Raw genomic sequence first — 58373 nt, forward strand, 5'->3', positions numbered from 1 at the left:
TTGGAATAGAAATTTTAGATCAACCTCTCGTTGTATCTGTTTTTAACCTGAATTCATTTTGTGTTTGAGAATGTATTTCCTTAAGCTATGTTTACACCACCCACTATGATAATTTTGATAATGTTCATCCAGGGCATTTTTTCCTTGCATATTTGCTGTACTATCACCCACATTTTACAGAAAGGCAATGGAGATACATGGGGAGACTTGCTCAAGGTCACAGTAGGCTTGAACAGTGGAAGTGACCAAAGCACAGAACAATCTGGGAAAATCATGTCTGGTCTAAACAGGAGGGACTTGAATTATAGTGATATTGCAAGCATTTATACAAAGTCTGAAATGAATACACAAATGTCTCTTCTTTTTATTCTTAATACTGGCAATGATGTGGCTTGAAAACAGAATTACTCTGACCTTAAACGTTGCTGCATACTTCAGATACACTATAGCTGATATTTTCCTTAGGGATTTTAAACTTCTGATTATTATTCCTTACACTTTCTCATCTCCTCTTTCTCCTTCTGAATTTAACTGCCATTTATTTATGACACTATCCACCTCTGAGCAGCCAGGATGTCTCCTCTGAGCAGCCAGGATGTCTCCTCTGAGCAATACTCCCAAAGTAAATTCCACTGAGGTTTAGGATTGCACCTCTTCCTTAATCTAGCCACAACTACCTCTCTTTATTACAAGAGGATCCAAATACAGTCGCTATTTTCAGACAAGCTCATGAACCCTAAGAGGTTGTATGTAGCATTTCATACAAAACCATTAAAATAGACAGCCTTCTCCCCCTGTATGTTGTTTACCTTGGGGGTAGGTTGAAGTCAGTCCTCTACACAAGACTCTGCAAAATGCCACAGTTCTCTCCAAAATAACAGAACTTCCCAGGGAGTACCCAGGGCTATCTAGCACCGTAGCACCTCACAGTCTGGTACACAGTGTGGAAAGAAAACCCGTTTTGCTGAGAAGAACCAACAGACACAGGCCTCAAGGGTAAGGTTCTTTAAATCCCCCTAAGAGGCACTACATCATGCCACCGATGACAGTCCAGTGTAGACAGTGGTGCACATCTTACGCTCAGGACTTCTGTAAGACCACAGAGACTTGAATATAGGCTCCATATCCAAGCTGAAAGACTGAAACTGCACCTACTTGCTTTGGTAAATGTGTCTCAGCTGAGGATGACATACCAAAAGTCCCATCTGAAAAACAAGAAAAGCACATGAAAACCATGAGGCTTATGGAGGAGAAGAATGAGAAAGGCCCTCTGTAATGCAAGGCCACTGTGCCTATGTGGAGTGGCTGAGAAAAAAGCATACATTTTAAGTTAATCCCTTGGCAAATTATAGTTCTTTTTCAGTCCTGTGCCACAGGACATAAAACATCAGCCTGGACTCTTGTAGTTTCTCAATGCACTTTGTAAGAGCCATTTGAGGAATGTCCAAAATGCACGTTAGCATCTAGAGAGAAGTAGTCAGAGGTGAAGGTCACAGTATCTCTCTACTTATTTTTTTTTCCCAATGCAGAAAGACTGTGGGATAACATGAGTTAGAACGGAAGTCAAAGCAGCTTCTAGCAGTGTTTCAAGTTCCAGTTTGGACTGTCCAGGCCTTCCATTAATTCAAAATCAATGTGCTAAAAGTGCTCAGATTCTCTTGAATTGCATACTTTCAGGGGCTTTGGTAAAAGCATACTATTTTGAACATATTTCCCCAGCCTTGGATTATCACAGTGTGGACTTATCTAACCATGCAATGGCTCTGTGGATGTGTCTTCTAAGAAAGGCAATACACAGAGGTGAAAAAAGTGTAAAGTGACTTTGCCTGGAGAAAGTCTTATTAAAAAGAAACACAAAAGCAAAAACTTCCATTGGCCATTATGTGCTTATAAGACACAGAATCTTCATACTGGGGCTAATAAAAATAACAATTTAATTCTGATGGTAAATAATCCTTTTCTCTCCCATAAGCAGTCTTTGCTCTCATCAACTGTTATACATCTCTGTTCACATTAATCATAACCAAATTCCTTCGGGGAGACATTGAAACCTATTTACTTTGACTAGAAACTCAAGTCTATAATTCACTCCTGCTACTATCAAACTTGAGTTCATATCAGACTTCTTTAGAACATCTAATAGCAGTCATCAATTAAATTATTAGGCTCAGTTATTTTAAATAGATGAAAAATTTACTGGGAAAATTATAAACAGCTGTTGAGAGGGGAAATCTCCTGTGCTAAAGGTGATAAAATATTGCTAATCGGACAATGTTTCATTTTCCTAGGGTGAAAATATTACTGCTGGGAGGATATAAACCCTGAAGAACTTGGGTATGATTCCTGCAACTCCTGCTGAACTGCTGTATTTCTTGAGCTTTTCTACTCTCCTCAAAGAAAAACATCTGCAAAAGGAGGTGACATTAGTTAACCTTGTGTTTCCGTTAGAACTCATTAGCAAGTGTGAATAATGGTCTGAAGGGAGAAAATCCTCCTTAGCATGGACCCAAAGAATGGCTCGAAGGATTGCTGCAATCTAATGTCTCATACACAGCCTGTGATGGCATCTACTTGCTCCCATTTGTAGTTACAGGTATAGCTTCCACACTAGCTTAAGACCGGTCATTTTTTTTTCATGATAACATAGTTCAGCACCTCATAGAGCATTTACAGAATGACTTTTCTTCTTGGTTGCATGCAAGACATGCTGCCTTAGAGAACATTATATACTGGGGGGAAAAAATCCTGCATACTCTATTGGTGAGTGGCACTCCCTAAGTCCGCCAGAGAAGGTATGTGGTTGTCTAACAGCAGAGGCTTAAGCATGTTCTTCACCTCCCACCTGACATCTTTTCATTTACCTGCTTTTCACCTTCCAAAATGTGGGTTGACTAAAACTGTAGAGTGAAGTTTGCAGAACACTTAGTAATCCTGGATTCACCCTCTAAGTATCTGTCTCCCCAGGCTCATTCAGAAGCGGCATCCTAAGCTGCCATGTAAGTCCCTGACTACATTTGACATATTGGCAAATGGTTTCAACAAAAGTAGGACTTGGTCTCATTGCTCTTCCCCTCTTTAGCAAACCCTGCTGTTTAGGAGCCACCATTTGTTATCAGTCGCTGATGCACCATGACATTACAAAGAGCATTACATAGATGTACTAGGAACGTAGAAACACTCTGTGCCTCTATTCGCCCTTCCTTTCCCTCCCCCTGGATGTAGTGTGTCATCCTAGAAAACAGCACAGAGATGGACAAACCTGGAGGAGGTTACATACGTTTGGCTCAGAAGTCTCTGAAGGCTGAACCTGTCATGGGCTGGGAGGATCAGTGAAGCGAATACACAACTAGACTATTGAAACTAGTTCTAAAATTGAAATTTGTGCCCAGATTGTAGCATAACAAGCCATAACTGGTGAGGAAGTTATTGCTGCCCCAGAAGAATTACAATTACTTTGAATACCTCTGCTTCTTCTTTATTCTAAATCAAGGTTTAAAAGCCAAAACCGTAAGGGGTTTTTGATTGAAGATGGTATTATAATCATGTCAATGTTTTGACTTCAAACATTTCTCCTGCAAATTAAAATTTTGAGAAAAAATAATTTAATCACTTTATTGATACTCCCATTCTGCTTCAGCTCTACCCTGAGACTGAAAATGCAATAGACCTGATTTGTTTCAACACAGAGGTACCTTCCTGACAAAATGAGCATTTTGAAGAAACATTTCTCAAGTAGCTCTTACAGAGGCAGGTGAAGAGCTTTACATGACTTCTGCCTACTCTGCTCCTTGCTCATTACTCCTCCTTTCTGCAGCTTGTCCATGCCATTCATATCATCAACAAATCAAAATAAAGGGGCTACTTTATCAAGCACCAGATGCTGGGCTTACCCAAATGGCTGAGGGAGCTTCTTTGGAGCAGTCTTTATGCCTTGAGAAAAACTGGAATAGCTGAAGTAACGCAAACCTTAATGGGAAGTGTACGCAGCTGTGGGATGGCAACATGCAATGCTAAATGAGAACGGAAAGATTCTCTGGATTTCCATGCCCAGTGAGTCTTGTTCATTAGGATTTCAGGAGGTCACAGAGGTGCAGATAGTTGGAGAGACAGAGACATTCAGCATCAGCTGTTGTGCAAGCACATACAGCTTTGTCTGTAAAATTAATATATTCAATCCTTGTAAACTAATCTAAGATAAGTGAGGAGTCAACCAGAGCTGGTCATATTAGGATGCAATATAATTAATTTAAAATCACTTATTTAGTGAAACTGTGATGACCAGTGGTGTTATCTCTCCAGATAACAGGGTTATTAGCATCAAGTTGTCTGAGGGTAGGAAATAGGAATGAACTGCAGTTAAATAGCAGATGTGTGCCAGTTGTAACATACAAATACATCCTTCTCTGTTTTGCCCTGATCCTGCTGCCAGGCCTTGCCTCTTTGGTATTTCAGTTGTTTGATCACTGGCATGTACTGAAAAAGCTACTGACAATCAAAAGTCAGTACAGTCACTTACCAGTGGTCAATTAATCAGAATGTCATTTCATCTGCTGCAACACAGTGTGAAATACAAACACTTTCTTCAAACCCCTCCTCCTCCTCAATTTCTCTATCAACACACCAGATACCATTAAAATTACCCAAATAAGTTTTATCTTGTAGTGTTCCGGTCATATACACAAAATGTTTATCAAATAAGCAAAAAATCCCCCCAAAACACTCCAAAACAAACCAAAATAAAAGCAAAGTAAGAAATTAATATAATACAGATAAGAAATATCAGCCTTGGGGCACTGCAAAGGCATAGAGGGGGATTTAATTCAGCGATAAAAACAAATCCTTTTATTCTTCAAAATGTAAAAATGGATGGCAGGTACTTCCAAGAAGCACCTTGGCTGACGTCTCTCAAATTCAGCCTCCCTGCCTTGGGATGCAGAGCTGGAGAACCAGCCAAAGGACCAGCATTGCCCCCACCACAAGTGAAAAGACATGCAGGCTCAGTCCTTGCTTCCTCCCCCTGCATCCATGCACCAGGGCTCACTCAAAGCCTGTGCCTGGGAACAGATTTGCATCAAAGCAGTTGGTGCGAGTTGGGATTGAGCTGAAGCTTGGGATAAATCCTGTCATGGCACTTTAACACTGCCTTGAAATGTCTGCACCAAACTGTTCCTGTGCGCAGGCATGGGGTCAAGTCACTTGTAGCACAACTGGATTGAATACAAAGTTAGAAACACCCCTTTCTTAGCTGGAAATACAGGATATAGCCACCTGGAAAGCCACGGATGATGTTTTAGTCTAAGAAACTTCTTAGATATGATTGATTCACCTGTCACTTTACGTACTTCTTTTCTAAAGCAAAAAAAAAGATATACATCTCTACTACCTTCAAATTTGGTTATCACAAGGTTTATGTTTTTTTTTTGAAATGGTGCTTACCAATTTTAGTACATTTTGACGGAGAACCCTTTTTAAAACAAATTCACAATCCTCTTTACGTGTGCTCGGAAATTAGCTCTAATTTAAAGTTCAGTGCCGACAAAATCAATACCTAGAGCTTCTGCAATCTGTCTGTGTCTGCTTAGAGACAGAAAATAAAGCATTCAGGATAGAAATGGACATAACAAATTCCAAAGATACAAAAGAAATAGAGATAATTAGAATTTCAATTACCAAAAGGAGACCACTTCAGAAAGGATACATCGGACTGAGCCACTCAGAAGTCTCTTTGGGAGAGGAGATATCTGCAACACTTCTCTGTCATTCATACATTTCTGGCTCACTCTGGCCACGTTTCATAAACAAGTACCTCAGCAGAGCACCTTTAAAAATGGGGTGGAGATGCCTAAAGGGTTCTTTCACTGCTTTTCTCCTCTGATACAACTTTTTCTGAACTCCAAGGCAGCCCACATCTCTCCAGTGCTGCCAAGCAGCTGGGTCATCATGCACATTCCTAGCCAGCTGAGAGCACCCAGCAATACATTAGGGCAGAGCTCAAGGTGAACTGAAGTGTTCCTTTATTTGTAAGCAATTGAGCAGACAAGAAATCTTCAAGAAAAGCCCTGCTTAAAGATATCCAGGCCCTGCGAAAAGGATGTGGCACATTATCTTTTTAATAGTCCTACCATGCACTCACTGGGTCTCCACAATTAAACGGTTCCAGCCTTGAAATTGCTTTTGAAATAAAATGATACTTACTCTTTCATCTGAGTATGAACTGGTGATATTCCCATGACCCATCCCCATGCAGTAAGTCATGATCCTTGTAGTTCAATTCATGTCCAAAACTGAAATGAATCATGCCTTTTATTTTTAGAGCTAGCCATGGGCTCTTGCGTATGTGAATATATTCAACAAGGATGTTTTGAGGATTAAAGCACCCTCCTAAACTGAACTGGAAAGAATGAACTGTTTTATTAGTTGATGTGACCTTTGCTTGTATTATAGACAAACTTGTGACTTCAGTGATAACTCGTTTTACTGCCATTTATACCTGCTACTCCTGTAAAACCTGAAAAGAATGGTCCAGAATTTATTTCCCTTCTATATCACCAGGGAAATGGTGTACTGAGTTCCCAAACATTCATACTTTGTGAATTCATTTAAAGCAAAGGTGCCAGTCGAAGTCTAGGCTGAAAAAAGTATCAGTTCCTATTTTGTTTGGTAGAACCTGTATTCGTCATGATGGTCTCAAACATCTGCCTTGTTTGATGGGTGTCACTGAGAAAGCTAACAACTCTTATGCTTTGAAACGGAGCGTATAAATTCCTATGGATGTCACGAGTGACAGAAGACACAGGTCTCTGCCACCCTGTGTGCAGAGGGTCTTTCCATTTTCAACAGAAGACTTGTACATTCGTTATGGAGCTGCATTTCCAATATAGAAGACTGTTACACACAAAGAGAGACACAATATGATGACTGAATAATGGTGCTAGTGCAGGAATGCACTCTGAGTAGCAGTTTAGGCCTAGTTCACACAGGTGGCAGAGCCAAGTTAATGAAGAAAGGACAGCAAATGCAGGAAAGAGAGACCCCAAGAGAGAAGAAATTACTTTCTGAAAATCACACAAGTCAACATAAATCTCCCAAGTGCCAGTCTAATAGCATCTGCATAACCATTCTTTGCTTTCACAACCTGCCATCCTCCACTTATACTCTTAGAAAGGCACTTGTGCTGCAGTTTGAAGTGCATTGCAGAGGACAAGCAGTAAGACAGATCTTAAAGCTCAGCAGCCCTTGCTCCTGTTTTACACTGGTTCTAATCAAGCTGCGCTGAAAGGTAGTCTTTGGATTTCATTGTCTGTGCAGTGTTAATGAATGCAGCACCTCGTATACATCTCATCCAATTTGAAAGCAGATCTGTCTCACAGATCTTGGTCACTGGAATGGACAACAGGGAAAAACTCAATATCAAGCCATGTGTAGCTGTGAGTGTGTTAAAAGGGCTAGATGAAAAGGGAGTGTTATAGCTTGTGTATCATCACCACTAAGAACCAAGTTTGCAGACAGAAATACTAATTCCTTTGGATATTGAGATGCCTCCACTTTGGGGACTGATTTCTATCAGGGCACTTATTTAAAATTCTAGCAGGTTTTTATTCAATCCCACAAGTAATTTTCTAGAGCTGTTAGAAAACAGGAATGATGAAAGGATATTTTCAGGTGATCCAAGGACTATAGTCACCATTATCATCATATCTGGAAATCAGAGCCATGGGTTGTCCCCATGCTGTGCTTCCTGAGGGAGCCCTAGGGACCCAGTGAGGTTTTTCTGTAATTGTCAGAGACCAGAATTATGTGAAGTATTTTTCATAGAATCATAGAACCACCAGGTTGGAAGAGACCCACCGGATCATCAAGTCCAACCATTCCTATCAAACACTAAACCATGCCCCTTAGCACCTCGTCCACCCGTGCCTTAAACACCTCCAGGGAAGGTCACTCAACCACCTCCCTGGGCAGCCTGTTCCAGGGCCCAATGACCCTTTCCGTGAAAAATTTTTTCCTAATGTCCAGCCTAAATCTCCCCTGGCAGAGCTTGAGGCCATTCCCTCTTGTCCTGTCCCCTGTCACTTGGGAGAAGAGGCCAGCACCCTCCTCTCTACAACGTCCTTTCAGGTAGTTGTAGAGAGCAATGAGGTCTCCCCTCAGCCTCCTCTTCTCCAGGCTAAACAACCCCAGCTCTCTCAGCTGCTCCTCGTAAGACCTGCTCTCCAGCCCCCTCACCAGCTTTGTTGCTCTTCTCTGGACTCGCTCCAGAGCCTCAACATCTTTCTTGTGGTGAGGGGCCCAGAACTGAACACAGTACTCGAGGAGTGGTCTCACCAGTGCCGAGTACAGAGGGAGAATAACCTCCCTGGACCTGCTGGTCACACCGTTTCTGATACAAGCCAAGATGCCATTGGCCCTCTTGGCCACCTGGGCACACTGCTGGATCATTGTCGTAAAACTGTCAATCAACACCCCCAGGTCCCTCTCCTCCAGGCAGCTTTCCAGACAGACTTCTCCTAGTCTGTAGCACTGCATAGGGTTGTTGTGCCCCAAGTGCAGGACCCGGCATTTGGCCTTGTTAAACCTCCTGCCATTGGACTCTGCCCAGTGGTCCAGCGTGTTCAGATCCCTTTGGAGATCCTCCCTACCCTCCAGCAGATCGACACTTTCACCCAGCTCAGTGTCGTCTGCAAACTTGATAAGGGTGCACTCGATGCCTTCATCCAGGTCATTGATAAAGACTTTGAACAGGGCTGGACCCAGCACTGGGCCCTGGGGGACCCCACTTGTCACTGGTCTCCAGCTGGGTTTAACACCATTTCCCACCACTCTCTGGGCCCGGCCATCCAACCAATTTTCCACCCAGGAGAGTGTGCGCCTGTCCAGGCCAGAGGCTGACAGTTTCTCAAGCAGAATGCTGTGAGAAACTGTGTCAAAGGCTTTACTGAAGTCCAAGAAGACCACATCCACAGCCTTTCCCTCATCCAGCAGCTGAGTCACTTTGTCATAGAAGGCGATCAGGTTAGTTTGGCAAGACCTGCCTTTTGTGAACCCGTGTTGACTGGGCCTGATCACCCGGTTCTCTTGCATGTGCTTCATGATAGCAACCAAGATCACCTGCTCCATGACTTTCCCTGGCACTGAGGTCAGACTGACAGGCCTGTAGTTTCCTGGGTCCTCCCTGCGACCCTTCTTGTAGATGGGCACAAGATCAGCCAGCCTCCAGTCCAGTGGGACTTCCCCAGTCTTCCAGGACAGGTGGAAGATGATGGAAAGAATTTTAGTATACATCTTAGTGCCCTCAAGTCCACACATTGGAAGTTATTTTCAAAGAAAAAGAAAATTACATTTTTATAGGTTGCCCTCTGCTTTAGAACAACTTTTACTGGTCAAATGTGTTTCAGTCAATTCAGTAACTGTCCAGAACTGTGCTTTGCAAATACCTTTCCCAGTCTTCATTGCCTTATAAGGCTATAAATAAAGAACAAACATACAAATTACCACTTAGCTGTATTTATTTAGGATGCAGTAAAAAGTAGCAAAGGAATGAAGACGAAAAGTGAAATCGTTCTGAAAGGGCACAAGTTCCTTCCGCTCTATGGCATGTTAGCTGCTCTTTGCTCAGCTCCTGAAAGTTTTCTGTGGTCCATCCAGAGGACTCAAAGTGTCCAAGATCAAATGTTTCAGGTAGGCAAACAAACGGAGGGATATTTTAAATGTCACAGCAGATTTCTCTCAATCTCTAATATTAGAGGTCAGCTCAAAGCCTGAAATCATGAGGTTTCGTAATTTTCCAAAAGATGTTTAAGCAATAATTATTAGAAAGGTAATCACCCTTTTTATCCATATAGATTTCTGATCCCTTCTCTCATCTTGCTAAATACTGTAGGCCAACAACACCCAGTGATAATGAGCTCCACATTTTAGTTAGGATTTTGAAAAATATATTTCCTTTGATCAGGTTCCAATGCATTACTTCAATATTATATTGAACATATTCTTCTGGAGTGAAGCAGATGGTTTTTAAGGGGAGTGCCTGATAAACCCATTGTCTAGGAAGGCAGGTTCCTCAAAATTTGAAAACAAAGGAGGAAAGAGATATAAATTTACCAAGCAATATTACAAAATTTTTGGTCAGTTTCAGGAGAATATAGGGCAAAAAGGATACAGACTCCTGTTGCTTCTCAGTAGTGGTGGAAATCCAGCTGCGCCAACACGGTGTTACAACACATCGGTATAATTGAAAAGTATGGAATAAACTTCAGGTATTTAGCCTCAGTCACGTGTAGCCAAGTGAAATAAAGAATGCGATACTACCTGGCAGATTTATTTGGCAGCACTGGCATTTGTGTTCCTGCAAAACCAGACTCCTCACACTGGGATTTTGGTTCGTGTGTCTTTTTAGGGCTTGAGTGTAATTACTTTTGCATGGTTTTGTTATGTACTTCCCTATATTGTTGTGTATTCCAGTCACAAAGATGGGATAAATAGAGGCATCTGGGGTCGTGGGTTCCTCATTTCTGTCACTATCATGTGAAAACGGCTAATTTGGGGGCTAATTGTGCTCCCTGTTTCAGGAGCATGACATCTATTGATAAGGGCTTTGTGACTCGCCAAATTAACAACACTTGAGAACACGTAGTCTAGCTCCCAAGTATTGCAGGACGAATAAAATTGTGGATATGCACTGCAAACAGCTTCTTCTGGCTGTTGTTTATAGGAGCTCTTAACAAAACCCTTACATCAAGCAGTAAGTGCCACCACAGTAGTACCATTGATTTCAATGGCACTGCTCAAGTAGTAACTCAGCGTGAATAAGGGTATCCATCTGGTCCTTGGAGATGTAGCTGCATCAGTTGAAGGATCTGTTAGGCATTCCCCAAGCTGTCTGTGCTTGTAGATATATGGGCTAGCACAAAATTAGGCCAGGGAGTATGCTGACAGAGCAACAGCCAGAATAATCTGAGCAATAGATAGACACCCTGTTACAATCCCAGAGTGGTTCCCCAGTGTAATCAGGAACTGCACTGCTATGCAACTAAGAAAATTAATTAGAAGTAAATGTTTAGGGAATGCAGGTTGAAGACATGTTGCAGCACAGTATTGTCTAGCTCTGCAATACTTTTAAGACCTGCTGGTAGTATAATTGGTTTTGTCTCTGAATGAGCTGCATTCCCAGACGTCTCTATTGACCATTCCAGTGGCACAGATCATAATTTACTACATACTTCAGCCTATCAAAACCCATATCAAAACTTATTGTTCACTTTTTGCTCAATGCAGTGAACGTCTTTGGTTCAGCCAGGTTCTTTCATCTTCTAGCTAAGTTCTGACTTAACTGTATCTACCTATCCACACAATGATCTTGAATTTAGGGATGGAAATATTCTCTCATCAAATATCCTCAAGCCAATTATTACTCTGTTGCCAGCTACTTTTAAAGGAATTAAAGGAGATCTGGCCAAGAGTATTTTACTTCACTTTTTTTCCAGGAATCCCAGAACAGAAGTGTTCATTCAAAGTAAAACAAAGTTGAAACAAAAAAAAACCCTCATACTCCTGGTATTTGAGATAATTTCATCTGTTCTGTGTGTAAGAATTCATAGGAGCAATATCCTGATTTGGCAACTACCATGATTTTTCAAGACTTGCTCGTGTATATGCTGGACTCAAAAGGTACCTTGTCTTAAATTAAAGTATATCTCTATTGACAGTAGAACATCACCATTACATATCTCCGTGACATCAAAGAATGGTGAAAGGACATTAGATACGGAAGAGAGATATCCTTTAAAATGGAATGATACTGGCAGTCCTATGGGCAAAGCTGGCTCAGGGGTTCTTATGAGGACAGGCAAAATTAAGTCTGTCAGTGTCAGAGTCACTAGGATCCCCTGGAATGCAGTCATAGACCTTTACCTATGGGTCATCTGTGGTGACCACTCACCCATGAACAGCTCTTATTTTGGGGGTCAGACCTCAGGCTGCACTCTCCTCAGAGCATTCCATCTTACCCAGGACTTCTGTTTCTCTGGCATGTGAATATTTGAATTTATTTTGTATAGTTGCATAACTTCCAGAGGAAGAATGGAGAAGCACCTCCCTTCCAATATCACCTCTGGGCTAGGTGGTAGAACCTCCCCATGAGACAGAAGACGCTGACTTGCACCATCTGAAGAGAAGGGGGGTGGGCTTTGAACAGAGCTTCTCATATGCATTCTGGTTAAGTGCTTAAACCACCATACCACCGTGTATGAGAGGAGAGTGAAAGTGGCAGGAAAACAGCTTCTCCCTAGTGCTATCACTGTGTTTCAAAAAGAACTGGAGGTGCTTTAGGCATCCTCAGAGATCCTCCTTGGACTACATCTCTCAGAGGACTCTTCACTAGAGAAACATCTAGTACTGCAAACTTGGTTAGCTTTGAGGCTGAGCTAGGTGCCAAAACCTGAAAACTTAAATATTTCTGCACGTTTTGAGAAATACACCTTTTAGGAATTTCAGCAGCTCCAGTACAAAATCTGCAGCAACTCCGAGCAGCAATATCTCCCTAGGAAGTTAGGAGCTGAGCACAGGGATGTCTGAGCAGTGCAGCTTTGGAGGCAGGGTCTAAATGCACGTAGGGGGCAGTTTAAGTGAATGCCTGAAGGACACCATGGAAGGCACTAGTGAAGAGAACTGAACCTCAAGCTCCAAAGTCAGAGCACTACACGTAACCTTTCTACGAACTTGACAGAACACGCAGGAAATCCCTGGTATGACCCACACCGTGTTTAAAGTCATGATTTTTTTTTTCTTTTGGTTACTCATGTTACTGGTGTCACCATACAATGCAGGGCATGAACTGTGTAATTAACTTTAGTTTCTTTCTCCATCAATCTTGTTCGTCGTTTGTGCTCTAGTCAGCTTGGACACTAAAATGTTTTTAGTTGATTTCCCATTCAAGCTTTCATACACCAGATCAGCATGTCTGAAATTCAAATATTACCAGCACGTATAAAAGCACACACTACCAAAAAATTCCAGCCCAAGCCTGAGACAAGTTCAAATTAAATTAACATGTAGAAGGCTGGCACTCTCTGTTGGAATCAGCTTCATTATTATTAAGTTAACAACTGCTGCTTCAGACAGCTCCTTCTCTCAGGATTTTGACTAAAGGTGCTTTACAAATTAGAGGTCAGGTTGGTACTTTATAATTTTCTCATTTTTCCATTCATCTCCTTTCTTCTGTTTAATTAAGTCCATGCTGATTTTTTTTCTGAAACTGACAATAGTTTCCTAGTTTTCTGCATTCACAATTATGATCTTCCACAGCAGAAGATGCCACCCAAGGCAGAGGGGAGCATCCTTTGTGTGACATGACCTGGAGTTTGGAACAGCCCAGAGATGCCACTGCCCTTCAGCACAGAGAACTCACAGGATGCCTCACTGTCTTCCACAATACCAAAAAAACCCCAGTAATTAACCCTGTGTTTGACGAGCACTGCATTTCCTGAGCTCCAGCTCCATGCAATTTAATGAGTAAATATGCCGAGCTTTTAAAACATAGCCAAACACAATTTGCCATAAACTGTTTTGGCCACAAAGCCTGCTTAAAATCCCAAGAGATCCTACCTGCTTCAGAATTTGTGTTGGGTAAATTTACACAGCCGACTAAGAGTGTGATTATAGATTGCAAAAACATACATGGTTTTACAAACATGTGCAATTTTAAGCTAGCTAGCTTAGTAACTGTGCCAGATATCTTACTTGTATCAATTACCAAATAAATTTGTTTAAATAAAAGGACAGATTTTCTTTTCTGGTTAAGCCTACATGAATGACATTAAAGATGGATGATATTAAAAACTTGGAATCCAGAGACCTGTGTCCAAGAACTAGCCTAGGAGTGCTGACCAATTAGGCAGTTAAAAGGGATGCAGACAAAATAAGACACAGATATGAAAAATCTCTGGAAGTCTCGTATCTCATGCTATCTGTGGCTAAGCTGTGGAAAAGGATTTGATTAAATATTAAAGAGAGCACTGATGATTTTATAATTAAAGCAATGTCACATTGCCCTGGTCTACTCTCTTTTTCCCTTAAAAGCTTCAGCATACAAAGAAGTAGCCTGACACCTTTCAGAGGTCTGAAAGGCAATGAGAGCTATGGGTACCTAGTAATGAATCAATTTATTTGCTTTCGTGTCTAAATGCAGGCCCTCAGTGGTATGCAGGTTGGTTGCTTATTTTCACTTTATACTCTGTGCTGCCACTGCCAGGGCAGAGGCATTCATGGTGGGAAGTTCAGTAGCATCTCTATGGAGCTACAGGGTTGAATAAAGACACAGAAGAAACAACCATATACAGTGAAATGTGTTTAATTTACTCATGTGTTCACAACACAATGAAGATACATCTTTGGAAAGATTTGTTGTTCTTTCTACATGAAAAGCATAGCAGTTTTCCTGGTGTCTGTGCCCCACATAGCTGTGTCATGTGAGCTGCTTCAAAGTGGTATGTGACCTCTACAGAGCACCTTGTTGACATTGTTCCTGCATGGACGAAAAGGTGATTAATTCAGCTTCTTCCTGGCTGCTGTCTCAGCATTTGTTCAGGTGCTTCTATAGTCCATTGCTCAGAAACGTTTCTACAGACTATTTTCTGCTTCACACCCCTTCCCTTCCAACGTGTTTCTCCCCAAGAACCATACTAGCCAAGCTCTCCTGCCCATGCTGGCAGGTGATGCTGTGCTACTGAGGGGGGCCTGCACTTCAGGTGAGAGCTACATCAGAGATTTCAAAGAATAAAGAAGGAGTTAATGAGCGGCCAATGGTAACAAGTGAAGTAATTTCTTTTTTAAAGAAAGAGAGAATTCTATGTTATGCAGAGACAGACACCATGGCAACAAGCTTGTCAGGCAATAGCAGGGCACTACTTTAAGATCAACTACCACTGGGGACATCATTAGCGGTGGAGAAACTTCAAAAGATTTGGAATTTGAGTTCCTTTCACACTCAGAATTTCACTTGCTTTCATGGTCATTATTTGAATCTCTAGTCTATAAGCTTAGATTAGGATAACAACTACAGCAGGCTGGGATTTTGGATGCATCCTGAATAAGATGGAAAGGGAAAACGTGCTCACAGTATCTCAGCTCTTTCAGGCCTGCCAGGTTGTTTGAACTGCATGGAAACGAAAAACTAAAACATACCATTGAGTCAGGTTCCGTCAAATTGTCTAAGGCAAAGAATGAAAAGGAGTTTGAAATGAACTGCTCCCTCTGTGCTTACACAGTCATGGATCTGATCATTAACCTGCAGTGATGTGAAAGGAAAGATCCCTCTGTAAATCCGCCATTCTGGGAGGATTAGCAGGTGATAGACAATTGCATGTACCAGGCTGATTCTTTTTATCCTCTTAGCTTTTAGGCAGATTCCCAGATCCCTGTGACTGTCTTGCACTTCATGCAGATGTTTACTCTAGTGCAAAGCTGGTGTTGGATGCTCATCGGTGCAATTCATATGCATACGGAAGTTCCTCTATAGGCAACCACAAGCCAATTAGTGCACAACGAGGTTAGAACTCTGAACAGGGTCTAATGTGTATCACATTTTATGGGAACAATGGACAGAATTAAAGTTTTCAGTTTACATGTTTGCAGTGCAAACTCTTTGAGAAAGTGGAGAGAGAAAGGAAAGATCTGAAGAGCCATTGCAGAGTTTCCATGGGGTTCTCTCTTGGCCCACCTTATTTATAAAGTGCTGAGAATGCCATGCAGCACAGATTTCATAGAGACAGGGTGCATATCACAACTTCACAAAACTTTGTGACTTGCATGCATTATAATTCCCTGTGACAGAGCTACTCAAATCTAGCAGGAGCTGCAGCTTTCACAGCTTTGAAAATGAAGAACAAACAACATGCAAGGTGTTAAGAGTCCAGAGTGCAGGTACGTTAGCCTTGGTTCAGGCCAGCATGTCCCACTGCTTCCACAGAAACTGCTGCAATTGTTTTAGGCAGAAGGCATTTTAGTCGCATCAAGACTAACTGGGAGAACTGATGAGCGCAGACTTTTGTCCACCTTGCAGCACAAGGAAGGAAAATAAGGTGGATGTTAATCGCCTTATTGCAGATGTGTCAAGCACAGAGGAGGAGTGCGTTCGATCCCATGAAAAGGCTTATTTTTGAGCAGTTGGTCTCTGAGAGCTGATAGCCAAGTGCTGTGCTCAAAAAACAAGTGAAAGAGGAGGTGGCTCCTCTGGAGCTGCCTGCTTCCCAAAGATAAAGGAAGATGGAGTGCAGCACTCTGCCTGTCCTGTACAGGAGGGTGAAAGTCATTGAGATAACCATGAGAATTTTTGTGGTGGGGGCATCTTGCTTGATGTAAAGAGATAAGAACTGGAAATGTGCATGTTTTCTGCATGTATTTGAGTTTTCCCAGTACTGTGGAGAGAGGCCTCTCTGATAGTAATTGGAATGAACTGATGAATAGCACATGTGAGCAGAAAGCAAATCTGAAACTGCATTCAGTTAGCTCACCCTGCTGCATGGTTAGCAAGGAAACATATTGTGTTCTCAAGATGTTGGGCCAAGAAGGACATTTTCATCTTACTGAACAGGCAGAGCATTCACTAGAAAAATCTCAAGATTTTGGAGACCTCATCTTGCACCAGGTAGCTCTGTCTGCCAAGCAGGTGGAGATATGTAGATCTCTGCTGTTGGTCAGCAGGTAGATACCTATCATGAGAAACTGGTGACAAACTAAAACAGCTGCATGTATGTCATGACCAGTGATATGTGCACAGAGACAGCATGCACTCAGACAGAAATTCTAGGGTTCCTCCACTGGCTATTTTTATCCTGCAGCCTGAACTAAGAAGTATTTATTTCTCTTTTACTGGGACAAGAACTCTAAATGAGAGCAGCAAATACCGTCTATTAGAAAGGCAGAGCCACACACTGAAAGAGATCATACCTCCCTTTTAGTCAGACAGCTGTATCCAGCACCAAGAAGAAATGCTTGGGGTTTGTCACTAGGCGTTTTGTGTTTGGAGACAGGAACCAAAAACAGCTTTCTTCCTGCTTAAAGAAAGAGCTTGGGAGTAAGCAGGTGTGGAGAAAGACCTTTGTCAAACACTGCACTGAAGAGAGAGGGGTATGGAGCCTTGGCCATACATCTGCCTTGGGAACACAGACCTCTGCCTGCACTCCTGCTCCTGGGGTGAAGCACTGAAGACATGATATCTCATCAGATTGTTACTGTGAGTTACAGAAATATTTTCTGATCGCTGAAAACAACTGCTAGATTCCCTTGCCTGAATTGCTGTGCTATCACTCACTATACTGTGAAATTAAATGCAAGAATTTTTTTTAAATGAACAAAGGTTTTAGAAGATGTTAGGAAAGCATAGCATTGTTAGCCAGTGAATAGTAACTTCAGTTTCTTCTTTAAACTGTGATCCACATTAGAACATCCCATTCATGCTCAAGCTCCTGGACCACCAAAACATGTGTTTTATATTTCTGCTTTAGCTCTTGCCTTCATGAGTTTCTGGGCTCCAATCATTCACCTTGTAAAACTGCAGACCCCACCTCTGAGTACTGAAGTACACATATGGACAAGCATTCAAAGGAGAAAGGCTCAGCTGAAATAACTGCAGCAACTTGCCTGTGACCTTCCATCCCTGCTCCTCTTCCTGGAAGACTGAGCCAAGGCTTGTGGAGGAATGCCATCGTTGCTGCCTAATTCCCTGTTCATCCTTGGGCCTGTGTCCTTGCCCAATTCCCCTGTGCTTCCAGCAGCTCATCATCTGCCTTTGAGATCCTCACCCCAGCTTCTGCAGGTGCTTGGCAAAGCCAAAGTGGACAGTTGTCTCAGAAGAGAGGTAGCCAGAGCAGCAGCAAAGATTTTGCCTGGGCTCTGAGCATGGGTTTCTCTCTGTGAAACACATACTGAACATTGCAGGCAGTGGAGATCCCTTGCAGGATTTTAAACGCTGATGAATTTTGATACACCGTCAGAAGTCAAAACAAAGCCACCTGGGCCCATGTGCGTCAACATTTGTGACATTTCAGCATGAATCATGGAAATACTATATTGGCAGGAAAAGTAAAGGTTTGGGTTTGTTTATTTATTTGTTTTATTTGTTTGCTTATCTTTTTTGGTTCAAGAGTGTATTTATTTTCTAACTGATAAGAAATCACTTCATTTTTAGCAGGCTTAAAATAGTTTGCCAGTAATAAATACCAAACTCCTTTCTCTGCTTTCCATAACAAGGAGAAGATGAATGCATCCATGTTCAGATGAGCCTTAGAGGTCTCTGCTGAAATAATTGACTGTGGTTCACACCAGAGTGCAGCACAACCACTGAAGGAAAAAGAGAACAAGGAGTCAGACCATCTGGAAGGTCCACAGGATGCCACTGGGACACCCTACCACAGCTCTGAGAGAACAAGCTGGGAAAGTTTGGAGCTGCATTTTAATCTGTTGTATGTGTAGGATCCATCTGCTCTGGAACTTCAGGGAAATTTATTACCAGGACTGGCCTCAGAGGCTGCAAGTGCTGTCTCTTCTGAAAGAAGAACAGTTCTCCAGGGCAAGCTGCATGACCTTTGAAAAATTCTAGGCTGGAGTATGCAATATAGAAATTCAGTTAGATTTAACTAACTGTTACTGAGGGTCACAGGGCTTCCTGTCTTCCTCCCTTTCAGCCAGTTTTCAGCTGAGAGGACTATTTGGATGGACCTCTTGGGGCCCCTTCTAGTTGTTTCCTGAGATATATTTGTATTCTGCAAAGGAAAGGCTCAAGCTGATTACTTTTATTACAGCTTCAACAGGAGAAATTTGCATTAAAAACAATATGGAGAAAAAGAAGACCGAGCATCTTAAAAAGTCTCTTCTAATTCTAGCAGGTTGATCAGTACGTTCTCTGCCAGACAAGAACACTTCCCTGTTGTGTGTTTTCTAACGAATTGACCACTGCTCACTGAAAGGAGACAGTGAAACACAATGCATAAGCATCTTCTCAAGCAACATCAGGGGTTTTGAACATATCTTTACCTTTTTGCTCCTATAAGGTTCATTCTATTAACTTGGACAAGCCTTCCAAGCTGAAGAGCCTTTTCTCATAGACAAACTTTCCCTTGAAGTCACATTCATTTTACCACTTATAATAATCATTTTAAATAAATGCTTTTTAGTGTAGTCCATTTCTGTAGCTTAACCAGATATTATTTCAATCTGACCAGCCTCACCTCAGCCAGAGAGAGCTGGATGACTCCACTCTTGTCTTTGTCCAGAAGTTGAAACACTTCTGAAAAGTAGAAGAGGAGGGGAAAATATTGGATAAAAATGACAGAGTTTGGCATGTGGAGAATCAGTCTGGCAAAATTTAGAAGTCTGGCTTTTTGCCATGGTCTACATGAATTCTAGAGTGGCTCAGTAAAAGAATATTACAGCTGTTCTTCTTTCCTGTTACAAGTAACTCCTAACCCTCTTCATAGGGTGGAATCTTCAAATCTACAGCAGCAAACTGAGAGTTGGCAGCAGGACAAGTGTAAAATCTGATGCACCAGCATCTGGTATGATCCAGGGATGAACCAGACAAAATCAAGTCTGTTTAGGGAATGCAAATGATAAACAGTACTATTTACAGGAGATGGGACAACCTGAGGGACACAGCACTGACCGTTAAGTGTAGATGACTGTAAAGCAGAAGAGCAGGGGAAGTTATGAAAACACGTCCCCTGTGCTCCACAGTCATTCAGACAGAAAGACTTTTGCTATTTCTCTGCCACTTTTTCCAACAGACAATTTAACTGGCACTCTCACTATTCCAGGCAATTGTTACATATAGAATTAAAGGACACCAAATACTTAATGAAACCCCAAAGTTTTCAGAAACTCCCCTTAGCTGATGAATGGAAGTACTTACTGAATAGGGTCTCCAAGTGAATCATACAGGCCACAAAGCCATCGAAATCAATGGTCAGCTTGCTGCAGGCGTAGCGGATGACAATGCTGTGCTGCACCTGATTACTGAGCGTAAAACCTGAAGGCATGGGAAGAACATGAATCACTGACATGGCAGGTTAATCTGCTACCTTTGATATGACTTATCCATGGACTGTTGTAGTTGCAGTCAGCCCTGGATGAAGGACTGAGGACTTGTATTTCCCCAAGAAAGCCTGTTGGACTCCATCAGCCATCTCTGCTGTGGGTCCTTTCCAAAGCCCATTTTGCTGGGTGAAGAAAGGCATAAAGTTCCTACACTGCATTTTGTCAGACTACATATTTTACAATGTTTCACAGTATAATCAGCCCTGTGTTCCCCAGATAAACCCCTAATTAGCAAGTCGTGGCACTGCAGCTAAATGCCAGTGATTGCAGTAGAGCCAATAGCTCACGTAATACGTTGGGCTCAATTCAGGCCCATATTAGAGTTATTTTTGTCTCTGCATCATTCACATAAACTCGACCAAGCATAAGACAAATAAAAAAGCCAGTGCTCCCCTAGGTGCCCCGGGTGAGCAAGCGCTGCTCCAAAAGTGAATAGCACAGATCAGAGAGGAGGTTGTTGGGGCACACCTTGATCAGGATTGCACCTTCTCTAGTGTAGACAATGGTGGTGGGAGCAAATGAAGGAAGATTTGGACAGCTCTGAAAGAGGACAATTAGATTAGGAAATAATGCGGTCAAAAATAGAGCAAGTAATAACCAGATGGATAAACAATAGTCACAGCGTGGACAAAATTATTAGTGGTTCATAACACAGAACTGAGGATGGGTTTTGATGTATGTATTAGCAAAAGGATGTAGTGGTATGTGACTGTCAGAAAGTGAGAAGGGCACTGGCCACACTGTGCTATAGGCAACAGGGATGAAGAAATGCCATTAAAGGCCCCACTGTTCTTCTTTTGTCATTTGGCAGATGGACTGCAGTGATCCAACAGCGTCCCAAGCAGCATACTCACCTGCCTCTCTCAGGGCATTTTGCATCTCATGGGAGTCGATGGTACCAGAGTAATCTCTGTCCACTTTCTTATAGATCTCCTACAGCAGAGGAATAAGGGAATGCAGAAATGGCTTTTCAGTGCCCGCCAGTGCAGCAACGTGGTGGAGCAAGCATAGGCAGACAGGCATTGGCTTTCCTACCTGAATAACAATGCTAGTGTAGACATGGTAACAAAAGGCTCCCCAGGAGGCAGCAGTCAGAATGAACCAGGGATCCTCCAGGGTTTAACCTTGGTTTGCTAGTCCACCCTGCAGCCCATGACCTGCTGTTCTCCCTGTTCCTGTAGCTAAATCAAAGTCAGGGCATTTGTGCCTACCTCTGCTGTGCAGACACAGCTTCTGTTTCTGATGGCTGAGACAGGGGCTGCCCCTACAATGCCAAGCTCCTATTCCTTGAAATGCTAATGAGCAAGGCAAATGTTTTAAGTAGCTAATGGCAAACAAGGCAGATTAAGAAACATGCTCCCATGGGCTGGCAGCCTACCTGCCTTCATGTTACATGATGGCAGACAAGCCATTGAGGAAAATATCCTATAATTTGGCAAAAACTGCAAAAGACAAAGTCCATTTTGCTTAATATTTCAGACAAGATGACAGATGCTTCCTAGTGCCAGCAGGTTTGTTATCCAGAATTAGAAGTCACCCAGACCTACAGCTCAGATTGGAATCAGCTCTCAGGGCTTGCTCTGCCTACACCAGCCTCAGGACAGAGCCAGTGCCTCTGGCTGAAGGAGAGCTGAATGTCTCCTCATGAACCTCCATGCCAGATGCTCTGTGTTGACCAGCATCAAGCAAGGTAACAGCAGATTTGCCCAAAAGTGACATTGTAAAGGAAAGCAGGTGCAGATTTGACCTTCCTTTTGACTACTTGAAGCTGAGTGCATTTCTTGGGATATTAAATCCTCCATCATAAAAATAATTCAGCACTTCTAAAAGATTTTAAAAATACAAAGTCAGTTTTTTGTGGATCGTAAAAATATGTTTCTTGTGTTTGCTGGTGCTCAGCTGGCAATGTATCATATCACAACAGCACGTTCATATGAGCTTTTAATACAGCAGATAGCAGAGCTCTGTCTTTGCCAGCGGTGGAAGAGAACTAGTCTGTCTTTCCATAAGGTATTGCAAATCATGTAAAGTGGTGAGGCCAAAGGGGAAGAGGATCTGCATGTGTCTTCTTAAATCAGAGGTGCTTCTGAGCCTTGGAAAATACTCCAGCCATCAGAAGGAAGGTTTCCAAGTACATCTGCCTGTGGTGGCTTAACCCTATGTCAATTCTGGATCTCTATTTCAGAGCTGAAGGGGAAGAAGAGATAGTCAGAAATATTATGTTACCAAATACTTTTGAATCTTCATCCAAAGTATCTTGAATTCTACAAGTCCCAGGGTGCCGGTTGCATTGGTCTGGGGTTGTTAAGGCACGGTTCAAACATCAGGATTTCTCCACCCTTAGCAAAACTGGATCACAACCAGTTCTGATAAAAGCAAATCACCCATCGAAGTGTCATCTTCATGCTATATACATTCTCATTTGTAACACATCTCTATCTCATACAGACATGCCCACAGCTTTACATTTGCTTAGCTAAAGGCATGCCAAGAATTTCTAGGCTATCTGCAGTCTCAAGGAATGATTTATAGGATTGCTAAATATATAAGCATAATTAGATCCACTCACATTTTGTACAGTTAACAGTAGATTAAAGCCCTTAGGGGAACAAAGGACTTGCCTTGCAGCAGGCAAGTGTTAGAAAGCAGAAACTGTAACTGAGAGTGAACAGAGAGAGTCAATAGAAGGCTGCACAGTCTCCCCCCATGTCCTTCAGGGCCCTGAACGTCCCTTTCTATGGAAAATTATACAGAAACAAGGAGTTGGCCCTCCAATGCTGTACTTACTGAGTTGCTTTTTTGGGTTTGGGAGTTTAGGGCAAAGGCATTGCTTCTAACAGCTGGTGATTCACAAGATCCACAGCTAATCCCTGCTGAACTCAACATGACCACATCATGAGACCTACGTTAGTGTAATCCTGGCAGCATGGTTCTTGAGTGTCCCAGTGCACTGGCTATCTTCCCAGCACATCAAAGGAGTACTGGGCAGATGTGCTGACCTCTCTTTTTCTCTTGGATACACAAAGCTTATTAGCTCCCTTGTGCTCTATGAGTTATGTAGAAGCGAGGGAAGTACATCACGTACTCTTAGCCTTCCCTCCTCTAAACAAGCTGTACAGCTTGTCTCTGCTGCTTTGAGCTCTGTGCACTATAAGCATTGTCTGACTCAGAGACAGAAGTTGAGGTTGTGCTTAAAACCTGCCTCCTGCCAAGCATGCTGAGTATGCATCTGGAACTGTGCAGGTGCATCCTGGCAGAAGGTCCCTGCATCCCCTCCCTGCTATTTTTAGGGAAAGGTTAAGCAATGAGAGATGCAAAGCAGGTGAGAGAAGCAGTTGATTATTAAATGGTTTAGGTTTCTGCCATGCTAAGCTGATAGAGATGCTTGGGTTAATTTTATACCTCCAGCCATGCACCTGGACAATGGAAGTGTCCTTAGCCTTATCTTTCCAGAAAGTTTTGCAGAGGAGATCCAACAACTTTAAAGGTGATGAAGTGACATTCAAAGGATACATCTAAAAGGCTGATCATCTCTCTGCAAGTGTTAATGTTGAATCCATCACTCTTAATATCCTTTCCTGTACAGAGAGGAAGGAAAAATCCAAATCAGAAATAACTTCTAGACAATTCTTTTCTGCAGGCAACCTTGGAGATGTCAGCCACCTTAAAATCTTGTCAGCAAAATAAATGTTCTGCCATTTCTTCCACTATTTCCCTTCACCCGTTTAACATGACTTTTTTTGGCACAGGGGCAGGGATTGCTTTTGGTTTTGGAATGGCAAGCCTCTATCTGTTCACAGAAGTTGTACAGCAGCATAATAATGGCCCTCCCAAGAAGGTATAGGGAATACAGTTCCTCTGCAGGATATCTGCTGGCACCCCTTGGAAGAGGAGCACCAGGTGGTCTCCTTTAGCCTCATATTAGAGGTTCAACAGATCAGGAGTAACTCAACTGGAAGTGGACAAAGTCTAATTTTTTCATCACCCCTAGCTAACAGAGATGGATTTTGTCAGTGCAGATCCCATCTGTGTGCTGATGGACCCAGACACAGACGTTCATTCTGACCAGAGAGCAACTTCATGTCTCGCCATATCAGCATGTGCCTCTCAGTTCCACGCAACAGGAACTACATAACATCACTTACTCTTTGCCAGAACCCGGTTTAGGATAGTTCGAAGTTCAGTTGCAGTCACTTCACAGTCCTGGACAGAAAATATATTATAGATGTTAACTCAAAAATTATTTGAAACGAACTGTATTAATTTGCTGTCAGACAGCTGAGGACTGTTTTCCTTCCAACCTCATCTAAGGCATGTAAACCTTTAATTTTTTTCTAATGTTTTACATTTACCATTAGACATCACATGGAGGAGATCCTCAGAAACAATGAATATTTCCTAGACTTTCAAATGGGAAATAAGTGGTATTTTAGATGTTCAGCAGGTTTAACTAATTGTGTGACTGCCTTCTTTCTCAGTTAAAGGGGTTTGGGAGAGCATGTGAGATTTTTCAGGCCTATGGAAACTACAAACAAACGCTATTAAAATTGCCCTTTCAAAGTTCAAAAATTTCTTTCTAAGTTACAAGACGTTTCCCCTCTTCAGTGCCAGTGGCCACCTGTTCCTAAAGAGAAAATCTGATGTGTCAGCCATAGGCTAACGCAGCAGGGTTTGTAGATACTGATGTTGGTCAAATACAATAAATAGAGAGAAAGCTCAGCCAACAGTTCTCCAATTCCTGAGGCTCCTAAACAAAAAGAAAGGAATTTGCCAATTAGGTAATCATCAGATTTACACACTAACTCCACAGGTAATTAATTTCACCAGGGGATAATATTTTCACAGTCCTCACTCCCATCTCCCCTGTTTTCAAAGTTTTTCCATGCTCTGCATTACCAAAGGAGAAAATCACATTTTGCACCAATAAGAGGAAAAATGTAGTAAAAATGCTCTATTAATAAAATAAATTGAAATGAAGCTGTGAGTTAATAAAAGAGAACTGCTTGGGTTTTTGCAAACTAGACAGTAAAAGGGATTGTCAAGTCAAATATTAGCATAATCATAACAGAGAGGTCCCAGTCGCTTTCTTTCACTTTAATCCACTTACCTCTCCAGAGAGTTTTTCAAACAGAGTCTTGAACTCGTCATCTATATCTTTGTTATTGACATGAGGCTAGAAGAAAGAAATGACTGAGAGTGTGTTTTACAAGGTGGATATAGAAAGCAAGCTGTGGACATCATAAAGCAGCTTTACAGGGGACTATTTATGGCAATGTAAAATTATACTTGCTCTGCAGCAATGGCAAACCAGAAGCCAAGACCAGCCAGAAGGTGACTTCATTTGGGAGTAAAAACTTTTTAAGACTGATGAAAAAGTTCCCTCTGTTACTAAGATAGTTTTATAAAATAGGTGCAGTAAAATCATTGCTACACCTTGCAATAGCAATCCAGCAGTTCCTTGGAAGTCTGCTTTTGCAATGTCTCTCAAGCTTCAAGAAGACTATTTCTTGCATTGAAAAGGCTCGTTCAATGCCCCCCCCCACTCTCCTACCTGTACTAAATGGAAGAACAATTTAATGTATTCCAACTCAATCTATAAGGGTGCAGTTTCTGTGCCACATGGGCCCAGATACATGAAAATGCATGTGAAACTAAGCCATGGCCATAAGTAAAGAATCCCCATAACAAAAAAAAAAGTGTATCTCATCAATAAGTACGAACACATAGTGTGACCCGAGCTCAGGGGGGAAATAGAAATCTCCCCTTTGCTTTGCCCCCACATTATGGAAGTCTGCTAGAGAAAAACCCTATCTGACATTTACCTCATATGGGTTTGCAGCTACCACATCACCAATCATTCTGAGGAAAAAAGAAAAAAATAAAACTATCATTCAATGGCTACTATCAATTCAACAATTTTTAAAACCACCTTATCATCATACTTTCAAATTTTCCATTCTTTAATTGTGGGATCTTCTTCTTCATATACCTGAGAGATCTAGTTATCATTTCAGTGCTTGCTGGAGGCCATCTGAAGAGCCATGACTCTCTACCATGGATGTGTGTGCATCACATGTAGTAGACTACTTAATAAAATAGGTCCTTGAAATGGGACTATTTTGTCGGTTAGGGGGAAAGATAGAGCATGGGATGTGAGTGCAACACCTGTCCTTTTCCTTGATGTGCCTCACCAGCAGAAGAGGAAGATTCACAGGAGAGATACGCACTGCATTTTAGCCTTTTTCTCAGAAAAAACTCGTAGGCAAAACTCTCCATTTTTGTAAGGCTCAAAAGTGGACGGCACAATGAGGTACTCTCCCCGGGGCAACTTCATGCGGCTGGAGACTTCACGCAGGTTGACATAAGGATCAGACCGTGCAGCCGGTTGATTCCTTGTGAAAAAAGCACGGTTCGCATGCATGTCTGTGATATTTTCCAGCTGTAAGAAATGTGGATTTGTTAGAAACCATTCAACAATTGAGTGGCAAGCCAACCACCCTACTTCAATTTCAGTGCTTTAAAACCATCTCAGGTTTTCCTTAGCATAAAATAATAAATCCACAAGTGATGGCACAAAAGACAGCTACCAGGCTGGTGGCAGGGGAAACAGTGAGGCAGATAATTAGAAGGGGAAAGGGTCTTCCTCTATAAAGACTATCTTTTCACATGCCTCTGTGATACAAAATAAATAAAAAGATCATCATGTGGGCTTATACCTGGTTGAATGAATACCTGTTGTACTGAAGCTGTCCGTGTATTGAGTGCTTTTTGCCTTCATGTTTACTTGTGAACAAGTTTAAATTTCAGGAAGTTTTTGATCAATGCATGGTATGGGATAAATCTCTTCATTGCAGAGGAATTGTAGTTTATGATTTCTTTAAGCAGACAGAAAAGAATACTAAATAGGACAAAGCAGTGGCCACAAAGGTGAGACTTTTGGAGCCACATTAGATGATTTAGCCTGTTTCTATTAGCAATTATAAGGGTATTCCTTTAGATTATGTGGAAAATAGTACTTATCTTTTCCTTAATACCAATGTACTCTTAAGCAAGCGAAACACTGCATAGCTCATAAGACAGAACGCTGATGTAAGAAGAAACAGTAGTGTAGAAACAATACTGTAAGAATAGCATCTCTGCTGTCAACCTCCTACTCACAATTCTTGCTCTGCAGGGACTTCTTTCAAAAAGTGTGATTCAATAATTCACAAAAAGTGCTGTGTGGTTGACACAGGGTGGGGAACATTGCATATAGATAAGGTTTCTGGCTGTCTAAGATCAGAGCTTAAAAAGATGTTATTAAACATTTTATAATCATTCAGGTTTTCTGTTGTAAACTGTTGAAAAATACAGGGCTTTTTCCTCTTCTGTTCTGAAGATAAGATTGGATCTGGAATTTATTCAATGGTCCCATCCTTTCTACTTAATCAATCTCAAGATAAGTGGGACTGCAAAGATTAAGAAGCCAGATCCATAACTTTTTCAATATACGAAGCTCATTTTCTCTTTGCATCTGCAAGGCTGTTAAAAGAGCACAGTTAATTGCTACATGACCACACATTCATTTACTGAGAGGGAAGAAAAGTGCTGAAAAGCTGAGGAAAAATTAGTAGCACAGGCTGGTGGACCTCAGTAATGAGCAATGCTATTTGTACTGCCAGACACCTCTGGAGTCTCTTACTTCAGGAATGAAGTCTCTTTACTTAAGTATTGATATCTGGGAGGATTAGGAAAGGTTGAGTAGGGTTTGTTAACTACCACAGGTTACAATGCAGAACTATAAAAGAAGCAGATCCACAGAGTTTGGTATTTCTTCTAAACAACATTAGCTACATCTTCTCAAATTTAGGGTGCAGTGATCCTGTTCTGCCTTCACCTGTACTAAATAGACAAATTCTGACCTCTGTTACACAATCTTAGTGGAAGCCAAATTTCAACAAGTGTAAATAAAGACAAGATTGGGACTCAGATGTCTGTAATAAAGCCTTGTGCCCCAGTCCCTTGGAAATTGTTATTCAGAACTTGAGATATTGGTCCAGTAATCCAAAAGAAAATCTCTGCAGAAGAGCTGTCGCTAGTAAGAAAAATGTCTTCCTGGTTGCTAAATTCTCCAGCACAACAGGACATGCCCAGCTGGAGTCTAGAAATTTTCAACAGGGATTACATACCTCTGGAGGAATCTGAAAGGAAGAGAAAGAGACAGTTAAAGGGCTGCTACACACCTACATCCATTATTAGTTTCAAAGCTTCTTTTTAATTTTCATTTACAACCACATACTGTACTGTCAGCTATACATGAAGTTCTAGGTCATGCTAGAGTTGTTCTGAAGGAAAGACAGGATCTTCACTCAGAGGAATCTATAAATTTAACCACTTTTCTCCTGGTATGGCGTTGTGAATGATGCTATTGGTTGGAAATATTTGGGTAAGCCCAATAAATGCTCAGTCAGGAATGTCAACAAGTTAGCCCCACTTAGCTAACCAAAATCAGGGAATTTATTACAGCAGACCTAAGATCTAGTAGTTGACTGTTACTTAAATATGATAAAAATATAAGGCTACTGTTACTAGCAATCTGACCTAAGATGATGAGATCATTGTAAGGCAATTATAAAATTTCAACACTGAGCTCTTCTTAAATTAACTAAACTGCTATGTTAATTTGTATGTCTTAATATAAGGTAACTTTTCCAAAAACAATTGTATGTCTTGAGAGTACAGATTCCAGTGAGAGCTAAAGTGAGTGTCTTCCAGAGTCCCAAAACTGCGTTTGAAAATATCACCCATACAATGATTCTGGGGCCTGAGGTGGTCTCTTCATACCTCAGGTCTTATTCCTTATAATGAGTATATTAGAAAGCCAGGAGCATGGTGATGGACACAATTACAGTTTGAGCAGTTTTGTTTTACAAAATCTCTACAGGGCATGTAGACTCCCTTTATGAGACAAGTGGAATTAACAGCCCAACTGAAGTGCATCTACACCAGTGCAAACAGCATGGGCAATAAACAGGAGGAACTGGAAGCTATTGTAGGCCAAGGAGACTATGACGTAGTTGCCATCATGGAAACGTGGTGCGACGGCTCATATAACTGGAGTGCAGATATGGTGGGGTATAAACTCTTCAGGCAGAATAGGAAAGGTAGGAGAGGTGATGGGGTAGCCTTCTATGTTAGAGAGTGCTTTGATACCCTCGAGCTCAATAATGGTGATGACAGGATTGAGTGTCTAGGGGTAAAAATCAGAGGAGCCCACAAGAAGGCAGATATTGTGATGGGAGTCTTATAGACCACCTAGCCAAGAAGAAGCTAACAAGCTCTTCTACAAACAACTGAGAAAAGTCTCAGGATCACTAGCTCTTGTCTTTGTGGGAGACTGTAATCTACCAGATGTCTGCTGGAAGTACAAATCACAGAGAGGAAGCAGTCTAGGAGGTTCCTGGAGAGTGTGGAAGACAACTTCCTCACACAACTGGTGAAAGAGACGACAAGAGAAGGTGCCCTCCTGGACCTGCTGTTTGTGAACAGAGAAGGCCTTGTGGGAAGTGTGGTGGTTGGAGGACACATGGAACAAAGCGATCATGAGCCTGTCAGTCTGACCTCAGTGCCAGGGAAGGTCATGAAACAGGTGATCTTGAGTGCTATCATACAGCACATGCAAGAGAACCGGATGATCAGGCCCAGTCAACACGGGTCCAAGAAAGGCTGGTCCTGCCAATCTAACCTAATCGCCTCCTATGATCCACTTACTGGATGAGGGAAAGGCTGTGGATGTAGTCTTCTTGGACTTCAGTAAAGCTTTTGACACAGTTTCTCACAGCATTCCGCTTAGGAAATTGGCTGCTACTGGCCTGGATATGTGCACACTCTCCTGGGTGGAAAATTGGTTGGATGGCCGGGCCCAGACAGTGGTGGGAAATGGTGTTAAATCCAGCTGGAGGCCAGTGAAAAGTGGGGTTCCCCAGGGCTCAGAGCTGGGTCCAGTCCTCCTCAATGTTTTTATCAATGACCTGATGAAGGCATTGAGTGCACCCTTAGCAAGTTCGCAGACAACACTAAGTTGGGAAGAAGTGTCAATCTGCTTGAAGGTAGGGAGGATCTCCAAAGGGATCTGAACAGGCTGGAACACTGGGCTGAGACCAATGGCATGAGGTTTAACAAGGCCGAATGCTGGGTCCCACACTTAGGGCACGACAACCCTATGTAGTGCTACAGACTAGGAGAAGTCTGGCTGGAAAGCTGCCTGGAGGAGAAGGACCTGGGGGTGTTGATTGACAGTTGTACGACAATGATCCAGCAGTGTGCCCAGGTGGCCAAGAAGGCCAATGGCATCTTGGCTTGGATCAGAAATAGCATGACCAGGAGGTCCAGGGAGGTTATTCTGCCCCTGTACTCAGCACTGGTGAGACCGCTCCTTGAATACTGTGTTCAGTTTTGAGCCCCTCGCTACAAGAAGGAGGTTGAGGCTCTTGGGGTGGGTCCAGGGAAGAGCAACAAAGCTGGTGGAGGGGCTGGAGAACAAGTCTTATGAGGAGCAGCTTAGGGAGCTGGGGTTGTTTAGCTTGGAGAAGAGGAGGCTGAGGGGAGACCTCATTGCTCTCCACAACTACCTGGAAGGAGGTTGTAGAAAGTATGGTGCTGGCCTCTTCTCCCAAGAGACAGGTGATAGGATGAGGGGGAATGGCCTCAAGCTGCACCAGGGGAAGTTCAGACTGGATATCAGGAAGAAATTTTTCACAGAAAGGGTCACCAGGCACTGGCAGAGGCTGCCCAGGGAGGTGGTTGATCACCATCCCTGGAGGTATTTAAAAGATGGATAGACCAGGTGCTCAGGGTCATGTTTTAGTGGCAGATGGGAATGGTTGGACTTGGTGATCCAAGAGGTCTTTTCCAACCTGATGAATCTATATTTCTATGATTCTATGACTCGAGCATACATTTTTTCATCTTCTCCTCTACAGAGATCTGCTTTAGATCACCATCCATGCTGTCCTAACTGGACCTCTTCAGCTACAGCATCAGCTGCAGTGATATAAACCAACAACAGTACATGACCCAAGTAACTTGGATCATAGATGGATGTCTATCTGAGATGACTTAGCAGCCATGGCTTTCTTTTGAAAGTCTTTGTATTATTAAGAGTCTCCAAGTCTACCCTGTTATGGAATAGGTCACAGAGGAGGCAAATGAGATCAAATGGATGCAAAGTACAAAATCTCTGCTAACTTCTCCACAGTCATATTGAGAGTTATGAGCAGACAAAAATCCTTAATGTTCAAATTCAGGATGCTAGTAGGCCAAGGTGCTTGGCACCATGCAGATGGCAACGCAGACATGCACTTGCTGAGAACCATTTGTGTATTCAGACAGGCTCTAGGGAAAACCTTTCCTGATTTGAACCATACTGCACTAGATATATTAGCAAAAGTCAGCCATTCCCATCTGTTCCCACCTGTGCTGGTTAATGATCTTGATCCAGTGGAATCTATGCAAGATTTAATTGTTTTTCTCCAGATATGATGTTAGGAATGATAATACTGATTGGAAATTTTTGTATTTGCTTCTCTGCCTTCACATCACAGAAATGAGATGTGACAGAAGCAACACTGTGAGAATCAGAAAAAAAACCCAAATTACTGAACAACAGCATGGTAGACAATGAATCAAACCAATTTTCAAATACATGGGAAAAAAAAGACAGTGACTACAGAGCACTAATGATAGGTTGTAATCAGAAGCACTTGTCTGGAACTACCAGGCACTCTGAGCCTGCCTCCATTCAGATTTTGAAAAAGAAGGCCCTCAATGAAACTGTAGCTAAATTATTGCCTCTAGTTTTACACTGCTGTCCTGTTAAAGTGAGACAAATCTAAGCCTAATTCTATCTGAATCTTCCCTTATTATGTGGGTCAGGAAGAAATGTGAGAGGATTTGAATCATGCAAAATCCAGTTCTTATTGAAACATAGTGCTGAATGTCAAGATTTAGCACATTGCTGATTTTTTCCAGCCTAACAGAACAGGAAATAAAGCTTTTAATTGGGAACAAACTTCACCTGATAGAGTGAATAACCAATACTAAGTAAAGCTTCTCCCATTTTCTTCTGTCTCCTGCGGTTCTTCTGCATCAAGCCCACCAGTATAGTACAGCATGGCTCATTCAAGCTCCCTTCATGGTCATCATCAGGTTCATCCAATCGGATTTTAAACTGGGGATTGGTCCAGTATGTGGCTAAGAATTTCCAAGGTGAGACAGAAAGAAGGAGATTTTGCTGTCATTTTAGTCAAGATGGTTGTCACTAGAATTACAGAGAATATCAATTTGCAGGACTTTTGACCAGAGTGTTTCCAGTCCTTTCCATTACATTATAGGTTCCTATGTTTTCACAGGTATGCTGAATATCAGTTGGAGCCATGGCAAATCAAAGTACCAGGGTATTTCCTGGGGAATAATGACCAACAGGGAGGAGCTGACACTGTTAATTTCAGCCAGTCATTTGTCTCATTTGGCTGAGGCTGGTGTTGCAAGAGGACCAGATGCCAGAGACCCTCTCCAGAGGTCTATCCTGAAAATGAATAGCAAAAAACATTGCCACCGAACTGTGGCACATTCCTGGCTTACTCAGCCCTTGGGAGGATTGATCTAGTTGGTAGCAAAAGTGATGCAAGCAGGAAGAGCAGAAAAATCTACTCTAGCAATGAATTAATTGCTTAGTAGGTTGGTAATCCCTGACAAGGAAAGAAGTGTGAATTAAATCTTTGTTTAGGCTGCCAAGCTTCTAAACCCTCTGGAAAGAGCTGCATTTCCAAGCCCTTTCCACCGAAGCTCCCTCTGGTTCACAAGCATTTATTTTGATTGCTGTGTTGGTATTTAACCAAGCGCCACTTGGCTGAGTCCCCACCTTGGTAGTTCTGGCAGCCCCCAGCAGTCGAACCCCGTCTCCACTGTCCATTAAACAGAGTCAGGTCCCATTTATTGACTTCATTGCTTGTCAATGTGTCAGGAGTCAAGTTGCAGATCTCAAGGCGAGTGAACTGCCTTTGAAAATCCGAAAATGCCATCCTTGTGCACAGAAAGACCAGGGTTAGTCTATCAGCCTGCAACAGTGAAGGTGAGTGAAATGGATGTCTCTCCCAATAGGGCAGCAAATGTCAGTCCTACAGAGCTTCCCAAAGCCCCTTTTAATTGATCACTGAAGCTTGGAACTGGCTTTTTGGGAAACAAATTTCCCATTCCCTGAATGAGCTGTACCGCCTGGAGACAGTTATTCTCAGCAGCTGTTACACATTATGGACTCAGTCATACCATTTTCTGTCATCCCTAGCTATATGCAATTTCTTATGGATCATACTTCATAAGAAAATTCACTAAAGTTTTGGGGGGGAGGGGGAATGTACAAGACAATGCCATTTAATAAGTTGGCCTTTCTGAAACACTCACTCTGCAGAAGAACAGTCTCAGATTGTGCTTTCCTTTAATACTATCTTTAATGTTTGTTTTTACCATTCCTAGTTGGTTTGCATGAGTGACAGACCTTGATCACTTCATGCCGCAAGCAGAGGTCTGTTCTCATTCCTTAGTGCCTCGTGGCCCATATAACTTACTGCTCTGAAAGACAATGGGTGTTTATCTTTCCAGTCTAGGAGATGGTAACATGGATTAAGTACTGATTCATATAATCAGCTAACTGGGATGGGCTTTCCATTAGGTCTGGGTAAACAGACTCTTCCCAAGTTGGTAATCTAAACTTTTTCATTAGCATGTCACATTTAGGCAAAAAAAAAAAAAACCTCAAAATATAAAGCAGCTAAGATTCATTCTTGATACCTCATTAATTTTATTACCATCTGGTCTCTATATTTTGGATAAGCACTGAGTTATGTAAACTCTAATAGAAGGTAGTATTTGAATGGAAAGAGAGATAAGCAAGAGCCTAACAACACATATCATTATTAACCCCCTTAGTGCTGGTAGTTTCTCTCCATTCAACAGAAAGCACTACTTAAAAATCATATGTGCACATAAAATGTCCAAGATATTAAGCTAACTGTATAATTCTCACCAAAACTCTCCATCATCTACTTGCTTATCCAATGCTTGTTTTTGTCTGGGATCAACATAATTCCATTCAGGAGCGCTGCAGACAAAACACAAATGCAAGCTCTTCAGTTTTGTATTTTATTCTACAAGATCAGAGAGTTAGGCTCTGTCTTCGTTACAGCTGACAAAGGAGCATGTATTTCTTCAACAGCTAGACCTTCTGCCCCTCCCAATGGACGTACACACTGCAACTTATCTATACAGAGCTCGAATCAGACTGCAACTGTACCTGCAACAAATAAGACTTAAATCGAATCATTGCTGCCAGGTACCAGAATGTACAAATATTGCAGACTGGCTAGATTAGATAACATGCAGCCTGAAAGTCAGGCAGAGCTTCTCCATTGTAATATCTGTTGGAATGCCTAATAGTCTCCCTAGGGAAACAGTATAAGCTCTGCTGCTGTGATCACCAAAGAAAAAGAAAGCAAAAAGCTGGGATTAGAAAATGTACTGCAGACAAGTGCATTACTCCTTTCCCGTTTTGCTACTACTGTGCAGCAAGCTGGATTCTGCTCTGATTTGCTCCCACGTGATGGTGCAGGGTCATCTCATGGTAAAACAAGTGCAAGAAAGTCAAGATACAGCATGCATGTGTGCCTGCAGCACCTTATTTTGGGGCTGAGCAAAGTGGTTCTGACAAAGGTAAGAATAATCCTGATCTCTATATGTTTTCTATCCTTAAGTGCTATACAATATCAGCACTGGTATTGCAGTCAGTCAGGACAGGAAACTGAAATATCTAAGTAGTACATGAAAAAACATCATGGCCCAAATGGAAGTAAAATTTATACCATGATAAATATAAAAATAAAAGAGGCGTTGTCACTGCCCTTCTCATGAGATTCCAAGGTAGGTGGAGACTAGAGAGTTTCTGATATATTTGCAGACTTCTGGGTCCTTAGATTAGTCAACATCCCCACTTTTTCAAGGTTCTCCAATAAAAACTAAGTACTGGTCTGATTTAGAGCTCAGCAACCTCAGAGCTGAGGCAGAGGCACAATGGTTTAGCCCTGCTGTATCTCCCAGGAATGGGATTAGTTTTCATATCCCTACTAAGGTCCTGGCACCATCAGCCAGATCAATCGGAGAATAGTCATCTTACAAAATGATGTGGATAAGGCTTGCTTTGGCCTGATCACAATTAAAACATGGGCTCTTTCTTTCTTATTAGAAAGCTCTGCCTGAGGCAGAGAAGAATGTCCACTGGGCAGAGGGGATCAATATCTAACCTTGCTAATAAATTAATAGTGTTTTATTCCAGCTGATTTAGTGTCTCTCCTAAATATGCTTTGTGATTAGATTAACTACATAGTCCAAATTTAATTTTTAAATGATACTAAAATACATTGAAGAGAGGCAGGAGCATATAAAAACTTACTTATCACTCCAAGCGCCAGTCCATTCCACTTCACCCCAGGGATTTCTAAGCCTGACTAGTTTCTCTGACCGTCCTCGGTAATATACCTAAAAGATCCACAACAAACAGACCCTGAGCACTTCCATCATTCCAGCCGTGGGGCAATTGCTTTTCAGACAGGGTAAAACACAATTTGCACTTGAGTGATGCAGTCCATTGCAATTTGCAATAGTTAAAAGACACCTAGATGCCTTCCACCCTTATCTTACATTATCCTGTGACACAAAGTGAGCCATTAGCTACATGACTCACCATTTTATATAATGACAGCAACCTGCAAGGAAAAACACCAGCTACAAAACAGCAGCATATCTACATCCTCAAAAGGAGGAGACATCGCGCAACACAGCAAGGCTGGAGAGAGGTTATTTGGCATGGACATTTCTGTAATGATTCCAGTTTCAGAGGAGCAGGACTGTCTAGGGCTCACTGTGAAGGTGAGACTAATGGCTTTTACTCCTTTCCCATTAGCACAGATTGGCAAAGTACATGCTCCAACCTCATGCAGTACTAACAGATCGGGAAATGGCTGCGTCTTCTCCTGTTTCTGCTTTCTGTCCTCTCCATTTCAGTACCTTTTGTATACCAGTCTGCTCATGCAATGCAAGTTGTAGACTGCACAGTATACTATGTAATCACCAGTACAGAGCTTCTGACCTGGCAAAGTACTACAAGGGCTTTCTTTTTCTGTAAGAGGGTGTGTAAGTTAGCAACACTTTATTCTCTAGTCACAGAAATACATCAGAAAGTTGAAAGCACCGCAATATTGCAACCCCAAGCTGGTTTGTATGATGGCCTTGGAGAGGCTGGCTTACCTCTTCTGCTCCAGTGACAGAGTAAGCATGTCCCTTTACCAGCTTCAGGCTTGTGATTGCTTCTATGTCAGCTGCAGTAGTTATCTGGGGCAATAAAAGTATACTGATTTAGGACTATATATCATGTAGAGACACAGATTTCATGAGCCATTTAATATGAGCAAAAATATCCAAAGTGGTATGCACAATGAATATCAATATTCCTGATGCACAGTGTATTAAACAGAGGTGAGATCTACAGCAGAAGTTCACCTATACACTTTCATACCCCTAAATATGCACTCCTAGCACAGCAGAGGTTCAAGAATGTGCAATGAAATCTAAATCTAATTCCCAGCTCAGGTAAGAGACCCAGTCACCTGCAAAGACACATTCAAGTGAACTCAGCTCTAGGCTGCCTCAGCTGAGATCTGACATACCAAAATCTGAATTCTGGTAATCCATGAACTAGATTTCAAACAAGATAATGAAACAGCATGTGCAAGGCATGGAGTTTCCAAAACATGCACAAACATCGTCTGTAACTTGTGTTTGTACTACAGGCGTCAATAATCTTTAGGATTGAAAACCAAAGCCAGAATCAGACTATAGGCTACAACAAAGTGTCTCAAAGAGCTCATCTCTGACAGCTGAGTGTCTGGAGCTGCAATTACATAGAAATTGAGTGAGAAAAGATGCTTAGCAAATTAATTAATACAGACTTCAGGAAAACCAGTCCCTAGTTCGTGGCTCAAAGTATCATCACAGGCTGTGTTGCAAAATGGAGGGCATGATGAGAGCTGGTTATTTAGAACCTTGTCTGAAGTTTTGATAACTGTAATCAATAGAAGTCTCCCATCAATTGTAAGAAGTCTCCCACTAATTCAGGCCCTCCTACCTATGTCTAACACTGGTCCAAGCTTTTGCTGCACTATGGACCAGAGCCCCGAGAAAAGAAGTGAGAAGAGTAAAGCAGCCACAGTCTCTTACATCAATGGAACAGCCAAGGAGTGACCCAGCTCTCAGAGCCTTCCTGATGATCTGGTATAAGTTCGAAGGAGCTCTCCGCAACTCATAAGACTCAGAGATACCTCCAGTAAAATCCTCAAAGCCCTCTATAGTGGACCCTCCTGTGAGAGCTTCGTAAGAGCCATTCAGCCTGTGGGGGAGATGACAAGAGTTATGTAAGGGGCCATCTCCACCTGCGAGCACTGGCACTGCAGGAAGAAGAGTTTATAATTTAGTGTCCCTCCATCTGTGTGATCATCAGTGTGACTTGAGGCACCAGAAGTAAAGCCCCTTGAAACAGATAGTTGTCAATGCCCTTTATGGAGCTAGAGAAAACTGTAAAAAATGGATGGAAGGGAGGCTGCATTTGAGTGAAGTGTGTTGTGTCTAATACCCTGACCACCCAGGCAGTCAACTTCTGCACACCCAGGTGCACTGCCTCCTGCTTAGCCACCGTACTTGGCATAGGCCTTCTCCAGCAGTGCGCTCCAGAACTCATTGCTTTCCTCTGAGTGCACGAAGAGCAGCTTCCCGTTCTTGGTGGGCAATCTGTCATCCACCACGACGTCCACCCACTCCCCGTACTGCCAGAACTGATGAAAAGAAAGGAAAAGATGATGAGGGCCGGTATGCACATAACAGGTCTGCACTACCATCTTCCTATCCCTTCATGTTTCGTCAGTTCCCCCTGGAGATGTCACTGTAAGGTTTCATTCCCATGTTGGATTCCTTTCCCTTATAACAGAGGCAAACTCTTCTCATCCCTGTGAAGCACTGAGCAGGCTTCTCAATGTTGTAATAAAGTTTGCTTGTAGCTAATATTAATAGCAACTTCTTGCACATAACGTCTGGAGCACTATCTGTGCTGCATGCAGAGCTTACATGGTAGAGAGTCCAGGTAACTAGCGCATAGACAGGATACTCTGAAGTCTTTTCTTGTCTGCTCTTTTAAGGCCTGACCCATTGGGAGGATGGAGGGGGGAAAGACTCTGTAAAAATGCTGCAAAGAGAGGTCACCCACAGGGGAAGTACCGTTTAGTGATAATCGCTTCTGAAAATACTGGGAAATGTGTGAAACATTGTTAACAACTATTTATTTGGCCTGAGCACTTGAAGTTTAATCTAGAATTTGATGCAGTCCTGAATAGAAAGAAGATAATTTACATAATAACGCCTCTGCTGAGATGAGCCAGTGGAAGGGATAGGTATGTGCTCTATGACTTCTCATCAAAACACCTCCTTAGCTTTGAAGGGTGAATCCACAGTGCTCACACTTGATCCTAACTCCTAGTCAAAGCAGGCTGGTTCTAACACGCTAGGTCTGTAGGAGAGGAATTCAAGGGAAGAGAAGGAGAAAGAACTGCATCAGCCTGAATTCATCCTTGACAGTTGGCAGTGACAGAGCTTGGCTTGACTCATGCGGCATGATTGTTTGGCTCATTTACAAACCCTATATAACTCACCAAAACCCTATCAGCTATAAAACAGCATAACCTAGCTCCTGAGCAGGTGTCATTTAAGGTTTTTTCACTCTATTTCTCTTTTCTTTCCCTCTTCTCTCCCACAAGTTTTCACATAAAAACTGTAATTCTTGAGCATTTAGCCAGTGCCAAATAAAAAAAAAAAAAAAAAAAAAGAAAAATATGCTGCTTTTAGCTAAATACTAGCATTTTCCTCTTTTATTCTCAATACCCTGATCATATAGGTACCTGAAAATGAAAGATCCCAGCATAGTCCTTCTGGAAACTCTGAGCTTTGGGAACAACACGGTACAAAACATCTGGATTCAAAGTGAGAGATGCAATGGCAGCTAGGAGCCAGCAATCACCTAAAAACACATACATCACAAGGCAGAAATGTTCATTAATAAATACTGTTTTGCCAAGCTGATCCTTAGACCATTATTTCATGTTCTCACGTAGACTAAAATACCAGCATTCAGTGCTTTGCAAAGGCCTGCAAGACTCAGTATTTGTTCATAATCCATCCTTGGCTTTTTGTGATATTTATCTCTTTTTCTCATTTTCCACTTAGCCAGACCACATAGGTATCTTGAGGCCTCTGAGGCTGATCACGGTGGCAATTTCAATGGTCTTGTTTGAGCTTTTCTGTTTTAATTTTTAATGAAGCTGTGAAAGCAGGCTGCTTTATCTAATCTTGTTAATGTTCTCAGGAGATCAGGACCATAGCCAGGGAAGGAAGGCATTTGGGGTGTGTGGGTTGCAAAGCCTGTCTAGGCAGTACAGAGCTAATGGCCTGTGATACTTTAACTAGACCTGAGCTGCCACACCAGGGAGAGACAAGAGCTTGGAAAATGACCAGAAGACGCAAAAGCTCTAGATTGATATAAGGGTGTTGGGACTTCTGTCCTATCTTTTGGAGAAAATTTAGTGGATAGCAAGAACACCTGAATGACCATTCCTTCTTAGCCCTTTCTTTGAAGGTATGAATTTGAAGCAGCACAATACCAGAGGTACTGCCACAGGTTTGCCCATGAGTCTAACAGAAGCTGAAGTCTCCTGGGAACTCTGCAAGGAGGTGAGTCCTTTATCTGGCCCACTCCTTAACCCAGAAAGGATGGGCATACCCAGCCCTTACTGTGTCTCCCAGACAGAGCTGTTGGCTGAGTTGGTTACCTGCGTGTTGTGAACTGGAGGCTGGGTAAGTGGAAGCCTCTATCACCAAAGGTGCTACCTCTGGGAAACTCAGTGACTCACGGGTTTCTTACAATATTTGCATACTTCAAACAGCAAGAAGAAAGTTTGTGATGCTGTGTGATTTCTGAGGTGTGTATAAAGTCTAGGAAAACAAAGCTGTTCTGAAAGTACTACCCATTTCCTGGTTCCCTGTGGATTATCTGTGCTAAGGCATAGTTTTTTTAAGTTGACTTGAGCTTTATGTTTTAGTGCCATGACGAACTTAATCGCAAAGTTAAGAAATGGGGACTTGGCTAATACCGTGTGCTTTCTGCTGTCTGTACCTCACTGGGAGGTACCCAGGTGCTTCCTATGAGATGAGCAAGAAACAGCTGCTCACAGTTAGGCAAACAGTGACTTGAAAATCACCTTTAAAGAAGTGACCCTGGTGTGATGACCTGTAACCACCTGAGCTGGCTGATAGGGTATGGGTGCAAAAGCGTTATCCACCCAGTGTACCTCCTGAGGCATTTCCAATGAGGAGGGAAAAACTTCCTTTAGGATTGCTCTGTGTCATCTTGGCTACCATGTTCAGGAAACAATATTCAAGCTGGAAGGGGGGGGAAAATGGCTGGATTACCTGCTTCTTCTCATCCACCTACCTTTCTTATGAGAAGAGGTTAAAAAAACCCTTGTCCTGCTCATTCTGCACAAGTGAAGTTTGAAGAGGAAGCATAAGCTAGGTTAAATGCTACTTTGCAGGAAAGCTGCTTGAGCCAAGAGCTCTTAGGTTGAAAGATAAGGTTTGCCTTGCAGAAAAGAAGTTAAAATAAAAGGCTTGTGAGATGTTTAAACTGGAAATAGGAAAAAGCTGCTATTTTGCATATAGAAGAGAAAGTCCAAAATTCTCAGCCTCTACAACAGCTATGAGCAAAAGCCTTCTCAGGTTCATTGTTTTACAAATTATTTTCCAATCTAGAAGGTTCTTTCCCAGCTTTAAGTACCTATGTATAAAATAAGCAAAATTGGGAGAGCACAAGGTGGGGGAAAAGAGGCTTTAGGAACCTCCTCTCCTAAGAAAATAATGACGCAGGGAAAAAATGAGACTGAGAACACCCCAACCTGCTTTGTACCTATCTCTTTGAGGCTTTCTTTGGTCTGTGCCTTATGCCATTATAATTTGTATTTCCTTGGAGAGGTAGAAACAATGGTGGTAAGTCTGAGGAACAGTTCGTCAGGAGAAGGTGAGAAGTTTTATAAAGCTGGAACTGAAACCCTGCTTTTTTCCACTATCCCAGGATTTCTTGTTGCCCTGCTTCTGAAAAAGTGGCAGAGTGGGGGTCGTAGTGTCCCTGTTGTGTCTCTCTATACCCAGTGAGACCAGAGAAGGTCTGCAACATTAACAAGTTGGTGCTCTCCCAGTGTGCAACACCTTGGAAGGTTTTCCGCTTCCTGGTTCAGGCCAGATTTTTACAGCCAGGGAAGGAGAAACTGCTCTGGGCTTTGTTAAGGATGATGTATGTTTGATGCACAATTAAGCAGAAGAATCAGTGAAACGAGATTTCCTTAAACATGTTATTTACTTCCCTGATTTGGATATAAACAATTTCAGAATCTCTTCCCTGTAAGATGCCAAATGTAGCGTAAAATCCTTTACAGCTGTCTTATGACATGAATTAACTGTTTTGCGTATAGGAGAGCGAGTGGCATTGCATTGGCACTACTGCCTCTCACAAATGCACCATGCAATCTACCTTCCCGGGGAAGCATTAAGGAAAGTCTGCTTAAGACACATGGAAAGAATTGTATTGAAAGAATTGCAGTGGTGAACTTGGCCATAAAAAGAGCTATACCTGCAGTAAGCAGTGCGGAGTCTTGCCTCTAAACCTTACTTGAGGGCCCAATACCTTTGGCTAAGCTTCTGGCTGAACAAATATTAACCTTGCCCTCCAAAAGGCACCAGCTAGAAATTGACTGCTGTACAATAACTTGATAAAAAGGAATGTTTGCTCGGGGTGCCTAGATACAGATGGTTTGGGCCCACCTTTATGTACAAGTGATGCATTACATTAAGGTTCCTGTGATGCTGGCTTTAACACAGATTAATGAAGATGCAGGAATCTGTACCAAGGAGCTTCCAAGATGGAGCCTAAACTGCATAGGTTGCCTCTTATTTTATTGTTTTGTCAACAGCAGCACCTTTCAGAGTTTTGCTTTTGAGTGTGCCTACAGCATGGTGTGGCAGCACAAGCTCACTAGAAAGGTAGCTTTTGTAGGACCACTAAAACTTGTCTTGATTCAACTGCAGGTTATAATTCATCTTTCAAACTATTTGATTCCCTTCCTAAAAAGTGATTTTTTTGGCGGGAGAGGAAATGTGGCCAGCTGGTCAATGAATTAAGTCTTTAATTACAATGTATTTCTAATACAATTATAGTCGGAAAAACGACACTATCTATCCAAAAATATTTTTGCTCACTACATGCATTTGAAATTGTAACCTTTTAGCTAATAAAAACAAATTTTTAAAAACGTCTTCTCAGCATTAGCCCCTGCAAAGCTAAATCACCTATAGGCACATACACTACTTTCTGCTCAGTCTCATATTTCATGAATAAAAGTTTCAGACAAGTGCCAATTACAGTGTTTACTGCTGCTGCTGAACATGCTAAAAAGAAGCCAACCTGATTCCTGGATCTGAAGTAATTTGTAATGTTGGTAAAGCTGTTGTCCCCCTCCTTATTTTTTTTTTTATTTGAATTAAGCAGTTCTGACCTTTAGTTTGTGGTGGAAAAGGTAGACATGAAATCTGGCCCTGCACGTATATGTATAAGCATATACACATACAGGATCTTGGAGAATTACTTCAACTACTAGTATGCTTGAAACAAAGTCACTTGCTGTTCACAGATGCACTGAGTTGGCTCATGTTTTCAGTGCTACGCAGGTGCCTCCTGGTTTACTGAGATAATGGAATTGAGGCAGAGGATATAGATTATGTGGTGACCTGGGAGCTGAACAACTCCTCTATATTGATGATGTTTACTCAAGAACACTGTACTCACAGAGGCCATAAAATAAATGAGAAGTCTGATTAGTTTCAGTTGCTACAGAGCAGCACTCAGTTTCTGTTTAGCTACCATTGAAGTGCCTAGGCACAGAGCATCTAAGCTCTTCACAGGTCTAGTCATGGTGACTTTAAGCCAAAAGTCCAAGTATCTGTTTCCAAGATCCAACGAGTCCAAGAAGTAACCAGTCAATATAGAACCATTTCAGTCCTGACTGTGCTATTTCAGCAATGCCTGGTTTTCAGAAGAGATCCGAATACACTGCTGTGGCTCTTACTTCCCAGTTTGTCAGGCCGTTTTGACTCCCAGTTTTAGTGTCTGCTGGAAGCCCTTCTTCAGAGCCTGTAGTACCTGGAGCATGCTACCAAACACCAAGAAAGCACTGACCCACTAGCTTTAGAATTCCTGGCAGTGCGGGCTCTTCCTGCTTAGAGATTTCTAAAAAAGGCTTCCTAAGGTTTTCTATGGAAATTAGTTAAGCTCTACAGCTGTGTAGAGAAAGGCAAAAGAGGACCCAGCAAAGGAACCAACTTTCTTTTCTTCAGGTTCTTAGAGTTGTCATTGAATGTATTTTTGAGATCTACGTGATTTGTTTGTTAGAACAAAGATCTCAAATACCCCTAGGCCCATGGGACTGAACATCAGAAGAGCCATGTATTAAGGTCTATAGCAAAATATGTGAACAAACTCAGTATTATTATGCCCTTTTCTACCTACAGGAGCTCCAAAGGCTCCCTCAACAGGTGTCAGAGTTTTCTCAGAGTTGCCAGGCTTTGATTTGTTCCCCAAACTACTCATAATCTTCTCAAATCTGCCCATTAGACAAGAGACTCACAAAGCCCAGATGGACTGGGCTCTTCTGCTGGTGTGAACTGGTGCTTCTGTGTTGGCTTCAGGGGACTTCAGCTGACAGCCCAGGCCATGGAAGCTGTAGTGCCTTGAGTACCCTCTGAGCCTTCAGAACAGAAAGAGCTCCATGAATATAAATGATGCAGATCTGGAAAGCTAATATTAAACTGAGAGGGTTTGAGTATGTTTTATATTTTTTAAATTAAATTTATGCTACTTGCTTCTTAAGGCCTTCTGCAAACAATTCTGGAGTTAACTTATTCAGATAGCTGCAAGGAAACTTCATAAGTCACCTTTAATAACTAAGACTATGTGACTGCATTTCAAGTTGTTACTAGGCTATCAAAAAGATATGGTTCAAAGAACATTTAAAATATTTCAGGTCTTTCAAGTTCCCATCAATTTTCCCAAGCTGATATTCATCTAGTGTATGCTGGAAAAAAATAGAAATAAGTTTAATGGAGTGAGACTAACTCTGGGTTTTCTCATTCCTTTTGTTCATATAAACCCCGACCTGCAGTGTTATTTTGAAAAGAAAAGAAACATGTCAAAGAAGATTATTAAAAATAGGCTCCGTTTCCCTAAAGCACTTGTTAATGGGTCACATACATGGTTTATGTAAATATGTGATCAGGGTCTGTTCCAATAGAAGTGTTTTATATGAGGGCTTTAGTAACAATGACTTTGATATTCAAGGTATTGGATCAAATACCGAAAAAAAATAGTATGCCTCAGTGATGTAAAGCAAACACCTGAAAACAAAAAGGTAAGTCCCGTGCGTATATTCTGAAGTTTATTCTTGTGACGGGTCAGTATGTGTAGAAGTATAGAAGTGACTGTAAGCCGCCTTGCAGAAACAAATTGGATTATCTGATTATGTTTGATTGGTTTACCTTTTTTTTTTTTTTGAGAAAGAGGGAGAGAAAAGGAAGCTCCTGACAAAAAAACAGCGTCAGATTGTGGGGCTTTTTTTCTAGGCGTAGGGGTAGCTTTCAGGACCAGCACATGGGGGACTGCCCACCAGAGGCTGGTTTAGGAAAGCCCAGAATGCAGGCACCACCCCCAGATGCACAACAGGGTTTGGGGCCCCGTTCTGTTACCACTATGTAATGGATTTTGGCACTGCTCTCTAATGAAAGTCCATTTAGCACAAGGGACTGGGACTCCGGAGAGACATTCAGGTGTTGACAGAAATAAAAATAGGCTTAAGGTATTTGCATTCAGTTTCTAGACTTAACACAAATAATGCATGGACCTCTTCTAGTTTAAAAGCATGTAATATTCTTCACTCCTTTAACATGTAAACTGTCAAGGAGAACAAGGTTTTACCTCACGTAAATGCTCTTTTTTTTTTTATGCTATTATAGAAACTCCCCAAATTGGAGGTGACAAGAAGTGTCACTTCTATTATTTATCTGAAGCATTCGCCTAAAATACAGTAAGTGATTTCCCCATACTCTCTTCCAGCAGACACCAAATAAATATCCTGGAGCAAATATATGATTAGGCATCTTATTTTTAGCATTTGGAGCACAGGCCCACACACCCGGGAATTTTTAAGCAATTGCTTTAATGGTGCTGTGTTTACAGGGCGAGCATTGGTATTCGTTATTGTCAATGACTTGCAGAAATTGTTTGAATCTTATTTGCACAATGGATGGGCTAGAAGACCAGTAAGGTCAGAAGTACTGCAGTAAACAGAGCAAGAGGGAGAAAAGCTGATTTCTCTGTGTCTAATCTATCAAATTCTCATTACAAGACTTTCAGCCTTCTTGCCTCTGTATGTAGTCAGGAGAGGTTGCTGCTGCTGTCATCTGTAGCTGGATCCTCTCAGTGAGGTGGATAGGGAAGAAGGCTGCTTTTGCAGCTCTTAGAAGGGGGAGCAGAGTCCCCTTACAGCTTCCATCTGGATGTTGTGATGGATCTCCGGGACAGTACAACTGCTGAGAGACATCTCATCAGTGTCAGCCCCTAATTAGGGGCACTGAGCAACACTGCGTTTTTTGGCTGTGCTTACACAGCGTGCCCAGTGCCCAGTCACTCCTACTCCTGCTTGCAGCTCTACATCAAATGCCATACAAGCAGAAGAAGCATTGGGCATGAGGGGCTTGGAACAATTTGCTTGTTGTGGATAGTATTACGCTCTGTTCATTCTCTCATGATGTGGTCCTTGTTTCTAACTCACATCTGCAAGCAGTGAAACGGCACCTCATACCTCCAGACCCTGTACTAAACCAGTTCCTGCTCTGCCAGTTTCTTGGTTACTGTGTATATTTTGTGTGAAACTGAGGCTGGCACTTGCTCTGCCTCTCAGATAAAAATATCTAATGCCAGGCTACAGGGCAAAAATTCCCTGGTGTCTCTTGTTCTCTGAATCTTTGTATCTGTTCTTACTGAGGTGGGCACAAAGCCCAGACTCTTGCTCTAGGGCAAGTACTTTCATTGTTAAGTTGATGTCCAGCTCTGTCTCAAGAGGCGAAAAGCAGCTAGTCTTTTGCTCCAGAAAGGGATAGTTAACTTCCTACCTCCAGAAGACAGTTCGGTATCTCCCAGGTTTGACATAGCTCTTACAAGCCCATATATATCCTGTCTCAGGCATCAGTGCTGGTGCATGAGTTCTCTTCTTGGCTATCTGCCTCCCTCCACACTATGTCTGGGTGATAGTTGATAAAATGGTCCATCTAACAGGAATTTTTAAATGAAGCTTCAATTCTTTTCTTCTTAAACAAAATTCAGAAGTTCTGTACATACCCAGCTCTCCTTGGCAGACATCTGTTCTAGTAGCTCCTCCAACTATAAACTGAGGGTCGGTGCACAGCTCCTGAAAAGACACGTTTTCAAAGTATGTATCACCCTTCCTTGTCTGAAAAGTCCCCATTTCTCGTTCCTTGTTTCAATGTTCAAAAAATAATTAAGACTTTCAACATTTCTTAAAGAAATACATCCTTTGTCCTCTGATTAACGTGATGTCAGAACAGCATCGCCTTATTAAAGTGAAAAATGTATGTATGTTTGGAGAAAAATCCTGAAGCCCTTTGCTACTTGGGATTGCCAGTGACAGTGGCAAGAATTTGTGCTTCTACAACAGTGAAAATTTGACCTTGGCATTTACATCTTATTTTATCTTGCTGTGGTTTTGACTGGAGCAATCCAAATGAATTTGTGACCATCACTGCTGGCCCTGGACCTCTGCTGAGTTTCCACTGCCACGTGAAAGAGGTTCCCCCACCCTAACTTTGCTTCCTGGGAGGCCAGCCATGCAAGCACTTTTGTTAGTGACAGACAGACAAAAAAACACCCACACACATCCACACAACCAACCCTTTCTTCCCGACATTTTGGGGCCAGCCAAGTAGTTTATGGCAATGACTGTTCCTCCTATCCCAATTCTGAGCCTCCCAACAACTCATGCCCTATATTGGGAAGTTAATACTGTCTCTCTAGAGACAAAAGCCTTCCCTCTCTCCTGAGCATTTCCCATGAGCTTCTGGAAGGCAACAAGGGGCATTTTATAGGAAGCCTAACTCAGTCACCAGTGTTGAGGAAGGCTTAGGCAGTTGCCACCTCTCCCAGGGAGCAGTGATTGTCAGCTTTAAGCATGCCCATGTCACTGAGCAATGGAGGCATGGACAACCCAGTTCTTCTTGTGCGTTTGTGGTGAAAAGCCAGTTTGTGAAACTCCTCTCGTAATAGGGGTGATCGCAACCACATGCTTTTTATTTCTGTGGTTATCCAGCTGGTCAGCTGCTTCACAGTTATCTCAGTAGACAGGAGTCAGGACTAGGTTACTTACCACAGAGAAAAGGTTTTCTGTTGGGTTTTCTCTCCTCCCTCCAAAGTAGTGGCAGTCAACTGCATATGTCTTATTACTTACCTAGACACTGTCCTTTCTGAGCCACTGCCAAGTGCCATCTGCACTCTTCTCACAACTGCATTTTCACCTTCTCTCTGTCTACATACCCACTGTTGAGGTCAGAAGATAAGTCTTTGATGGGAGGGTGTCTAAGATTCACTGTCAGTAAACCTGCAGTCACAAACTCTAGGGGAGATGACCTTGGCAGTAAATATTTATTTTCCAGGGGCATTTCTCAAGCAGGTCTCTCCCAGACCACCCACTGGGTCCTGCTGCCAGATATAGGCAGGTAAGCAAAAGGAGATCCCATCAGCCTGCAATTGTGGACAGAATTTGCAGATGGAAACCTGTTGGTTAGTTGAAAAAGTCCAAATAATGAGCAGGGCTGTGACCTCTAACTGGAGTCTGCTCACCCATAAAAGTAGGTCAGATCCAGATTCCTCCGAAGGAGATCAAAGCAGAGTTTTTCCCCAGTACATTTGCTTGTGTTGCCTCACAGTGAAGTTGGGTTCTACCCCATGCATAGGGATAAGCCAGTGGGTTCTGTCCCTTGTGTCTTAAGTGTCCATAAGCTTGTGGGACATTGTGCTGAGAAGGCAGAGGAGTTCCACACGGGCAGGTCTCTGGCAGGCTGGGACATTTAGCCCTGCTGGATTTCAGCCTTTTGTTATTTCTCACCACACTATGCTTGTGACTGTGCTTCAACCTGTGGTGGGGGCGACACTGATCTTGCATAAGGAGCCAAAGTATAATTTAACAAGTTTTCTGAGGCTACTGTTCTCCCAGGGTAAACAAAGCCAAGAGTTACATCCACAGTACTTAATGCTGAACCATTCAGGGGCCAGGATGAGATGCTGGTGGACAAACATTGTTACCAGGGTAGAAACTTGGAGTTATTAAACCTGCAAGTTTCCATTTCTCACTTTTCAGGTGAAAAAATATTAAAAATCAGAGCCTTGTAATTTTCCCTTCTTCTCTCATTCTCCTTTACCCACTCAGAGGAAGGGAAGTTGTTTGGAATTTTTTCTGTCCTTCCTCTTTTTCAGTTTTTCTTGGTATTGCAAGGAGGGGCAAGTTTGCAAAGGAGGAGCAAAGTAAGGACAGAAAAAAATTACTGAAAACTGAAAGTGCAGAAAAATCTCTGAAGCTCAGATGTCATGCTTTTAAAGAAGTTCAGCAAATAATATCTTCTGAAGAAAACAACCATTTTTAAATGAAAGGCCATTTATAGGAGACACGTATTTTGCCAATGATAGCTCCAGCCAGTTGCTCTTTAACTTTACAGGTGGCTTGAAGCAAGGCAGAGGATTTTATTTAAGTATTAGCCTGATTTCTTTAAATGCACAGTGACAGAACTATGACGTGGGTACTGTTGCAAGTGATGGTCCTGGAGTCCCCTGCACCCTGTCTGGATACACATAGCGCAGTTGCACCCATCTCTGGATTGTACCTTGGCCTTGTAGCTCTGTGAAGCTGGGATGGACAGAAAGGAAGCAGGTTCCCATGAAGCAGTCATAGAATTCCTTGCTTTATTAAGGGCTTAGAAGATTTCTTTGTTTCCACCCATTTTCAACTTTGCTTCTGCTAACCATGGAGTTAAACCAAGGCAGAAGAAAAATCCAAAACATAGAGGAAAAGTGGATATTCAGGTTCACCACCATTTTACACTGTATGTTCAGGTGTGCATAGATTAGATCTGGACACAGTAAAACAGGCAGTTATGAAGCACTCTTACCGTGGGGCGCTTCCAGATTATCCCCTGGGTTTTGAAGGAGTGTGGTCCCAGGTCCCAGTAGCCCAGCGCAGAAGGACAGGCTGGGAACTCTTCATCCTTGAATAAGGTGCCAGACTGCAGGCACTGCTGCTTCAGGGCTTCATAGTCCTGCTTCAAATACTTGATGGCATTCCTGTTGGATCCGAGCCCGTCCGCAGCTGCTCTTTCTTGGCACAGCCTCACTGCGACCCCAGACATGCCTATCCCCCAGTCTGCCCTCTCAGCCTGCAGCACGGCTCTGTCTTTGCCTCCTGGGCAAGAGGAGGTGAATACAGACAGGTAGCAGGCTTGGGTGGAGCCAGACGTTGACCCAGGCAGTCCAATAGCCGTGGAGAGAGGAGGCACCAGAAGCACTAATATGTACCTGAGATGCACCTGAGAGACATGGGGCAGAGAGCTGGCAGGAGCCGCAGCCAGGACTGTGGGTACTGCCTTGTGCTACTCCCCCATTATTTGCTTAAAAGCTCGTGAATTCCCTGCCCCTTTTAAAAATACATTTTTAACAAGGAGCAAGGGAAACTGGTGTTTTTGCAGACACACCTATTTACACTTAGAAAGTGATTACGTGCATTCAGTGTGCTGAAAGTCAGGCTTGAGGACCAGTGCTTTAAAAATCCAGATGACGATCGTTTAAAACTCCTTCCCTTCCTTCTGAGACCAGACTCAATATTGTTGGAGGGTAAAACAGTCACAAAACCTAGTGTCAGATATCTACTGCAACAGCTTACATGGCTATGGGGATGCCAGTGAGTTTTAAGTCAGGAGAATATTGAAAAGTTTAAATCACTTCCGGCATAAGTGATCTTTACTTTTTAAAAAAAAAAAAAAATTCTCAAAGCAGTGTGACTTTTACAAATTAGCTAATAAGTAGTAAAAGGTGTGAACTTGACAGAGGTAGAGATGGCTACTTGGCCATATGACCTACAGAGAGCAAGTGTACAATCCAGGAGCATGACCCAGACCAAAAGTGGAAAATTATATCACCAAATAGGAGGCAAGCTTGTAACTGCTGCACCCCATCTCCAGTGCGACCTTCAGCAAATGTCACCATACCTCCCTTGTCTATAAAAATGGGGTCTTATCACAGCTAGTGAGAAGTTAGTATTTACAATCTTTTGCTGGTGAAAAATAGAAAGCCTTGGGTGTAGAGGTCATTTTACACCTTTAAAAAAAAGTCGTTCCTGTTCTCATAGTCAAAATAAACCCCAAATTGCTACTCTTTTTTGTACTAACACAGGTGTGCACATCTCCGTGGCAAGGTGGCTGCAGATGTCTGTGGATTCAAGAACTGAAGCAGGAGCAGCTTTCCGTGGAGCACAGCTACTCTCTGCTGTCTTCCTACTTCATGTCCAGGTTTCCCTGGCAAAGTCCATTGCGTGTCCAGCTGAGAGCTAGGTAAACAGCTAAGTCTGTTTGCCAGAAAACGTATTTGATGACCACCCCTTGGAAAGTTTAGACAGGAGGTGTGGGGAAGGGAAGAGAGAATTTTTAAGGATGGAAACCTGTTGACATAAGAAGTCCAAACAGAGGCTAGCCGGGTTGCTTGTCTGCAAATATTTGAAGAGCATAAAAACAAAAGAGGAAACAAAATTACTTGCTCAGTTCCAGGAAGGCACAGGTAGAGAAGGCTGGACTGTGAGAATTATGATATCGGTTATCTCAAGATTAAATTAATACTGTTGAAATTGAATAAAGGAGAAGAGTGGCCAGAATTTTGTCTCTGTTACATTTCAGTACTTCTAGGTGGGTCTCTGCACTGAGTCAAAGTCAAGAGTGGAATAATAAAGCGTTAAGAGGAGGGTGTTCTTTTTAAGAGCAGGTTTTTTTTTCCCTGACAAATAGATTTATCTAGAGGTACCCACTTTCTCTGCTCATGAGGCAGAATACTGGTTCCTTTCCCTCCCTGCTGAAATTTCCCCTGTTCCTGTGGCCCAGAGACATGCTCCCATCTTGCTGCGATTGCTGTAGGCTGCAAGCTTTAACAGCGTTGTTCAGTGAAAAGCACGGTGCTCTGGCATTTGGGAAATGCCATTGTGATGAGGAATCTATTGTATCCCATGTACTTTTTCAGACATACATTTGATATGCTGCATGCTGTGTAACTCCAGTTGCCACCAGACACGAGCGGGCACAGAAGGGGTGAACCTTTGGGCATCACCAGCATGTTAAGGTGTAATACAGAGGAAATTCAATCATTTCAATCTTCATAAATTCCACTAAAATGTGCCATAGGACTTTCTCTGTCCTGTATCTCACACTTGAGCAAAGGCTGAGGACAACCATTTTCTTTGACAGAGGCTTGGACCGGGTAACCACCCAATGTGTCCACAACCTCTGCTCCTAGTGATCTGTAGTATCACGTCAAATCCATTTCTAAGCTAGGTTAGCTGCAGCACGATTTATTTGGCGTCTAAAGTGATACACAAGCACCATCTAGAGACTAGAGAGAAAAGGAAAATGCGATGATTGTATTGACTACAGTAACAGCTGTTACTTTGGGGGCGGGATGTTTTCAGGTCCCCCATGACTCTCAGAAGTGTTGCTGAAGTGGAATTAACTCCTAGGCAAACAGCAACTAGAAAAACGAAATGTAAATTATTCTGATTACCGTTCCTTCTGGAATTTGCATTTTTTTGTCTGGTTCTTCTTACTTTCCCTCCCCCCTCTTCCATTCTTGATGACGGATGAAGGTTAAGAGAAATGAGGAAGAATGAAATAAATCAGGAAACCACATCATCTTCGTTTCAAAGAATCCAATGAAATCGAATTCCATGCAAGCAAAGCTGTCAGTTACCTAACAGTTTTAATTACATATTTTTTTTGCTGTAGTGTATTACAAGGAAATTAAATGGCTCTCCTGTACTGCAGGACTTCACTAATGAGAAGTAAAGCTGCTTAGCTGTATTGCAGACCCTACAGTGTGAAAAGGGATTAGCTTGATTTAAAGAGCTTGTCTTCTCCTATTCTAGAGGTATGGGCTCCTACCCACCCTGTTACTGTGAAAATGGAGTGACTATTAATAGGCAGACTACTGCAGGAGATCAAAGGTCCTAAATGTTTGTCTACAAGACTATTATTTTAGAGGTTGCAATATTTCACCTAAACGTTTGTGGAGGGTGGTGTTGCTAACAAGCCACAGCCCAGTAGGATCTCTATAGGGAAACACAGAGATCCTGCTCATTTGTTTCATAAAAGCCAAAAAATTGTCAGTGCCTTAGAAGAAGAAGGAGGAAGATGGTGTGCTGCAGCGGTAATGATGTGAAGTGAAGCTCTGTGACACAACTGAGCTGATTCAGGTGTGGTGTTTCAACACTGTAAGGAGCTCAAAAGGGCTGCAGCATTTCACAAGATGACCCAGGCCTTGCTGCTGCCTCTCACTGCACTGTCTGGGGCTGCAGCCAGTCTTGCATTGATGAAAAAAACTCACTCCCTCTCCATATCCCAGCTCCAGAGGGGAAAGCAGTTTCCTTCAGTGTGAAACATCACCATTGCTGCCGCAAGGCTCCTTCTCTGGGAAACCACACTCATCTTGGTGAGAACAGGGCAACTCCTAGGCAGATGAGCAGGAACCCAGAAGATGTGTGGCCTCATTTTTTCAGGCCTGTCAGTCTGACCTCAGTGTTGGGGAAGGTCATGGAACAGGTGATCTTGAGTGCTATCATACAGCACATGCAGGTGAACTGGGTGATCAGGCCCAGTCAACACGGGTCTATGAAAGGCTGGTCCCGCCGATCTAACCTAATCACCTTCTATGACAAGGTGATCCACTTACTGGATGGGGGAAAGGCTGTGGATGTGGTCTTCTTGGACTTCAGTAAAGCCTTTGACACAGTTTCTCACAGCATTCTGCTCAGGAAATTGGCTGCCACTGGTCCGGACAGGCGCACACTCTCCTGGGTGGAAAACTGGTTGGATGGCTGAGCCCAGAGGGTGGTGGTAATCAGAGTTAACTCCAGCTGGAGACCAATCACAAGTGGGGTTCCCCAGGGCTCAGAGCTGGGTCCAGCCCTGTTCTATACCTTTATCAATGGCCTGATGAAGGCATTGAGTGCACCCTTAGCAAGTTCGTAGATGACATTAAGCTGGGAGAAAGTGTTGATCTGCTTGAGGGTAGGGAGGATCTCCAAAGGGATCTGAACAGGCTGGAACACTGGGTTGAGACCAATGGCATGAGGTTTAACAAGGCCGAATGCTGGGTCCCACACTTAGGGCACAACAACCCTATGTAGTGCTACAGACTAGGAGAAGTCTGGCTGGAAAGCTGCCTGGAGGAGAAGGACCTGGGGGTGTTGATTGACAGTTGTACGACAATGATCCAGCAGTGTGCCCAGGTGGCCAAGAAGGCCAATGGCATCTTGGCTTGGATCAGAAATAGCATGACCAGGAGGTCCAGGGAGGTTATTCTGCCCCTGTACTCAGCACTGGTGAGACCGCTCCTTGAATACTGTGTTCAGTTTTGAGCCCCTCGCTACAAGAAGGAGGTTGAGGCTCTTGGGGTGGGTCCAGGGAAGAGCAACAAAGCTGGTGGAGGGGCTGGAGAACAAGTCTTATGAGGAGCAGCTGAGGGAGCTGGGGTTGTTTAGCCTGGAGAAGAGGAGGCTGAGGGGAGACCTCATTGCTCTCTACAACTACCTGGAAGGAGGTTGTAGAGAGAAGGGTGCTGGCCTCTTCTCCCAAGAGACAGGTGATAGGACGAGGGGGAATGGCCTCAAGCTGCACCAAGGGAAGTTCAGACTGGATATAAGAAGAAATTTTTCACAGAAAAGGTCATCGGGCACTGGAATAGGCTGCCCAGGGAGGTGGTTGAGTCACCATCCCTGGAGGTATTTAAAAGATGGATAGACCAGGTGCTCAGGGTCATGTTTTAGTGGCAGATGGGAATGGTTGGACTTGATGATCCAAGAGGTCTTTTCCAACCTAGTGATTCTATGATTTTATGATTTCCCCCTTACTGGGCAGCTGGCCAGTTGCTCCTCCTATTGGTTCCTCAGTATCTATGTATAGTGGAGGGCAGATGAGCAAGAGAGAGGAGGGATGCTGTGAGGCAGAGCAGCACTGAGCTGCCCACAACTGTTGAGCGTGGACATGGGGAAGAAGCACATCCTACCTGGGGCTCCAGGTTGTGAGTGGTAGCTGGATCCTCCTTACCGGCATCCAGCATAAGCTGCTGCAGCAGCAGCTCAAACCGCTTTATTTGGGAAATGTGGGAGTTAGTGACTTTTTTTTAAGAGCTGCAGGTATGCAGAGAACTTAAGAAAAAGTCATATTTCTTTTCCTTTCTAAAATTTCCTAGTTTTAGGGGGACACTAGTGGGTAACTATTCTTGGGGCAGCTATTTTACCTAGGAGCATTACACTGGTCTCACAATGAGGTGGAAATCACCTCTTTCTTTAAAAAGAACAGGCACATTGAGTGAGTATGTAGAAGATCAAGGGACTGGCTTATGTAGTGCTCAAAAGAACTTCCTTCCCTCTAAATGCAGACTCACATCTACACCTGCTGCTGGTCTAGAAGCTGGGAGACTTGCCAGCTTACCTGGCTGTAAAGGATTTTGCAAGTCGGCTGTTTAGATGGCTGCCAGAATGGTCCAACTTCCCATATATTATAAGTGAATTCCTGTATTATACCAACAGATTCTTGTCCATCATCAAACCACCTGGAACAGTACAACCCAGGTATGTTTGGGACCAGTCTAACAAGCCGTGGTAGCAAACATACTTCTTCTCTGCATTACACCAGGTACCTCTCCCACCAACTACTTGAATCCTTGCTGGCTCAACTTCCTTCTGGCTTTGCCTCCTTCTGTCCTCTACTTTTCTGTTTGGCTCTCTCAACCCTTGTCCCACTGCAGAGACTCTAAGACAATCCTGGTAACTCTGCACAGTGCAGCCATATACCTCAATCTTCTTGTCTAAGCAGAGGCTCTCAGCATGCTGCCAGCAGACCCTAGGGTGATTTGTGGATATCGTCTACTGGACGTGGGACAGATGACTAAGAAAAGTAAAGAGATTATACGACAAACTTTAATCCATCTTAAATTTCTGCATCCACTGCAAGGTGGCTAGAAGAGTTCACAAGCCAAAACTGGTTTTGGGGGCCAGTGAAAACTACTGCTTTAAACTGACACTGATTTCCTTTTACTGTGACCTGAAAAATCAGAGGTCTGATCTGTGGCAGCTATACAGATTTGAACCACTGTGTGGAGCCAAACACTTTTGAGCATCTCTACAGCTCGTGGATCTGTCATATTAGGAAGCAGCATGGCTTGTTGTGAGTTAAATTCCCATGCGATGAGGTGCAGTTGTCTCTTAGTCGCCTGCTTCAGTAAATGGCCTTCTTGCCTGCAAGATAATCCAGCTGTGCTTCATGAATCAAAATAGTTGAGCAAACCCATCCTCTGGTGATATTCTGTGTCCTGCTAGAGCTTCATCACAGCCATACTGAAGACCTTCGCTAATGATATATCAATAACTGAGTGCACACAGCATGTACCAGCTCTGTTCAGAGAGCATTTATGGCAAGTAACATTACTTGATTCACTTCCAGATTTCCATGTGTGATTGATTTCCCATAAGCCTCAATATTCTACTAATTATTCTCTTTATTGAGAGAACCTCTCTGGCCCATAAAGAAGAAGAGACACCTTCAAAGCAGAGTGAAACTGGCCTGCACCTGGCCAGGTTTGGACAACCTTACAGGTGACATCAGGACTGCTCCCTTGCACAGCCATAAAATACATGGATGTTGCTAGCTGGTGCAGCTCATGCCACTCTCATATCTAACTTCAGAAAGACTTGGGGTGGCTTCTCTGCTATGTTGTGAATTGAATGGGCAATGCTTATCTTTTTTTCCTATTTAACAGCTATGGCATCCCACATGATCATGTAAGTAGAACCTGTGCTGAGTATGGGCAAAGGAATCATGACTGAAGTCCAAAACTGCCAATGAAATGGGCAGTGTTTCCCAGTGCATCAAGGCACCATGGATCAGCAATGAAGAAAAACTTCTGATTTGTAATATTCAAGGAAATCTTCCCTCCACACCTCAGCAAATGGTACAGCCAAGTATTTTATGGTTCTTTAGACATTTTTCAAACAATAATGTTCATTTTAGTCAGATAAGATGGCTCCAAACAAGTGTTTAGTGTATCCAGGGCTTCGGAATCAACACACAAAAGGAGGTGCCTCTCCCTCCGAGGCAGCTCGGCTGCCACTGCAGCATTAAGGGCTATCAGACACTGCCTGGGGAATGCTGCCTGGAGCCCAGCGTGTCCTGAGTCAGACTGAAAATATGAAACAAATGGTTTGCATTCTCTCTTGGAGGAATGCCGTTCTATGCAATGCCAGCACCATCATCTCAGCAATCCTTGGCAGCAGCACACCACTGAAACGGGGACACTCCTTTTCCTGCACTGCACAGAAGAGGCACACATTTGGGGGAAGTTCACTGCATGCGGTTTGGGCTGCACAGGGGTCTGTGGATGGATTCATGCAGGCGGTGACAGTAACATATGCTTTGATTACCATTGGCAAGTCAAGCCGTAAAGGAGTTCTGTTGCATGCAGCATTCAGAATTCTAACAGGATGACAATACAGGGTACACATAGAATTACAGAATCATAGAATAGTTTGAGTTGGAAGGGACCTTAAAGATCATCTCGTTCCAGCCCCTCTGAGATGGGCAGGGACACCTCCCACTAGATCAGGCTGCCCAAGGCCCCATCCAACCTGGCCTTGAAAACTTCCAGGAATGGGGCATCCACAACTTCCCTAGGCAACTTGTTTCAGTGCCTGACCACTTTCATAGTGAAGAAATTCCTCCTTATGTCTAGTCTAAACCTCCCTCTCTCCTGTTTATACCCATTGCCCCTAGCCCTATCACTACATGCCTTTGTAAAAAGTCCCTCCCTGGCTTTCTTGTAGACCCCCTTCAGGTATTGGGAGGTCTCTATGAGCTCTCCTCAGAGCCTTCTCTTCTCCAGGCTGAACAACCCCAACCCTCTCAGCCTGTCTTCGTATGGGAGGTGCTCCAGCCGTTTGGTCATCCTTGTTGCCTTCCTCTGGACCTGTTCCAACAGCTCCATATTGTTGTTATGTTGAGGATTCCAGAACTGGAGACAATACTCCAGATGAGGTCTCACAAGAGAGGAATAGAGGGGCAGAATCACCTCCCTCGACCTGCTGGCAACGCTTCTTTTGATGCAGCCCAGGATACAGCTGGCCTGCTGGGCTGCAAGCACACATTGCTGTTTCATACCAAGCTTCTCATTGACCAGCGCCCCCAAGTCCTCCTCCACAGGGCTGCTCTCAAATGTGAATTATTGAATGCTTTGGGTTTGGAGGGGCCTTTGCAGATCACCTAAGCCTAACCTCCCTCCAGCAGCAGGGACATCTTTATCCAGAGCAGGTTGCTCAGAGTCCCAGCCAAACTGACCTTGAATGTTTCCAGGGATAGGACCTCCACTACCTCCTTGGGCAACCTGTTCTAGTGTTTCAGCACCGTCACTGTAAAAAATATCTCACTCACAGCCAGTGTAAATGTACCCTCCCTTAGTGTAATGCCATTACCTATTGTCTCGTCCCTGTACGCCCCGATGAGGAGCACATCCTCGTCTTTCCTGTAGGCCCCCCATTAGGTACTGGAAGCTGCTACAAGGTCTCCCGCTAAGCCTTCTCTTCTCCAAGCTGAATGTACCATACTAGGTTGGTTTTTTTCCTTTCTTTTTTCTAAAACTGACAGATTTGGACATGGATAATTCTGGGGGTTACGCAGGAAATATCGAT

At 42.9% G+C, this 58373-nt stretch overlaps 1 protein-coding gene across 1 annotated transcript; it reads right to left on the bottom strand.

Moving 5' to 3' along the window:
- Positions 1-19182: 19182 nt before the first annotated feature.
- CAPN8 (calpain 8) lies at positions 19183-49872 on the bottom strand. Its single transcript, XM_069852761.1, has 20 exons — positions 49552-49872; positions 46715-46784; positions 39120-39238; positions 37870-38003; positions 37393-37561; positions 36424-36507; positions 35570-35655; positions 34151-34225; positions 32990-33150; positions 32144-32319; positions 28257-28268; positions 26316-26527; positions 25911-25947; positions 25196-25261; positions 24234-24291; positions 23602-23666; positions 22315-22383; positions 20943-21021; positions 19904-20020; positions 19183-19282 (listed from the first exon to the last, which is right to left on the bottom strand). The coding sequence occupies exons 1-20, from the start codon at positions 49786-49788 to the stop codon at positions 19200-19202; spliced, it is 2109 nt and encodes a 702-aa protein (XP_069708862.1). The 5' UTR covers positions 49789-49872; the 3' UTR covers positions 19183-19199.
- Positions 49873-58373: the final 8501 nt, after the last annotated feature.

The sequence above is a fragment of the Phaenicophaeus curvirostris genome, chromosome 2 (assembly GCF_032191515.1).
Source record: "Phaenicophaeus curvirostris isolate KB17595 chromosome 2, BPBGC_Pcur_1.0, whole genome shotgun sequence".
NCBI lineage: Eukaryota > Metazoa > Chordata > Aves > Cuculiformes > Cuculidae > Phaenicophaeus > Phaenicophaeus curvirostris.

Bases quoted from the DNA above. Each gene is read 5' to 3' on its own strand.
- CAPN8 (XM_069852761.1), bottom strand. From the start codon at position 49,788: ATGTCTGGGGTCGCAGTGAGGCTGTGCCAAGAAAGAGCAGCTGCGGAC. The intron at 38,004-39,119 runs GTACCTATATGA...TCTTTTCATCAG, and splicing joins CTGGGATCTTTCATTTTCAG to TTCTGGCAGTACGGGGAGTG. The intron at 22,384-23,601 runs GTATCCTTTGAA...TAACAACCCCAG, and splicing joins AGATGATCAGCCTTTTAGAT to ACCAATGCAACCGGCACCCT.